We start from the raw sequence: 72,089 nt of genomic DNA, 5'->3' as shown, positions 1-72,089 counted from the left end.
CCATTCCAACCAATGCACCATTTCTTCGCAGGTTTATGCAATCAAAGAAGGATGAGAGTGACAAAGACATCCTTGACACATTTAGAAAGGTGCAAGTCAACATTCCACTTCTAGATGCAATTAAACAAGTCTCCAAGTATGCTAAGTTCCTGAAGGAGCTGTGCACTACAAGGAAGAGGGCTTCAAACAAAGAGGTGATAAGGGTAAGTGAGAATGTCTCAGCTGTGTTGCAACGAAAACTACCTCCTAAGTGCAAAGATCCAGGCAGTTTTACAATTCCTTGTGTTATAGGAAATACTCGCTTTGAATCTGCCATGTTAGATCTAGGTGCATCAATAAATGTCTTGCCTTATTCAATATATGCATCTATGAACTTGGGAGAATTAAAAAAATGATAGAGTGATCATTCAACTGGCCGATTGATCTAATGCGTATCCAAAAGGTGTTTTGGAGGATGTTTTAGTGTAGGTGAATCACCTAGTCTTTTCGGCAGACTTCTACGTGCTTGAAATGAAAGACTCGAACCATTCCTCTCAATTACCAATATTACTTGGCCGACCATTCATGAAGACTGCCCGTACAAAGATAGATGTATTCAAGGGAACATTGACCATGAAATTTGATAGGGAAGTTATTGATTTCAATATTTCTGATGCTATGAGATATCCTCATGATGGTCACTCTTGTTTCTCTATTGATGTGATTGACTCTTGGGCGCAAGAATTCCTTGATGATTTGAATGAGGGTGCATTTGAAAAGACTCTGACGTAAAGAATTGGACTAAAAAACGAAGGGTTAACACTTAGGCATGCACACGGCAACAACAAGGAACATCTTGCCGTGCCTATTCAAGAAGAATTGGTGGAGATGGTTGCTGCCCTAAAGTCAAATCCAAGGCATATTGCTAAGTCGCCTAACCTAATTTCAATTCCCATTTCGACTAACAAGTTGCTTCCTTCTGTAATCCAGCCCCCTTCCCTAGAGCTTAAACCATTGTCAGCCATTTAAAATATGTGTTTTTTGGAGAGCAAGAGACGTTGCCCGTCATCATCTCTTCTTCACTCACTGCTTAAGAGGAGGACAAGTTGGTGAGGGTGCTTCGGGAATACAGAACTGCCATTGGGTGGACATTGGCCGATATCAAGGGAATTAGCCCTACCACTTGTATGCATCGAATACTCTTGGAAGAAAGAGCCAAACCATCTAGAGAAGCACAACGCCGGCTCAATCCACCCATGATGGACGTTGTGAATAAGGAAATCATCAAGCTACTAGATTGTGGAGTGATTTACCCAATTTCTGATAGCCATTGGGTCTCGCCGGTCCAAGTTGTTCCTAGGAAGTCCGGAGTCACTGTGGTAAAAAATGAAGATAATGAGCTTGTGCCCACCCGAATCCAAACCGAATGGAGAGTTTATATTGACTATCGGAAGCTCAACGCTACGACAAGAAAAGATCATTTCCCGCTACCCTTTATTGATCAAATGCTGGAAAGGTTAGCCGGTCATTCATTTTATTGTTTTCTTGATGGCTATTCGGGTTATAATAAGATTGTGATAGCTCCTGATGACTAAGAAAAGACTACCTTCACATGTCCCTTTGGTACCTTTGCTAATCGACGCATGCCATTTGGGCTATGCAACGCACCAGCCACATTCCAAAGGTGTATGGTAAGTATTTTCTCAGAATTTGTGGAAAAGATCATTGAAGTGTTTATGGATGACTTTAGTGTCTTTGGTGACTCATTTGATGCATGCTTGGATAATTTTACTCTGATCTTACAACGATGCATCGAAACTAATCTTGTCTTGAATTGGGAAAAAGTGTCATTTTATGGTAAAACAAGTTATAGTTTTGGGGCATATCATATCAGAAAAAGGGATTGAGGTTGATAAATCTAAAATAGATCTTGTACGTCACTTACCCTCTCCCACTTCGGTGAGGGAGGTTCGTTCTTTTCTTGGCCATGCAGGATTTTATAGGAGATTCATCAAGGATTTCTCAAAAATCGCCTAACCCCTTTGTCGTTTACTCCAAAAGGAAGTAGCCTTCGAGTTCAACAAGGAGTGTGTGACCGCTTTCAAAACCATCAAGGACATGTTGACGTTGGCCCCCATCATCATGCCACCATATTGGAGCCTTCCATTTGAGCTAATGTGTGATGCATCTGATTATGCCATTGGTGCTGTTTTAGGCCAAAGGAGGAACAAACAGCCCCACGTCATCCACTACGCTTCCCGGACACTAAATGATGCTCAATTGAATTATTCTACCACTGAGAAAGAACTTCTTGCAGTTGTATTTGCTTTAGATAAATTTCGTTCATACTTACTTGGCACTAAAGTGATTGTATATTCTGACCATGCAGCGTTGAAGTACCTCCTCACCAAGAAGGAGGCCAAACCAAGGCTGATTCGTTGGATGCTCCTACTTCAAGAGTTCAACATTGAAATAAGAGACAAAAAGGGGAGTGAAAACATGGTGGCTGACCACCTCAGCCGTTTGGTGCATGAGGACGACTCCTTACCCATTTTAGAGACCTTCCCTAACGAGCAATTGTTGTCCCTAGAGGTAAGTGAGCCCTGGTATGCTGATTTGGTCAATTATTTGATCGCAAAACAAGTTCCTAGCACTCTAGATAAATACAAGCGTGATAAACTCAGAAATGATGCACGATTTTATGTGCGGGATGATCCATATTTATGGAAGTATTGTCCTGACCAGATTATTCGTAGATGTGTGCACAATTCCGAGTTTAATTCAATTCTTGCATTTTGCCATAGTTATGCATGTGGGGGTCATTTTAGCACCCAAAGGACAGCCCTTAAGGTTATAGAGAGTGGTTTCTATTGGCCTACATTGTTTAAGGATGCTAGAACATTTTGTATAACTTGTGATAGATGCCAAAGAACAGGTACAATCGGTGCCAAAGACCAAATGCCGCAAACCCCCATCTTTAAAGTGGAGATCTTTGATGTATGGGGTATGGATTTCATGGCACCCTTTTCGCCCTCATATGGTTTTACTTATATTTTGCTAGCCGTTGATTATGTGTCGAAATGGGTGGAAGCCAAAGCCACCCATAATAACGATTCTAGAATGGTGGCAGATTTTATCAAGGCTAACATCTTTTCCAGATTTGGCATGCCGAGGGTGTTCATAAGTGATGGAGGCTCCCACTTTTGCAATCGCACTATTGAGGCGTTGTTTAAAAAGTACAATGTGAAGCATCGGGTTTCCACGCCAAAGCACCCTCAAACAAGTGGCCAAGCCGAAGTCTCGAATAGAGAAATCAAGCAAATCTTGGAGAAGACTGTTGGGCCAAACCGGAAGGATTGGAGCTTGCGTTTAGATGATGCACTGTGGGCATATTGCACTACCTACAAAACACCTCTAGGGATGTCTCCATTTTGACTAATCTACGGCAAGCCGTGTCACCTACCTGTGGAATTGGAGCACAAAGCGCACTGGGCTGTGAAAACATTCAATTTGGACTCAGGTGCTGCTGGAATGAATATGAAGCTCCAACTGAATAAACTTGAGGAGATACGGAACAAAGCCTATGAGAATGCACGAATTTACAAGGAGAAAATAAAGGCGTTTCATGACAAAATGATTCGGGGAAAAACATTCTCAATTGGACAGAAAGTGCTACTATTCAATTCCCGTCTACGATTGTTCCCTGGTAAGTTACGGTCTAAGTGGATTGGGCCATTTGTTGTCACTAATGTTTTTCCCCATGGTGCAGTCCAAGTTAAAAGCTTAAGGAACGGCGACGAATTCCAAGTGAACGGGCATCGCCTGAAACTATACTATGAGAGTGATGTGGGGCAGATTGTGGAAAAATCCCACTCAATGTCGTGGGCCCTATCCAAGCTTAGAAGGAAGTGTCTTCCGACTCCAAGACGTTAAAGTAAGCGCTTCTTGGGAGGCAACCCATGTTTTGCGTTCCTAAAAACCTTCCCTTTTCTGCAATTTTATTTTGCCATGATTGTCATTTTTATTTGTTGCTTGTTTAATTGTTTTTGTTGTGGGTTTATTTTTGAAACATTGACAGATATGCAAGGTATTTTACATTAAAATTCGTTGAAAATGAACAGGAGGCAGAAAAATACAAGAGGGAGCCTTCACAAAGGCTGCTTAGGAGAAGTCTCAGTAGTCGGCGGAGCATTAGCAGTCGGCGGAGCCACAGAAGGAGGAGGTATCGGAGGTTGATCATTTGGAGCTTCACTACGCGGTACAGCCCTAGAAGACGAAGGCAAATGCTGTTGGAACAAACCCACAAACCTCTGATGATCAAGTAAAATCTGACCATTAGATTCCTGCATCTGGTCAATCTTCCTCTTCATGTTTGTAGCATAGTTATGTGCAAGCTTGTGCAACTGTTTATTCTCATGCTTGAGCCCTCTAATCTCCTGTTTGAGACTCATCACTTCAGTCGCCAATGATTCAACTTGACGGGTTTGAGCAAATAGATGTTGGGCCATATTAGACACAGAACCCGCACACTGTACACTGAGAGCCAGAGAATCCTTAACAGCCAATTCATCAAACCGTTTGGAAAGTAGTCTGTTATCTTTGGGAGTGACAAGGTTCCGAGCCATCATCGCAGCGGTCATATCATTCTTCATTACCGAATCCCCAACGGTAAGAGGACCAGTAAGGGATATGAAGGATGGGCGCCATATGTTGTTTGGAGAAGGCATGGATGCCTCTTCACCAAGGTTCAAGTCAAAACGATGGTCGAAAGGGCCAAACATTTTCAAAGGTGTTCAAGAAAAAAGAGGTCGGACAAATCGAGATCTTAGAAGTGCAATGAAGGGAGTTTCTATGGGCAGAAATTCAAGTGTGCTTAGAAAAAAATTGCTTATCCTCTATAAAAATCAGCACTTGATGGGATTTCAGAGATTGAAGAGGCGAGCTCAGAAATCGAAGAGGCGCTAGCTTTCTCAAAAGCTGGGCTTGCTTAGAAACCACGGGCCATCCTCTATTCCAGATTTGTCCGCACTTGTCACATGCAACCTCTGCACTTGATGGAGCTCAGAAATCGAAGAGGCAAGCTCAGAAATCGGAGAGGTATTTGCTTTTCCAGACGTGTCAGCATCTGTCACATGCACACTCAGCTTGCAAAAATCACGGGCAATTTATCGAAGCGCCGGTTTCAAATATCGAAGAGGCATTTGCTTTTCCAGACGTGTCAGCATCTGTCACATGCACACTCAGCCTTGCGGAAATTACGGGCAATCTGTCAAAGATTTCTGGTGACGTAGAAAGCACGTGAAGATTACTATTCAATCATCCAACGGTTGCCGACAAGAGTGAAAGAATAGTACCGGTTATTAATTCATATAAATGTCGACCTTCACCCCCCATTGCAAGGCAGACATACATAACCCTTATTCATCTCCTAGAATGCCTTCCCAACAAAGCCTCTCGAGTCACTTAGTGTTCCTTATTCCCTGGGATGCCTCTGTAAACAACCCATCAAAAGCAAAAGTATTTCATAGCATGAAGGTTGAAAGCAAGAGTATCTCATATCATGCTTTCTCCCTGTCCTTCTCCTTGTCGTTGTTTTCATCTGCGGGACAAGGAGAAAGAGAGCAATCAGCCAGCACCTGGTATCAATTTTCTGATCTAGAACCGATTGCCTAGAACCCCTTCCTGATTGCTTACCTAGCCTTGCTCTCGAGTACTCATCTTCAACATCTTATGTTTCCTCTTCGTCTACCACATCTGCCTGGGGAACACATAAGGGAAGTGACAATGATACCTCGAAGCATGTGGAGACAATGTGCTAATTCATCTTCAGCTAGGGACAAGGAGAAAGAAAGCAAATGGTGGGCACTTGGAAAGATTGAAGAAAGAAACAGACCATCACCTTTACCTCGTGCCTGCCTACCGTGTAGAAGAAACAAGCAGAGAAGAATGCAGACTGTACAATCAAATCAACCCAGCAGAATGAGTCTGATTTGAAACCAAGGAACTCTGATATTCCTCGCTCAGAATTCCAAACCAGTTCAAGATCAAAGCTATGGAAAGTCAACAAGATCATCTATCTCCAAAACCAGATTTGCGTTCTTAAACTCTACTCTGTCTGGTTTTTACTTTGCCATACTTGTCAAGTTTATTCGTTGTTTTTTTGTTTGCTTGTTTTTGTGTGAGTTTATGCTTGAAACATTGAGGACAATGTTTGATTTAAGTGTGGGGGGGAGGGGTAACCAAGTTGTTTTGCATGAAATTCGTAGGAGTTTATCACCCATTACTTCTAGTGTTGTTCCTTGCTGTCTCCGCCATCGTAGAAGTTTATCACCCAGCCGCATTTCCCCACCCCCTATGCGGTCTCCACCATCCACAACCCCAATCAGCTGCCCATTTTTACACTTTGAAAGCATTCGTGTCGCTTCTTACGTTGTCATCTTCACTTTCCCTCTAATCATTTATTGTCATCTTCACTTTTACTTTAATCTTTTGCTTCTAAAGAAGAACCCAGCCACATAAATTGTCAAAACCCTAGCCCATAATCTTTCATTCTCTTTTCATCTCTCTCTGCGATTTCTCTCCTGTATCGGCACAACAATTATTAGGGTTAGAGGTAGGTGATTTTGAAATCAAATTCGTCACCAAAGCTTGCGTACCTTCTATGATTTCCGATTGGCAAACCTGGGAGCAAAGACGAGAGATAAAGGTTCCGGGTTTTTATTTTTTGTCTCTATATACAAGTCGCTATAAAACATCTAAAATGTGAGATTGATTCGTCCATCTCGATTGTTTTTATATAATTAAAAACTTGAAAAATAAAAATTGGAAAAAAAAAAAGAACAAGAAGATGAACAGCTGGGCTAGGAATGGCTCGGATGGGAGGGCAAGAAGAAGATAAACAATTCATATTCTTTATTTATTTATTCGCTCTTTTTAGTTTTTAATTATACAAAAAGAAAATTTGTTTTTAATTATACAAAAAGAAAAATTGTTTTTAATTCTTATAATAATATTTAACAAAAAGAAAATTTCTTTTGTTAAATCCACGTGGCACCATATCATTGGATGGTGAGTTTACACATGTGCCAAGTCAGCACACTAACATAAAAATTAACAGAATTAAACGGCAAGAACAACATTGATGTTTGGTGGTAAATTTCAGGAACTACATTAATCGATTTTCAATTTCAAAGACCATCTTGATGGGATAGGTCAAATTCAGGAACCATGTATGATAAGAGAATTGTTATTAGCACTCCAAAAATCCAATTCTATACTCCAAACTTTCTATATTATGAAAGAAAAATATACTTGTGAAGAGTGTAGAATGTGATTTTTTGAATGCCAATAACACTTCCCTATGATAAAAATCCTTAATAAAATAGTTTGGTGACCTTGGTCCCAAACCTAACCTACCCAATGGGGTTGTTTGAAACCGAGATATAGTGGATAGATTGGGGCTGCCTCGACCGGAGTTGAACCATTGGTTCAGTTGATCCACCTAGCCATCCAATGGTGTTTTTAGGGGTGGGCATGGTGCGGTTCGGTGCGGTTCCACCCCTAAACTGGAATCGGAGCTGGAATATATTAACGGTTCGGTTCGGTGTGGTTCCGCTTAAATTTATTACACCTTACGGTTCGGTCTACACCGATTTCGATTCGGTTCTTGCCGGTTTACGGTTCTGAATACTAAATTATTTGAACACCAAATCATCATGCATTCAAATACATCTTATATAACTGATTATATAAAGTTGCATACAACACATCTTTTTTAATGCAAATGTCTTTGGTAATGGCACCAAATTAACAAAAAGAGACAACTAAAATACATATGCATTGGTCAAACTGTTATCAATCAACAAACAAAAAATTGATGAAGCAAACTACAGATTTTCAGACTTCAAAGAGCAAGAAGGAAGCAACAGCTCCCCTCATGTATGTAATCAATTAATCAAACAACTTATTCCAGAGAGCAAGTATAATCAAACAACTTATTTCAGAGAGGAAGCATGGGCTTCCCCAGTTTTAAAGTTTGAAGAAGCATCAAGAAAAAAGCCTCAAGAAAAATAAAAATCATCTCATGCTCATCTCATTCTTGCCAAAACTTCAATATAAAAGGTGTACATTCTTACAAGCTCCAAATAAATCCAAGAATTAGTCATAAAACACCTTTCCTACACATCTTATGCATTTGCATTGTTCCTTTCTAGGCATACCCACATATGTTATAATTACTCAATCCCAAATTTTAAACATTTAAACACATTTTGACTGCCATTATGCTCCAAATTTCAACTTGCTGCCACAGATTTAAACATAATCTGCTGACAAATTTCAACTTGCTGCCCCACACAAATTTAAACATAATCTTATGCATTTTGACTGCCATATGCAGGTTTAAAGTATGCATTTTGACTGCCAATGATTGAAAGAGTAAATTATAAATTCCACTAACTATCAATAGTAACAAAAGGGAACATATAAAAGTGAAAGATTAAGGAGAAAAGGTGATAAGGAAGGTGCTAGAAATTAAAGTTACATACATACCATCACTAGTTAAAAGTGATAAGTTAGAACTGAATAGTATATGAATCCTCAATGCTAGATGTGCCACCATTCATTTTTTCTAGAACATATAAAAATTAAGAACTCATTAGAAAATAAGAAAGTAAGCATGCAATAAAACAAGAGAAAAACAAAAACAAAGTAATGAAAAATAAATATTCATACCTATTTCAAGTGCTTCATAAAACTCTATATCTTCCAAGATTGTCTCATTGTCTAAAATTGAGATGTTATCTGACATCAACCAATTTTGAGTACAAATTAACATCTCTACCATTAGAGGAGTCAATGAAGAACGATATGGGTTCACAATCATTCCTCCTATGCTAAAGGCAGATTCTGAAGCTACCGTTGAGACTAGAATTGCAAGAACTTCCTTTGTAATTAGTGCCAACACTGGGTATTTAACACCATTCAATTTTCACCAATTTAAAATATCAAAATCTTGACCTACTTCCACTTTTTCATTGCGATCTAACAAGTACCTATCAAACTCATGGTCCGAGAGCACGGCATTACTTGCTTCAACTTTTTTTATCCAACTTTCGTCCATTTCCGCCCGTTTTCCTCCCCTTCCATGTTGATTTGGATCAGCCCCACCAATAGTAGTTGTAGTACTAGTAGTATTAGAACAACTTTTAGCACTAGAACCACTTGGTTGGTTGGAAGAAGGAACATATTCATCATATAGTTTGAAGATTAGGCTTTTTATCTCATCCTTCTTAGCCATGGATTCATCAATACTACACCCACGACGCTTCAAAATATGTGGCACATAGCCTAGTTTATATCTTGAATCAAGCACAAGTCCCACAAATAGAAAAAGATTCACTTTAACAAGATCACCCCAATACTTATCAAATTTTACCTTTATGCTTCGTGCCATTTTATGCAATATCAAGCTTGTGTAGTTTTGAGTTAATAACATATCTTCTTCGATGAATAAATCAACTATCTCTTCATCAATTGCAAGCAAATCAGAAAAAAAAATACTATGACAAGCCGGATGCAAAGTAACACTCATCTTCATTGTCATTTGATAGAACACTTTCAAAAAATTGACAAAGATAGCGGCATTGCTCCAATCTTCCATATTTGGTGGCCCATACCTCTTTTTACCATTGGAAGGTCCACCCACCGGTTCTTCTTCTCCCGGCAAATCTTCACCAAACCATGACAAGTATGTAATCTCATCATCTCCCATTCTCACAAAATCTTTTTCAAATTTCAAAGCATTCGTTAACATCAAATAGGTGGAATTCCACCTAGTTGGCACATCTAAAAAAAACAAGACCCTTGCATTCAATTTTTTCCTTCTTAACACAACTCCTAAAAGCTTCCACCCTTTGCGGAGAAGATGTTACATACACCAACGCATTCCTAATAGCTAAGATGGATTTATCTAACGTCCTCAAACCATCTTGAACTATCAAGTTAACAATATGAGCACAACACCTAACATGCATGTGCTTTCCCTCAAGTATCATTCGTGAATTTTGCCAATGACACATCTTTGTCTTCAAATACTCTACTGCCACCTTGTTTGAAGAAGCGTTATCGACCGTGATGGTTAGAACATTCTCCAAACCTCATTCTAGCAAACAAACCTCAAGAAGTTTTCCAATGGAGTTCCCTTTGTGATTAGCTATGACACAAAAGTTTAGTATTCTTTTGTGCAACTTCCAATTAGTATCTATGAAATGTGCCGTTATCACCATGTAGTTTACCTTTTGAAGACTTGTCCAGGTGTCGGTTGTGAGGCTAACTCTATGTGAGGCTAACACTGTTTTCAATTTTGCTTTCATTTCATCATACATAAGGACAAAGTGTCTCGCAAGTGTCCTACGAGATGGTGGATAAAAATGGGGGCAAACAATACTACAGAAAAACATAAACCCTCTCCCTTCAACATGTGTAAACGGCAACTCATCTAAGACAACCATTTGTACCAACGCCTTTATGCAATCCTCTTTCGTATTCTCCCTAGCCATAAGAGTACCAACACCATCATCAAAAGACAAAGTCTTTTGCCTTTTATCCTGATTTTTTCCTGGATAACTCTTACATCGTCCTCCCTCAATATGTTTTGTAATGGTTGAAGTACCATTTCCAGAAGGGTTAGCAGCAAATGTAGTAGAACAATACTTACACCTAGCTCTCCTTCTAATTATTGTTTCTTTGGTCCCATCCGGCTTCACAATGTTTTCTATGTCATCGTATTCAACAAAATGCTCCCACACTTTTTCCCTACGCCTACTGTTCCTAAGACGAGGCAATGGAGGAATACCACTCGGTTCAGTTGGTGATTGTGCTTGGGGTGGAATTGGTGGTTCGGGTTGTGGTGGAGTTAGTGGTTGGGAATGTGTTTGAGTTGGTGGTGATGGTGTTGGACTCGGTAATGACGAAGGCGATGATGAAGAAACAGATGCAACAGAAGAACAAAAACCATGTGATGTTGATTGGTTCGTCATCCCTAAAATAGACAAAAATAAAAATGCTACTGTTAAGCATCAACAAAAACATACATGTATGTCTAAGCAAAAAATACATGTCTAAGCAGTTTGAATGTTCATGCAATGCAATCAGAATCTATTACCGCTAGACCTTCAAATCTATTACCTTGTCTTTAATAATTAATTGCAAGCTTTTTTTCTGAAAGGTTCTGTGATTTCCACATCAAAATAAACAATTGAAATAAATTCTTAACAAATAATTATTAAAACTTAAAGGTTGACTAGCCAATATAACATATCAATCAGTCACGTACGGTACCTATTTAAATAAGGGATACCTTTGAAGCATACCATAACCTACTTTAAGACAATAAAAACCAATCTTTTGCAGAGATAAGTTTGAATAGAAACTATATAGATTATGCATATGTGTTTCAAAGTGTATAGTTTGCAACTCACAAAGCACTAAAATAGGATGGGACCAAGTGACAAGTACCTTGCAGCCACTTACGTTCAAATCAACTATATGTTTGCAGTTCTTCACCAGGTGCGCTATACCTATATCTGTTACCCTGAAATTCAATGCATGTTCACAAATTCAGTGAATGCAGTTCTTCACAAAACCTCATATTTAGTGGCAGAGACGTCAAGAAGCAATTCAAAAGAATATACGAGCCCATGGCATTGATAAATGCCATTGATAAGTTGCACATACAAAGTCAATTATCTGTCAGCAAGCTCAAGTAGAAGTAGGTCTAACATTATCCTTAAGTTTGTCTTCTACACTTGGTTAGTTGGTTCATGTTCGTCAAATGCATCAAATTCATTTCTGGCTTGTCAAGATATTACTAATTTTCAACATAGAAGACATCAATTAAGGGAACAATAGCTAACAGGTTTGAGACAGATGGGAAGATACAAGGAGAGAAGCATTAACAAGGAGCAATTATCACTCTACAACAAGGTCATATTCCAATTCATTTGACGAAAAAAATTATACATTACAAGCAGAGAGCATCAACAGTTCACAACCATAATACCAGAAATGTAGATTCTTGGCCTAAACAGTCACATAGAAATCTAGCAAAAGAAACTACGATTACTATAGACAAAGGATCCACATCTCAAATAGCAGTAACACGAATGGCATCACAACACTCTCCTGTCTTCCAAATACAAATGCCCTAACATCGTCAACAAACGTTAGCTCATAGGATACGACAGGTTGCACACCATGTTTTGTCAAATTAACAAGGACAAATTGTAAAGGACAAGTTACAGTGCAAGCGCAGCAGTAACACGCATCGTGAGGTCCTTGCCTAATCTGGAGTCTGACCCATGACACATGTCCACAATATTGGACTTATACACGGACCTACGGTCCAATGAATGTCCCAGAAATCTCATGAGTCCAATAAACAAGAGATCCTTTGGCCCAAAAGCTCAGCTGATCAAACCCATAATTATTGATTTTCACAGAAGGATTTCATTGAAGCCCAGAAGTAAAGATGATCCATCTCCATCTCCACTCCCAAAGTTTGACCTGCCCAGTCCCCATTCCATATATCATACAAGTTACAAGGTGATGCAACTTATTTTTACCATTTAGTGATGCAGGTCTCATATTTGCAAGGCACGTGCATTGCACTTGATGTGTCTTGAAATGATCTCCCATGTTTACTATATAAGGCCTATTAGATTACTAGTTCATGTAGTGATAGAGTAGTATAAAGATAGCCATTGAGACAAAAATAATAAAAAAAAAATTAAGATCTAAATATTAAACCTTTGTGGTAAAGTTCATTAGGATTTAGATCCCAAATTAAAATGTTCGCTAACTCTCTGTTAATTGTTAGCATGTGAGGATTACATGTGTGGCTAAACAGATAAAGTTAACAGAGTTTTGACAGAACCTTTAGTTTTGGGCCTAAATCATAGTAGACTTCACTACAAGAGAGAGGATCCTCGCCAAATCCTCTTTGTGAGGATCCCAGGGATCCTCCAATCACATCCATTTATAGTACATCGTGCGGCCAGTTTTTATCAGGTACTGTTTATATTCAATTTTAAATAAAAAAATTACAATGATTTCTGACCACACGATGTACGATAAACAGATGTGATTGGAGAATCTCAGGATCCTTACAAAGAGGATCCGGTGAGGATCCTCCTTGTCACCACAATAGTTTAAATCCTAATTTGTTTTACTAGACGGATTCTTTCAACTAACGAATCACTAGGGGGACTATTGATCCAACTAAGCCTTACTATAATGCATACCTGATTCATTATGGAATATGCAAATTAAAAAAAAAATACAAACAGAAGTAAAAGAGCTTGTAGGTGAAGTAGTTAATGGTGTATTTACTTATGCGAATACAAATTGAAAGATTATAATATTTGAGTTTTTTGTGTTTATTAAAATAAGAGTACTAATATTATTTTAATTCTTAACTTTTTATGTGTTTATTATCAAATATGGCATCTGGAAAGTTGTAGTTTTTTCTTAAAATTTGTAAACTAATACTTAAAAATCTAGAATAAAACAACTAGTTGAACTAGTTAATCCGATTTTCTTTCTCCACTTCTTTTATTCCAAATATTTCCGGATCCTTTACTATTCTGATTCATGTTAAGTAAATACGTCATAATATTATTGGTTTACCTTTGAACCAAATGCATGTATTCATTCCCTCCTTCTCACACCAGTTGTAAAAAGGCGAACACACAACAACAAAAAGAGAGATTTAGATTGGGGTCAAATCAGTTAAATGTTGCAAGTGGTTCCATTTTGTGTAATCACACCGATTAACCAGCCCAAAGGACAAGGTTAATAAGTTAACTTACTATCATTACCAAATTCACTTTTACTTATGTAGTTGTCTCATTCAACCATATCCCTACACGATTTGAATTTAACGGTAGCTTTACTATCCTCCAGCCAATTCAACTACACATTAGTCAATGGATACTAAAGAACATGATACCATGCGAGAGAATGTTTGCTGAAATGAAAATTTGAGTTTTCAGCATGAATAAGACATTAGCCAATGAGTTTTACATGTATTATTCTTTATTTATAAATGAGAGATCTTAAGTTCGAATCTTATGAATAAAAAGTTCGAACCCATAATATTATTGCTGACCTGTTTTGGTTGCCCATCCTCCGTCGTTTGATAAATTAAATTGTTGTATTATAAAAAAAAAATATTATTGGCCAGTCCAATTATAATACAAAGTGTGTTTAAGGTAATTGTTCATATACTATCTAAAAGAAAAAAGATACATTTTTCATATGTGTATTAAACTTCTTCTACTGAATAGACTATTGAATATGTATGTGACATTTGAGGTGACATTGTACATAATTAGAGCATATTTGGTACTTTATTTGAATTCAAGTTTTTAGACTAAAAAATCCTTTTAAGTTACACCTTGAATACTTTTTTGGTTGAAATGTTTGAAAATACTGAACTCAAAACTAACTTAAAAATTAGCCAACTTCTAGAAAACACATGTAAGCTTTTAGAGTTTTTAAAATTCCAAACCACTACTTTCTCCCTCCTCCCCTCTCACTTTCGATCTTTCCCTACTAGCTCTCTATCTCTATCCAATCTTTCTGTCTCCACCCTTTAGAATCTCTGTCTCCTATTTCTCTCTCCTCTCTCTCATCCCCCTCTCCTTCGACCCACCCTTTCATTGGATCTTTTTGTCTGTCCAATTGAATTTGGTAATAGTTTTCGAATTCATTGGGAGTTGTGTCGTAGGGTGTTTTTTCTTTTCTTTTTAATTATTAAAATTTAAAGATAATTTTAAATCTCATATCAAATAAGTTTTTACTAAAGAAAATTGTTTTAAAAATATTTTCTTAAAAATGCTTTTAAAAATTTTGAATTTTTTTTAATACGATACCAAATGGACCATTAATTTCTTCACTAAATAGTATAAAAAATTCAGTAGTAAATTGGTTCGCTTACAACATTGTTAAATTCGAATGTTATGTGAAGACTTCACTGAATAGGTTTTAGAATCTTGCTCCATAAAAAATGGATGAAGAGATTCTTAGAACGGTTAGGATTCGGAAAACCATATCGACTATTATGGAACACAATGCATACCAGCAAGCAAGCTGCACTCACACATAAACCAAAACTTAGTTGGATTTTTAGAAAGAAATAAACAATTTCTAATTTTGTATATAAATACTTCAGTCGTCACCTAAATAGTATTACATAGTCACTATAAATTACATACACAAACTTATTGCACCCAGCATCGATCTTCGCAGTTAATACTATGACGGTTCTGATCCACCTCTCCTAAATTCTTTTTTTTTTTTTGGGTACGATCAAATCTCCAGAAAGATGTTGTATAGAAACAAAGGTGTCGTGACAAATTAGGCGGTATTGTTACCAAAAAATGCTTTGTTTTCCAATGGAAGAGTCATTTCGATGAAGTCACAAATTAGGACCAAGGGTCCCAACCACCATGTGAGATTGCTGCAGAGAGTCCATGATATGATATCTATGAATGTGTTTGTGGTCAACAATTAAAATAGCAGCTGAGCTAGGTACCCACAAATCGCTAATGGCTGCAGAAATCATGATAGAAAATTTTGTGCATTATTCTTTTGCAACGGTTCCTTTCAAATATTTCAAGTCAAAAAAGTCGTTGAGTTGTGTCACCAAAGTCTAATCCGATATGATGTATCATCTTTGCATTGGCCATACCACTTACCTCATCATCTTCCCTTTTTAATTATATCTAATACATCTAATTCCAGAATACGTTATCCAGTTCAATCGCATGGTCCACTTACCTCATCATCTTCCCTTTTAAATTTACAACGTTCATAAAAAGAACACAAGTCACCCTCTAGAACAACTTTTAAACTTTACTTAAAAGTAGTAAACAATAAATAATTGTTTTGAATTTGTGAGGGAAAAAACCAGAAACCCTACTAAGATGAACATAGACACGGATATAGGTTGTCTTGTTCACATTTCTGGAAACAGTATACTGTAGAGAGATCTGAAGATGCAGTGATTAGTGAAACTGTTTATGCATGCATGCTTTAATGTATGCACAACTGTGCAACCTAATTTAATCAGGTTAGAGCTGCGTGGTTTCTATTTGTGAGAGAAATTAGCAACACAAATGGCAAATGGAGATTACTTTGCACATGCATGCAGTTAAACTGTAATAACCATAGTAGTTGGTTAGTTGGTTATACAGTTGTAACTGTTGGTTAGACAGTTGTAAGGTTGTTAAGTAGTATTGGGTTGTTAGAAAGATAAAGAATATGAGAAGGGTAGTATTGTACTTTTGTAATGGTTAGTTTTCTCTACATAAACGAAATGTGTAAGGCATTTGGAGGGATCTTTTCATCTTCCAAAACATATATTGAAAAGTTCATCATTCTCTGTAGCTTCTTTCTTCTTCCAGTTTTTACAAGCTATTTCTTTCTTCCTCTTTGTTAATATGGTATCATCGCCGGTGTGCGTTAGTCACCGATTGTGATCCTGGTGTGCTCCGCTGCTGTTCGTCGCTTCATTGGGGGTTCGGTTTGGTGGATGTTCGTTGCTTCATTGGTGTGCGATTGGAGCAAGATTGGTTTTCTTTTCGATTTCGGTTCAGGTGGTTTCTGGTTCTTTCGTTTTTTTCAGTTTAAGCAGAGTAATGATTTGATAGAGTTGGGTTCTTTTGTTGATTTGTATATGTTGATTTGCTGCGATAATTAGAACGCATTGTTTTTGCTGGAAGTGTCATTCTTTCATGCATTCAAGAAGGTGTCATTCCTTCTAAGTCAAGAAGTTGTGAGTTCAAGAAAGTGTTAGTCTTTCTTCTCAGAGTGTCAGTCTCTGTGCATAATCTCAATTGGTAATTAGTTGTTGTTGCTTGAAGATAATCATGGGTAGTCCAAATTTTAAAGTCGATGGAATCTTGGGTATGCTTACTATCAAACTAAGAGATGATAATTTTGCCAAATGGGCATTTCAATTTCAGTCTGTTTTGAGGGGGTATAAGTTGTTTGGTCATTTCGATGGCACAACGGTGTGTCCATCAAAGTATGTGGTTAATCCAGAGGCTGGGGTTACAAAGGAGATTACTGAGGCGTTTATGGATTGGGAGTCTACAGATATGGCGTTGCTTAGTTTACTTCTTGCCACTTTAACTGATGATGCGATGGAGTATGTTCTTGGTTGTAGGACTGCTCATGAGGCGTGGGTCAATTTGGTTGATAGATATGCATCTGTTTCTAAGTCTCGGGTCAACCATCTCAAAACTGAGTTACATACCATTCAAAAAGGATCTGATACAATTGATAAGTATCTCTTGAAGTTGAAAGGTATTAGGGATCAACTCACTGCTGCAGGTGAATCTGTATCTGACAATGATGTCATAATTGCTGGGCTTGCTGGGTTGCCAAAGGAATATGGGACTATTCGTACAGTCATTTTGGCCAGAGAGTCATCTATTTCTTTAAAAGAATTTCGAGCACAATTATTGGGGGCAGAAAGGGAGATTGAAGGAGAGATTAATGCTTTGTCTCAGAATTTGTCTGCGTTATATGTTCAAGGTTCGGGTTTAAGCACTGGTTCAAGTTCTGCTTCATCTTCAAATTCTCAGGCTCATAATCATATTCCTGCCAGTACTGCGGGAACAATTACTGCGGTGCCATATGGTTCTATTTCTCAGGGTCCTCAAACTGCAGGACATCAGTCTTTGCCTTTACCACCATTTCAATACCCTGTTTATCTTGTTCCTTCACACTATCCAGCAGGTTATCTTTCACCATCACAATCTCTTATGTATCCTGGTGAGTCGTATGGATATGGTTTTATTGGTCATCCTAGTGATCCACATAATCATGCTGCACAGCTTAATGTAGGAGCTCAATTTGGGCCTCGAGCATCACATGGGGGTCAATACAGAGGCAATAATTACAGGAATAATAACACTTTCAGGGGACGAGGATATGGTTCCAGCAACTCACGGCCAAATGGTAATAATTCTTGGTCTGGGAGTACTTCTACAAGGACAAATGCTGTGATAGAGTGTCAGATTTGTAACAAAAGGGGGCATACTGCAGCCAACTGTTATCAGAGGAACATCAATTCTTCTCCTTCAAACTATGTTGTTGAATGCCAAATTTGTGGCAAGAGAGGACATTCAGCACTTGATTGTTATCAACGAAGCAATTATTCATATCAAGGGCAGCTTCCACCCTCATCATTGTCTGCAATGCAGGCTCAACAAACAACACCATTTGTTCCTCAAGATGCCTGGATTGTTGATTCAGGTGCATCTCATCATATAACAGCGGATGTTAATTCCTTGACTCATGTCACACCTTTTGAGGGTTCTGACAAAATCACCATTGGCAATGGTACTGATCTATCGATCCAAAATATTGGGTCAACTACTTGACAAACTAACAATCACTCTCTTATTCTCAACAAAGTATTACATGTTCCACATATTGCGCGTAGTCTTTTATCTGTGAAACAACTCTGTGCTGACAATAAGAGCTGGTTTATATGTGATGAATCTGAATTCTTTGTGCAGGACAAGAAGACAAGGGAAATAGTGTATCAAGGAAAGAGTAAGCCTGAAGAATTGTTCCAGATTCCGGTTGTGCAAAGGCAGAGAGGAGTACAGTCGATTACAAGTAGTCCAGTTGCTTATGTGGGTAAAGCTATCAAATGTGATACATGGCATCAGAGATTAGGGCATCCTACTCCTGAAATCATGAGTTGTATGTTACAAAAGTCGAATATTGTGGCTGATAGAGATAGTAAGTCTAGTGTTTGTGTGTCTTGTATTCAAGGGAAAATGTCTAGAACTCCATTTCCACTTAGATCAGTTACTTGTACTTCTCCTTTTGAAAAAATACACTCCGATGTTTGGGGTCCTTCTCCTGTGAAGTCCTTAGAAGGTTATAGGTACTATGTAACTCTAATTGATGAATATACCAGATACGTGTGGATTTTTCCGATGAGTAATAAATCAGATGTATTTCAAATCTTTGTGCGATTTTATCATTTTGTCTTTACTCAATTTGGGGTGCACATCAAAGGGTTGCAAACAGATGGTGGGGGAGAGTATGTTAGTAAAGCTTTTACTGATTTTCTAGCTAGCAAGGGTATAAGTTCATTCATTTCTTGTCCATACACTCCACAACAGAATGGAGTGGCAGAAAGGAAACATCGCCATATAGTTGAAACAGCAATCACACTTCTCAATGCTGCTGGTTTATCTTCTGAGTTTTGGTATTTTGCATGTGCACACTCTGTCTTCTTGATTAACAGAATGCCATGTAAGATTCTTGCTTTGTCCTCGCCTTATCAAATGCTATATAGGAAAATCCCTGATGTACACTCACTCAAGATTTTTGGTTCAGCTGTGTTTCCTTGGTTAAGACCATATGCAGCAAATAAATTGCAAGCCAGATCTGCTATGTGTATATTTTTGGGCTATTCTATGGGGTATAAAGGAGTTATCTGTTTTAATATGCAAACTCGGAAGTGTGTTATATCTCGACATGTTGTGTTTGATGAATCATGCTTTCCTGGGAAATTACCTAAGGCAGTTCAGTCAAGTGGGGTACAAAGTCATGACTCACAGAGATGTACACCAGTGATTATACCGGTTCCTTTATATCACAGAGAGCATGTCAATAGTCCAATGCATGAGTCTCAGGTGCTTGCACAAGCTTCTAGGTCAGCTGAGGTCAATATACATCGACATCAGTCTCCATCTATCTCTCACAATGATACTGCAGTTGTCTCGAATTCTCAGTCCATTGAATCAACATCAACACCAGGCTTTACTCTTTCCTCTCACAATGATACACTTCCCTTGCTTCCTGTCATTGATCCTGCACAGTTACAGGTAGTTCTACCTTTTGATGCTTCCTCTTCATCTAATGCATCAGATAATGTTCCGATACGTTCTCATGGGATGCAGACTAGGTTACAATCAGGTGCAATCACAAGACAAAGTTATTCTAACTATCTGGCCTTCCTACCTGAGCTGTCTTCCTTACAACTACTGGATGGTAGTTCTGATAATCAATGTTTCAATCCATGTCATGCTGGTTTCTCATTTCTGGCTCATGTCTCTGATCATGAAGAACCAAAAACTTTCAAAGGTGCTGCCAGTAAGAAAGAATGGCAGATTGCTATGCAGGAGGAATTTGATGCTCTCAAAGCTCAGGGAACTTGGATTTTAGTTCCACCTCCATCACATCGAATGATAGTTGGTAGTAAGTGGGTTTATAAGATCAAGAAGAATCCAGATGGGTCTATTTCCAGATTCAAAGCCTGATTGGTTGCCCAGGGCTTTACACAAGAACATGGTCTTGACTACTCTGAAACTTTTAGTCCTGTTGTTAGACATACTACAGTCCGGATTATACTTGCACTTGCTGCTCAGTTTGGTTGGTCTTTGCGCCAATTGGACGTCAAAAATGCCTTTTTACATGGTGAGTTAGAAGAAGAGGTTTATATGCAGCAACCCCAAGGTTTTGTTGATCAGGAGAATCCAACTCATGTTTGCAAATTAGTGAAATCCCTCTATGGTTTAAAACAGGCTCCTAGGGCTTGGAATTCTAAGTTTACAAGCTATCTTCCAGCCCTTGGGTTTACACCTTCTCTTTCTGATTCAAGTCTATTTGTCAAGACTGATAATGAAGATATTATTTTGTTGCTGTTGTATGTGGATGATATCATCCTTACTGGTTCCAATTCCATAAAGGTACAAGGCATAATCAACAACTTGGCAGCAGTGTTTGATCTTAAAGATATGGGGCGTTTGAGCTATTTCTTGGGTTTGCATATTCATTACAATGATGATGGGTCTCTGTTTATTAGCCAATCCAAGTATGCCGCAGATTTGTTGAAAAAGGCAGGCATGGAGTCTTGTAAGCCCACATATACTCCTTTCAAGCCACACACACAGATTCTTGCTAGTGAAGGTACATTATTACCTGATCCAAGTCAATATCGAAGTATTGTTGGTGCCCTTCAGTATTTGACTTTCACAAGGCCTGATCTTGCTTATTCAGTGAATATGGTGTGTCAATTTATGACAGCACCAACTGATGCCCATTTTCATCTGGTCAAAAGGATCCTCCGCTATATTCAGGGAACCATTAGCTATGGTTTGTGCTATACTAAAAGTGACAATTTCCACATCAATGCCTATTCAGACTCTGATTGGGCTGCTGACATTACTACTCGACAATCCCTGTCAGGTTTTGTGGTCTATATTGGCTCTAATCCTGTTTCATGGCAATCCAAGAAGCAATCCACTGTATCCCGAAGTTCTACTGAAGCTGAGTACAAAGCTTTGGCACATTGCACAGCTGATGTGTCATGGATTCGATCTGTGTTCAAAGATATTCATCAGTTTCTTCCTCGGCCTCCTGCTCTTCACTGTGATAATCTGTCAGCTCTTGCCTTAAGTTCTAATCCGGTATTTCATTCTAAAATCAAACACCTTGATACAGATTACCATTTTGTTAGAGAAAAGGTACAAAAAGGTGACATCAGTGTTCATTATATTCCAACCGACGATCAGGTTGCTGATGTATTCACCAAGGGATTACATAGACCTGTTTTCTTGAAGCATTGCCGGTTCCTTGGTTTGGGATTGTCACCGATTGTTCAGCAAACTAAGCTTGGTTGCTCCATGCTTAGTTTGAGGGGGGAGTAATAACCATAGTAGTTGGTTAGTTGGTTATACAGTTGTAACTGTTGGTTAGACAGTTGTAAGGTTGTTAAGTAGTATTGGGTTGTTAGAAAGATAAAGAATATGAGAAGGGTAGTATTGTACTTTTGTAATGGTTAGTTTTCTCTACATAAACGAAATGTGTAAGGCATTTGGAGGGATCTTTTCATCTTCCAAAACATATATTGAAAAGTTCATCATTCTCTGTAGCTTCTTTCTTCTTCCAGTTTTTACAAGCTATTTCTTTCTTCCTCTTTGTTAATAAACTGTACATATATAGTACGTAAGCTTATATCGAAACTGCAAAGCTAGCGAGCTACCTAGTTGTGTTTTTAAACTCTCTAAAACCAGGGTTTTGCTGCACATGCACATATCTTCTTCTCCATTCGTTTCTTGCAAAGTTCAGAAAATTCTTTACCATTATTCATAAAGAAGGTCTCACAGTTTAATTAAGTTTAGCCAAAAACACAAAAGAAGAAAACATTATAAGTGATGTCAGAGCATCTTGGAAGCATGCGTGGTCCATGTAATGGCTCAAAAAATTATAATTTAATTTGTTGGAGCTAGCTAGCATGCAGCTTTTATGAAGATTTGGTATATTGGTTTCACCAAGAGTTTATTAGATTTATTTGATTAATGGGGATGACAAATCACAAAGTTTACAATCCTAGGAGCGACAACTCATACCCGGCCGACTTTTTTAATCTCATTTGCTACGGTAACAATTTATTTGTTTTATTTTGGACAACTGCAACAATCTTCATCTAGTTATTAGCAAGCAAGTGTCATTGATTATACTAAAAGGGAGATTATATTCACACACCTCAAATTACTTCTCTCACACTCTTTTAATTTTTTAATATTTATTTATCAAGTATTAGTGGTGTGTAGAAAATGTTAAAAAAATTTAAAAAGTGTGGGAGAAGTAATTTGGGGTATGAAAATATAATCTCTCTACTAAAAAGATGAGATAATAGTTAGTACACGCTCAAAGTGTTTCTGCGAAATGAAGCATAATTAACTTCAACTGACAACCATTGGGGACCAATCACCTAGTTCTGTCAATGATTGAATTTTGTTTCGAATCCAATTTGAATCTGATGTAATTAACTTGATATGGATCAAGATTTCTAATTTGATGATCTGAATATGATAATCCGATTATGTATAAATGAATTCCTATATGAATTAAGGTTGATCTGATGTGATAATAACTAACCTGGCTTTCTATAACATGTTATTTTGTTTTTTATATTAATTTATATATTTTTCTTGTGTGTAGTTTAAGTTCATTATGCATTCAAAATACAATTGCACATTATATTTTCTTATTTTACAACATGAAAAATTCTTAAAAATAGCTTTTTAAGGGATAAAGTGACTACTGATATTTTAATCCTTTTAGGTCTTAAATTAGACAAGATAATAATATGATATGATCCGAATTTGATATTTATCCAATATGGATCGACAAGTTACATTTGATGATCCGAATGTACATTTTAAACCACCAAGTAATCCACCACTTGCGACTTATGTTGGTGAAATTAAGAGTTAGCTATTAGACAATAAATCGGTATCATATATAAGTAGGGGTGTGATATCCACACACCTCATTTTACTTCTCACACATCCTTCTAATTTTCGGCCGTCGGATCGGATGAATTGAAGAAGATCAACGGATAGAAATTAACAAGGGTGTGTGAGAAGTAATTTGGGGTGTGTGGATAGCACACCCCATATAAGTATATTTATTAGACTAATTACATTGAGTTTCTTTTACAACTTTGAGTAAGCTATTTGGAAGATCGATAACCCAACTTGAGAAGAAAGAAAAAAATCAAAATTACAAGAATATATATAATAAACATACAAATACGCAACTAATTACAGATATATGGTCGATGACTCAACAGTTTTTTTTTTTAGCTTGGGTATATATACTTGTAATGAACAGTTGATATCCGTACCCGGATATCCCTATGAAAAAGGATAAATTGTTTTGTTCATGCAGATTGCTATCTATACTGGAGACTTGGTCTAGTTTTGTCGAGACAAAAGCTGCTTGCAACTTCTACCCTAATAAGTTAGAAAAGTTAGGACAAACAAGCAAGGTCCTACCCCCACCCGTCGATGTTTGGCAAACCGCCCATGCTCTTCCTTCCTTGCAAACAAACTTTATACCTTTTACCCATTTCTCATTTTACATGAATGTTTAGGGAGATAGTACGAGCCAGAGCGGAAAGCAATATGATTTTATTTTATTTTTTGAATTTAAAAATGTAATGATGATCAATTTATATCATAATGTTTTGGACCTCCGGTTTAAGGATTTGAGTATGAAGAAAGTTGAGGTTTCACTATAAAACTATTTGACAATATGAAGAAAGTTGACGTGGAGCACGTGTACCCATTCAGCTTTACACATGGGACAACCTGATTTTGATACCATGTCGAAATTATTAGAGAGACGGGCCAAAGATCCACTTCCAACAACTCCGATATTGTCTCCAACCTGTTAATTACCTACAGGTCCTGCAGGTGTGAGATTTTACCACAAAAGCCTCGGTATTAGTTGGAGTGAGGTTATGATATTTAAATTCTTCATTTTTCACAAACACAATCGATGTGGGATATTTCAACATTAAGTGCATTCTGTTGCACATTGGGTAGTCTTTTAATTTTTCAGAGGAGGAAATAATGTCGATAAGAGAGGGTGGTGTTTCAAAATTTGAATCACAAAAAAGGGTTAGGTGAAATGGAATAGAGAATATACCACTTTAGTAAACTAGGGCCACGTGGGAGGGATTTGAAGCAACAACATCATATTCCTTTGATCCCCACCGTCATTATATCATGCCCAAACTATAACAAGTATCACCATCATAATTCATAAGCATGTATACAATATATTGTTTATCTTTTTTGAGAGATTAAATGAAAATTAATTAAAAAAATTAGAAATAAAAAGGGAAAAGAGAGTTAGGTAAGTGTGTGAAAATAATCTCTCACGTATTTTATTGTGGACAAACGAAACAAATTTTTCACTAAATACCAGTTTTGTTACATTATCTTAATTATCACAATAAAGGTTACAACTCTATCCTTAGAAACCCCAAATTACCAGCCTAAACTACGCTTGATTTAGCTATATATTTTCCCAACCCTAACTTGTACCTTCTTTTAGTTAAGCGACGAGCAATGGGTTTTACTTATTGAGCCCAAGGATATCTTCTCTCTTTGGGCGCGTGTTAGCCAAAATTTGGTCCATTATTACGTGGATTTTTACTTTTGTGAACATGGAGAAATACTATCTAAATAGTTGACATATTATGCTGCTAATATCATGATTAAAGATCGTTGATTAGGAAGAATCATCTACTCAATATGCAACGCTTTTTGAGTCTCTGACAATATAATATGCAAGTACGAGAAGAAATGTTTCACATCGAAAAGTTAAAGAAATTTTGCAAGACTTATAAGGAATGGGTTTATTCTCCCCATTATTGCTAATTAGGTTTGGATTGAGACCTCGTCTTCATGCATAATATACTAGATTTTTTGTTGGATATATGATTTTATTTGTATTTGACCTAATCAAACAGTTACTATTTAACAACACAACATAGTAGATTGCCATATAAAAAAGATGAGAAGTGTAATATGTTTCCTAGCCTATATTTCTTGTGAAAAACATTAGTGAGAAAAGTTATAATTAGACGTGGAATAAGGAGGCATATAGCATCAATTTTTTAAGCTCCTTTCGACTTCTTTCATTCGAAACTGGGCAAGCGGCTAACTTAGTAGTCACTCACCTCTACTTTAACTAGAGGCGATCGAAGCTTGCCAAGTCTGCATAAAAGAAACCAAGTACAACACAATTAAAACTAAGGGAAAAGTACAAATGAAGAATTAATTATTAAAAGTGATTAAGGGATGGTGTTTTTAATGAAGTGTGATTAAGGACTTGGACACGTGAAGAATGTCAGCGACAATGTGGGTGTCTAATCTATATATGCATAATGCATTTGCCTATTTGCCGAGTGTGAAGGGAAAAGGCGGGAAAAGGCCTCCGCCGTAACAACAACGGACTTGGACTTGGACCGTGACTTGCGTTGTATGATATTTATTGACGCCAAGTATCAGGGTTTTGACTTCAAGGGACCAAGTGTTTTGTGTTAATATGTGCATATTTATGTCCTTTGTTTGCTCACAAACATTGTACCTGGAAATTGTGGTGTAAAGCAGCATATGTAGTATCATGGTTCATGGAAAGAACATGGTTCCCATCGATCTACTCGTAGCAATAGTATAAATTAATTTAGACATAAATAAGAACAAATTGCGATTAACAAAATCAAATATATATTGCTAAACAGTATTATATGTTATGTTATTTAATTATATATGTATGCATGATTGTTGATTTTGAGTTATAATCTCTCTTTTTCCATGTATATATTGTTAACAATTACCAATCCGCCTAGAAGTCGTAATCAGTTTTAAGGATTCAGGCCAAATATATGATAAAATTTGTGCTTATGTACAAAATATAATATTTCGGTTTAAGAGTTTAAGCTATTCAAATGAGTCAATGACATAGCATGTCAAACTCTTTAACATAGAGATCATTACTAATCCATATAATTTAATATAAAGTCTCGTTCTCTTCGTCACATGGTGACCAAAATTCATGGTCATCATGACCCACCCTTGTACGTATTTAATATCAAAGTTGAATTAGAACATATTAGAACACAAAAAATACATTAATTTATTTTCAACAGTTAATATCAAATCCAATCATGAGTAACATGCATTCCTTAGTCACCTTGTAAACAAAGAATATTTCTCATACATACATCCATACATACATCTATTACTCGTTTTTAGTTGATTACTTTAATTCGTAGCAGGTATTAGAACAAGCTATCCACCTGCAAACGCGGTTAAAGAGTACTTATCCCACATCAGAAATGTACTTAAACCCACCATCCATTGCCATGATGATGTTGGAGTCACTTTATTAGATAAGATCTGATATTCTTTTTTACCCAATTCGTGTAATACAGCAGCAACAAACGGACTATGATCGATTTTGGTAAAGAAAAAGGAAAGCTAACTCAATGTTTCATCACGCATGTAAAACTGGGAAAAACACAGTAAAGTAGATTTGCCTTTGAACTTTAAATAAAGACACCGTGTCTGTGTGTAAGTTTGTAACATGCAGGCATAGTTTCGCATATACCCTCAGTTGTAAATCGTTGTTTTCTTATATATCCCGCAGTATCCGTTCACGTGTTGAAGTTTTTTGCTTCCATCATCAAACCCTAGACCGCCCATTCCACATTTCTCAACGAAAGTATCATCATTACAAACCCTCCTTCAATTTACCAGAACAAAACTTGTTTCGTCGGGCAATAATTACATCCAGTACGACCTGCATGCAGCCTTTTTTTTCACCATACAAAGCCACCAAAGTCACTGTGCCAATCATCACATTCAGTGTGATTGCATCTGAATCATGCATGCATGGTTGATGGTCCTAAATTCTCTACCATAGAATAAGTATTATGATACAAGGGATGGAGTCTTCTGATCCTCCATATTATCTGTTGCATCAAATTATGCACTTGCTTTTTCGCCATCACAATGTTACGAAGCTAACATATAATGAGAGAAATAGATATATAATATAAAGTAAAAATGTTGTACAAGATGTTCATGTGCATTTAAAATAGAATGGGAATGAGCTTATTATTCCACTTGGAAATATGATCTTTACGTTGCAAGTGGGATAATGAGTTCATCCTCCCAAAAGGAGAATGTGCAAGTATTATAACCTAACAAGCTGGTTGGGTCAAAAACCAATTTCAATTTGGTTAACCTCTACGGTTTAAATCCTCCCCCTTTTCAAGAATGAATCTTATTAGTTGGTTGTTACTATACATATAAGACACGTGATATGCGAGTGCTATTTTCTTTTAAAAAGGAAAAATTGTTAAAAGTAGGAGTGAAAGAACAAAAATTTTGAAATTGTATAACAGAAGGGTAAAATGCTAACATTTGTCTCTCATACACGCTAAGCACACAAAAGTGATTGTCAGTCATTGTTACCGTTGAACTCCAATGGTAAAGCCACCCCTTTCCAAGTATGAATTTTGCTAGTTGATTGCTATTGCACATACTGAAACACATGCTGTGAGTGATGTTTCCCTTTAAAAAGGGAAAAGTTAAATTAGAAACAAAACAACAATAATTTTGAATTATACATTAAACGGAAAGGTAAAATGCTGTCATCTGTCTCTCATGCACACTAATTACGCAAAAGTGATTGTCAGCCGTTGTTATCATTGACTGTTCACGCTAAGCATGCAATCATTACCGTTGGTTCAGTAATGGATCCCACATATATACCTGATGGAAACAAACTTCTTAATCTTAACATTAGAATATATAATGACATCTCATAAATGAGTGATCATTAAGCAACATGTGAATGTCCAAATCACACACATTAATGAGAGATATACCATTAAAACTGCCTCTGTAAACAATCAACTCTTGAGCCTTGGCCAACAAGTAGGCAACCATATATTGTAGGAAACCACCAAAATAAGAAAATCAATACTTTTCTGATAAAGAAACACAAGGACAAACAGAGAAAGGTTAAAAGTTAGAGAGTTTCCAAAAAAAAAAACAGAGAAAGGTTAGAGAAGATCAGGGTAAAATGGGAAAATAATAAAAGTAATTAAAAGGTAGGTGGTGGCGATGGGCTTGGGCTTGGACCAGCCGACGCTTTCCGTTACGAATCGCTTTCGGACCCATCATTGCAAAAATATAAATATTATTACAATGGCATTGACCAAAACCTAAGCGGTTGACGTAGATAGAACTTTAGTTTAATTTAAAGAAGCCTCCATAGTTTAATAAATAAGGTTTTGGGATTTCATTTGCATGCGCCAGTGTGCTCTGCCATTGTAACGGCGTTATGAGCTGTCGTTTTGCTATATATAACCCTCTCAGTTTTCAAGTTTCAACATCGATCATTTCCCTCTCATATTTCTCTCTCTCTCTCTCTCTCTCTCTCTCTCTCTCTCTGTGCTGAGTGAAACATTTTAATGGTTGCGTAAATTTGAAGAGTGGTATAAACATCTGAGTGTTTTGTTGGAATTTTTTTGGTTTTTTGATTTCATCACTGGTCGGAAATCTCGAAATGGGAAAGAAAGACCAGCAGCAGAGAGATGAAGAGAGCAAAGAAAATGGAAGAGTGGAAGCTGTTCTTCAGCTTCTGAGAAAACATGCTCCACTCACAGTCAAACAGGTTTGGCTTCTCACACCAACTTTCAGATCTCCATTTTTAACTTCACAGGTTTTCTTAAATATTCAATATTTTTATTGGGTTTTCTTAAATTTATAATCTTTTCAATGGGTTGTCTGTTATCATTTGCCATGGAATTTACGTCTCTTTTTTTGTGTGCTGCCATTTTTGTTTTTGCAGGAGAAGTTCTGCAACACTGCTTGTGTTGAGAGGTTTTTGAAAGCAAAAGGAGATAGTGTTAAGAAGGCAGCCAAGCAACTTAGGGCTTGCCTTTCATGGCGACAGAGTGTTGGAACTGGTAAACTAATACAAATCCAAGTTTTCAATTTTGTTCCTCTCTCTATCTCTCTATCCTTCTGCTAGTTATTCTTTTTTTAAGTGCATATTGGTTTCTCTTTTTGTTTTGTGGTTAACCAAAGAATCTTGCTTTTTCCACAACTTTGAATTAAGCGTTAAAGTGTAAACCCAACTCCCACTAATGATTAAACTCACTTCTTTCCCTTTTTTTTTTAATGTACTTTTTTCAAACCACAAAAAAGGAGAAAAAAAATAAAATTCAAATCTGTTTTGATTATTTATTTTAATTTTTCATGTTGTTGATCACACAGAGAACTTGATAGCAGATGAGTTCTCAGCTGAACTCGCTGAAGGCGTTGCCTACACGTCTGGACATGATGAAGAATCGAGACCTGTTGTGGTACTTGCCATTTCACTCCTCTCTTTTTTTCCTTTTTAATTTTTTGGTTTTGGTGTTTTATTTAACCTAACATTTTTTTTCTTAATTTTTTCACAGATTTTCCGGATTAAACAAGATTACCAGAAGTTCCATTCACAAAAACTGTGAGCAAACAAAACCCAGAAATCCTTTAAATCAATATTTCCATCTTCTATTTTCCTCCAAATTATTAATTTTCAAGCATTTTTTTATTTCTAAAATTAAATTTCCATTTTTGTAAATTTTTAAGGTTCACTCGCTTGTTGGTATTCACGCTGGAGGTGGCGATTGAGTCCATGCTCAAAAACGTCGAGCAGTTCGTCCTCCTTTTCGACGCAAGTAAGCCCCCTACTCCATAATCCCAATCTTAACCCTCACAAGCCCAACAAACGCACCCTCACCCATAAGGTTAATTTAGTCAATCAACACCGGTGTACTTAGAAACTGCACGATATAGTTGAAACAGCTTAGTTAATGAGAGACCAGGCAAGCAGCTATGTCGGAGAAGCTGCACTGTGTTTCTTTCTGGGGACTGAGATATCACCAGAAATTGTCCGGAGTGCCCCTCATGTGTCACGGTCAATCCCTCATTAGTGGTCCAGGAATGTAGGGGCATTATGGGGAATTGGAGTCCTCCCTTGAATTGGTCAATTCTCAATTCCAACACAGCTCTCTTCCTTAAATATTTTTGATCCTGTGGCAGAAGTTCCCAGGATTCTACTTTTCTGCCTTGCCAGACACTAATCAAGTTTTATTCATCTAATCACTAATTAAAATACATAATTTTGAAATTAATTAAATATTTAATGGGATATATATATAATTTGCAGGCTTTTTCAGGTCAGCTTCTGCTTTTATGAACTTGTTGGTGGCAGCACTGAAAATTGTGGCAGAGTACTACCCAGGACGGCTCTTCAAGGCGTTTGTAATTGACCCCCCTACGATGTTCTCGTATCTTTGGAAGGTAAAAATTTAATTAAAATTTTAAAATTATCCATCTCGTTGGGTTGGAACTTGGTGGTGAAAAAGTCCAAGGTTACTGTTGAGCTTGCTGGTGCTGGGTGTGTGTTATTGGTGTTACTGTATTTGTTTTGACCACTTATGCATTATGTGTGGTGCTTTTGGGTACAAAACCAAAAACCCACCTATATTTCTTACTTTTCAAGCTTAAGTCACATCCTTGTGCTGGGTTTCCCAGAGTTCGAAATAGCAGGTCAATATTTGGTGGGGATCATGAGCTCTTGATTGGTTGCTTGGGTTCAAATTATGCCACAATTATTGCTTGTTTCGATATAAGATAGCTATCAACAATTAAAAGGCACTCATCTTATTCAATACCTACATTCTTTCCATATCGATATATATTTATTTGTCGAAAATATTTTTTCTCAGGGCGGGCAGATCTTTTCATTGGCTTAAACTGAGGGAACGTTGAAATCTGTGGAACCATTAAGTGTTCATAGATACTAAAAATGATTTATTTAAACATTGTTACTATGACAAAAGGATCAAACTTTGGGTAAAAAAATATCACCATAACACACATACACTTTAATATGTAGCTTCAAGAACTAGATATCTCACATTTGACTTCTAAGTTTTTCCTTGCGTTAACATGCGTAACATTGTTTCCTCTTTGGAGTTTATTTTAAAAATAAAAAATAAAAAAATTCCCCAAAGTGTGTATTTAAATTTTTACTGGTTAATTTATGTGACAACAAGGAAGAAGTAAAAAAACTCAATGTGTTCAGTGCGACAGGATTGTGTTTAATTGGTTTGTACTTTGTAGGGTGTTCGACCGTTCGTTGAGCTTTCAACGGCTACGATGATGGTATCGTCCCTAGACTTTGAGGAGTCGTTGGATTTCAGTGCCTTCTCAAACTACCCGCGAGCCTCGTCCCTTCGATTCGACCCCTCCTCAATCAAATCAACGGCCAATATCGGCTCCTGCTCATCCTCCCGCTTCTCCTTCACTGTCGCTCAGCATCAGTTCGACTCTCTCAAGCCTTGGTACCTCAGCCTCACAGACACGTCAGCATCCAAAGTAGGCCCCACCACACCCTCCCCGCTGGGACCCGCGCTCATCTCTCCTCTAAACGCCCGGTCCTTCTCCTTCGCATCCCCCGCCGCCAGAACGCCACGTGGAACAATCCACGGCTACGGCAACTCCGCTTCCACGAGAAAGAGCCTGTTCCCGTCGACGCCACTCCCCCAACGGTGCTCAGGCATCGAGGCCAGCAGAACCCCTCATCACCGCCAGCTGCCGCGGACCCCACGTCCCTCGTTCCTCCAATCGCCGGCCACGTTCTTCCGCAGGGAGAGCCACGTTAGCAGGACGGAGAAGTCCCGGGAGTCCTTCGCGCCCTTCTTGAAGTTCTACAGGAGGCCGTACGACGAGATGATCTACAGGTCAAAGATGCGGCCCCCACTGGGCGGACTCATCTCCATCGTCTCTCCCCAACTCAGACGCCGCCACGTGTCGGTATCGCAACGGTTCTGAACCCAGAAAAAGAAAAAGAGAAGTACATAGATTTTGTTAAATTGACAAATGAGTCCTTTGACGAGAGCAGTAATAATTGATTAATTATTTTGCATAGTCCAACTCTCCTCGTGCATTAAATTACTGAGACGACGACGTACTAGGCAAGGTGTGAGAGGCTGTGCACCATTGTCTAATTTTGAAATGTGTAGGGTTTTAATTTTAATTTTAATTTTTCACAAAGTCTAAGTTTTTAGGGTTTCGAAGAGCAACAAAGCTTGGGAAAAAGATAGCGTGGTCGACACGGTGAAAATTGCATGGGAACTCATATGCTGTAAAACAAGGAAGGAAAAAAAAGAAGCAGCCATGAAGTGATTAGGGAAAAAAAAGCACCTTTGTTAATTTCAATTCAACTTTCATATATATATATATATATATTAATATACATTTATATATTTTATTTAGAGAAATCATATCATAGATGCATGTGACATTCTTGTTTTATATTAGAGAAAAAATCATAACATAGATAATAATAAACGTGCATTAGCGGAGAAAACCATACCATAGATGCATGTCACATGCGTCTATGCTATGATTTTTGTATTAGTAAAAAAAAAAACCTTTGTTAATTTTAGTTTAAACTTTGATATATATATGTGTGTGTGTGTATTTTCGTGCTGTGGAATCTTTTGAAGGTTGAATTTTGTTGATAATAAAAAGGACCATGGTCTGAAAGCTTGTATTAATTTTGGAGTCTTGTTCTTGTATGATTTGGGTCTAAATATTTATATGCGTTTTGTTTTTGGGGTCTCAACTCTTTGAAAGCTTGTATTAATTTTGGAGTCTTGTTCTTGTACGATTTGGGTCTTAATATTTATATGTTTTTTGTTTTTGGGGTCTCAACTCTTTATATTTAACGTGAGCAGAAATGGTAGGAATATGCGTCGGGTTTTGTGGTTTAAGAAGTCAAAGTGTGGGTACATACCAACATTTGTTTTTTATTATTGTTCAAGCAAAGTCGTACCCTTTTTTCATCATATATGTTTGTATGCAAGTGGTGATGTGAGTGCAAAGTGAGTGAAGTTTTGAAGAAATTCTTGGATGTATTGGAAATTTCACGTGATTTGTGCATTATACCATTCAAAAAATGTCATATGTGTTGTAGGCCTATTTAATTGAGCGATCTAAGGTTTAGAGAGAGAGGGAGGCCGGCCACTTTAGAGAGAAGAGAGATTGATTTAATTGTGAGGTGTGTTTGATTCACCCCATTGTGCCTTTATTTATAGTAGTTGGAAGGGTAAATACATTTCCCTTTATGATTACAACATTTAATAGGTAATCTAATCCTAATAGGAATATATAATACTTTCTCATATTCTCTAGGATTTACACAATCACATTCCTATTCTAGATAGAACTGCAACACTCCCCCTTGAGTGTGTAAATACTCAACAAACCATCGCATCAGATCTTTAGCAGAGAAGGTAGAATAGTTGATGAAGTCATTGGCATAACGGGTCATCGCGAGTTTCAAATTTAATTTGAAGTATGCATTTGTAAAAACTCACAAAACCTCGCTATGGTAAAACCCAAGGAATGGGGAAAACCCATAGACTAAGGAGAAAAGTAAGAAAATATGCATAATGTCTAAAACAATCGTCAAACTGGACGAATGTAGTGAACTCAACGGAGTATGATCATCCTAGAATGAGTGCCTCGTTAAAACCTAGTTAGGTAGCAAAAACCCAGTGGGAAAAATGCTCCTAATCGTAGGGAAAAAGAGTACATTAAGATCATGTGAATATGCTTTTAGATACTCCCCCTGAGTTAGACATAACTTCTTAAATAAGAGAACTACAAGCGATTTAATTCTGATAATTTACGCATACCGATTCCTTGGACGAGCTTTTGAAATGTAGACTTGGGCAATGACTTGGTGAAGAGATCGGCCAGGTTGTCCTGGAAACGGATTTGCTTGACTTCAATGTTCTGATACTGCTGCTGCTGGTGTGAGTAAAAGAACTTTGGCGCTATTTGCTTGGTGTTGTCTCCCTTGATGTATCCCTTCTTTAACTACTCGATACATGCTGCATTGTCTTCAAAGATCGTCGTAGTAAGGTCAACGATTGATGTAAGACCACTAGTGCTTCAAATGTGTCCCATCACTTCTCTCAGCCAAAAGCATTCACGCGATGCTTCATGTAGGGCAAGAGTCTCAGCATGGTTAGACGAAGTCGCAACTAGCGTTTGCTTGGTAGACCTCTAAGAAATAGCGGTGTTTCCAACAGTAAAGACATAACCAGTTTGAAAACGTGCTCTATGTGGGTCAGACAGATATCCAGCATCTGCGTAACCAACAGGGCAAGAATCAATCCTAGATCCATAGGGGGCGGCAACACTAGGAGATTTGTGGGTATAGAACAAGCCCAAATCCGTAGTACCCTTGAGGTAGCGGAAAATGTCTTTGACACCATTCCAGTGCCTGCGTGTAGGCGCATTACTGTATCTAGCCAATAGATTCACAGCGAAGGAGATGTCGGGTCTAGTGCACTGAGCCAAGTACAATAAAGCACCAATTGCACTTAGGTAAGGAACTTCGGGTTCCAAAATCTCTTCCTCATCCTCATTTGGACGGAAGGGATCTCGTTTAGCATCTAGAGTCCGAATGATCATGGGTATGCTCGAAGGCTTAGCTTTATCCTCATTAAAGCGACGTAACACCTTTTGGGTGTAGTTCGATTGATGTACTAAGATTCCATCTGAACAATGCTCGATCTCCAGGCTGAGGCAATATCGAGTTTTCCCAAGATCCTTCATCTCAAATTATGATTTCAAGTGTGCAGCAATTTCCTCAAGCTCTTCGGGAGTACCAATGAGGTTCATGTCATCGACATAAACTACAACAATTGCAAATCTGGAATGTGACTTCTTTATGAACACGCATAGGCATAGTTCGTTGTTCACATAGCCTGACTTGTCAAATATTCACTCAGACGGTTATACCACATCCATCTGGATTGTTTCAATCCGTAAAGTGACCTCCTCAACCTAATTGAGAGAGTGTTCCGCGGTCTAGAACTATTTGAGCCAGTCAATGGAAGTCCTTCTGGAACTTTCATGTATATTTCTGTATCTAGATCCCCATAGAGATACGTGGTTACCACGTCTATAAGCTGCATATTCAGTTTTTCGGAAACTACCAAACTCATAAGGTAGCGGAACGTTATAATGTCCATTACGGGGGAATATGTCTCATCGTAATCAATTCTAGGGTGTTGGGAGAAGCCTTGCGCTACGAGGCGTGCTTTGTATCGTACTATTTCATTCTTCTCATTACGCTTCTTCACGAAAACCCACTTGTAGCCAATAGGCTTCACGCGTGGTGGTGTAGGGACGACAGGTCCAAACACTTTATGTTTCGCAAGCGAATCAAGTTCGACCTGGATTGCTTGTTTCCAGTTTGACCAATCAGTTCTACGTCGGCATTCATTTACGGAACGTGGTTCAATGTCATCGCTAAGCATGATGTCAGTAGCTACTGAGTACGAGAATGCGTCGTCGACGATCATCTCATTCCTATTCCAAACCTCATCCAATACTGTGTAATGGACCGAAATCTCGTGATTCTCGGGAGGCTGGCATGTTTCATCTGAAGTATCACCGTAATCTAGAATAACCTCATGCGTTCGAACGGATGAGTCAGCGATGGTCGGATTCAAACTAGGGTCACTAGTTGGTGCCATTTTCCTCTTCCGGGGTTGTGAATCCTTTGAACCAGGGGGTCTGCCATGTTTCAGGGTCGGAGAAGATGATTGGCTAGCCGCCATTGTACCATGCCGTGTGGAGGGTGCGGCCTCCCCACCTTCGGGGACGGCTCGGCCTTCCCAGACGGGCTGTTGATGTACACGGGGTACATCTATCCTTCCAGGTGTGTTTGCAGCGGGTATATGTGATCATGTCACCTTTGCTAGATCATTAAAAGCATCCGGCATGCTTTAAGCAATGCTCTGAAGATCTATAATTCGTCGCACCTCAGTTTCAGACTGGGTAGTGCGGGAATCTAAATGAGACATAGTGGGAGCATACCACGACAATTCGCGGTGTTCTACAAGAACGTTAGCATGCTTATCTTCCCTTAACGACGGAAAGACTGTCTCATCAAAGTGACAATCCGTAAAACGTGTGGTAAAGAGATCTCATGTCAAGGATTCTAAGTATCGAACAATTGATGGCGAATCATAACTGACATAGATTCCCATTTTTCTCTAAGAACCCATTTTGGTACGTAGCGGCGGCGCTATTGGCACATAAATGGCGCACCCAAACACCCGTAAATGCGAGATGTCAGGCTCGTATCCAGTGACCAACTATAACGGTGAATGTGGTTGGGTAGCGATGGGCCTCAGGTGGACCAACATAGCTGCGTGCAATATTGCATAGCCCCAGGCAGATACCGGCAGTTTGGTTCTCATAACCGAAGGCCGAGCTATCAATTGAATGCGCTTTATGAAAGCTTTTGCCAGACCGTTTTGGGTGTGAACATGAGGCACAAGATGTTCCACATTAATCCCTACTGACATGCAATAATCGTCAAAATTCTGTGACGTAAACTCTCCAGCATTATCCAGTCGAATCGACTTAATCAGATAATTAGGGTGGTGAGCCTTTAGCTTAATAATTTAAGCTAGGAGTTTAGCAAACGCGGTATTGCGTGTGGACAACAAGCAAACATGTGACCATCTTGTCAATGCATCAACCAACACCATAAAATATCTCAATGGTCTGCAGGTTGGTTGGATAGGTCCACAAATGTCCCCTTGAATCCTTTGAAGAAATTTAGGAGGGTCTTGATTAATCTTTGTATGAGAGGGTTGAGTATTCAACTTCCCTAAAGAACACGCTATGCATGGCGGGACTCCAACGTGTGGATGTAATTTATGCCTGTGTGAAGATTTGAGGATACGTCGCATCATGTCATGTCCAGGATGTCCCAAACGGTCATGCCAAAGCAACAAACTATCTTGGAACTCAGGCATAGAGCCGGCCACACTGTGGGCCTCTATGCTGCAAATGGTTATGATGTACAACCCACTCGGCAGACGTTCTAACTTCTCGTGAATATGCTTGTAGCCATATTCGTATGAAGTGATACAAAGAAATTCAGAACCATGATCTTCAGTGGTTTCAAGATGATATTTATTATCTCGAATATCTCTAAAACTCAGCAACGTTCTTCCGGAACGTGGAGAATAGAGTGCCTCTTTAATGGTCAAGATTGTACCATTAGACAACATGATACGTGCCTTTCCGTATCCTTCAATCAGGTTGGATGAGCCTGAGAGAGTTGTCAAAGGAGCTTTCTTGGGTATGAAGTTAGTTAAATAGTGTTGTTCACGCAAAATGGTGTGCGTAGTTGCACTATCTGCTAGACAACTAACTTCCCCACTAGACATACCTAGAAATAAATTGATTGAATTGGTCACATGCATAAATATAAGTCCATTCATTCAATTAAGCAATTCGAGAAAATAATATCCATTCCAATTATCCATAATTCAAAACAAACCAAAACCAAACAAATGATTCCAAATACATAGAAAAATTGTTCAAAATTAAACCATAAACCTAGCAAAATAGGGGGTAGGGGCCGGCCACTCCTAGTGGGTTTGGCCACTAGGGGCTAATGCCCTAAAACATGTCTAATTTAGTCTTCCATAGGTGCTGATGCCTCCTGGAAGTCTGATATCTCAATTGATATGGTTGCATCGTCCAAATGATCCACATGTGCAAAGTTAGACTCACGACGGGAAAAAAGTGATTAGTCATATGGTAAGCCATAGACATATATCGTAGAACATACAAGTTCTATAGACATGTATTAGTTTAATTTATGCATGAAAACTTCAGGTTTCATGTGGTATGTTTTGAATGAAAACTTCAAGTTTCAAAGGCACTAATTTTGAAATTATAGGTTCAAATTAGTTTTATGAACGATTAGTTCATAATGAGAGGTTCTTGCAAGAAACACAGAATGCAATATACTAACTAAGTGTAGTAGATTTGAGTTGGCTTCGAGAACTCAAGTGTGAGAGCTTCGGTACTACGAAAGTATATGATGGTTCAAAGTATAAAAATAAATTATTGAATCGTTAATGTCCAAAAGTGATTTTCAGGTCAATAATTTTGGATTCATTATCAGATTAGTGGACTCTAGGTCCCTTTTAATTAATTCAATAAATCGGGTCATACATGGTCGATTGTAGAAGTAAATAATATTAACATACTGGTTAAATTATTTAAAATGCTAAAATAATAGCTTGTGGGTGGAAAAATGCCCTAAAATAATTTGGGCATGGGTGCCGTGGGTAAGGGAAGGCACGGGGTGCCTTGAGTAAAAACGACAGGGCCTAGGGTATGGCTGCAGGCCACGGAAGGGACAAAACCCCCATCCGTAGTTGGTTTAGGTGTTTTGGTCCAAGGGGTCACGAGGGCAAGCCTAAGGCTTGCGGGTTGCTTACGCAGGGAGCCCAGCGAAGCTGGGGCCTTGATTTTGTGGCGCAAGAGCCCAGCCCGAGGGCTGGCTTTGTGTGCATAAGGTGCCCAACCGAGGGCTGACAGGTTTTTGATGCAGGCCGAGAGAGGCCATGGGCTGCAGGCTCAGCAAAGAAACCAAAATTAGGTCGAAACCTGTTTTCCTTTTTGGCACAGGGATGGTGCGATGCACCAAATCCCATTCCCTTTTTTTTTTTTTCAATTCCCTTTAGGTTTTAGGAAAAACCTAATATGCTTCTAATTTAATTTTATACATTGACTCACAAATTCCACATAACAATTTAATTGTGCGATGCATGAAACAAATATATATAGTGACAAGTATATGAACATGTACAATATATATATCGGAAGGAAAATATAAACATAGGGGGTTCATGCATCATGGGGAATATTTTCATGCTTCATGGGTCGTTTCAAATATCTTCCTTTATTTTAAGCGTACCTGAGCAGCAGAAAACAAATAAGCCTTTGAATGTGGTGGATGATAGCCTCCTCCTACGATGCTTCAGTTCCTCAGCTTCTGGCAAGGGCGTGCTGATAACGTATTGTAGGCCTATTTAATTGAGCGATCTAAGGTTTAGAGAGAGAGAGAGAGAGGCCGGCCACTTTAGAGAGAAGAGAGATTGATTTAATTGTGAGGTATGTTTGATTCACCCCATTGTGCCTTTATTTATAGTAGTTGGAAGGGTAAATACCTTTCTCTTTATGATTACAACATTTAATAGGTAATCTAATCCTAATAGGAATATATAATACTTTCCCATATTCTCTAGGATTTACACAATCACATTCCTATTCTAAATAGAATAGCAACAATATGTCAATTTTAGCTTGAATTTAGGGTGTTTTTAAATAAATATGAAATGAACTATAAAAAATGCTAAATTGTAGCAAAGGTTCCTGATCTATGCCACGAGTTTAGTTTCATCACTAAACTCCATTAATTGTTTCTCTTGTCCTCGAATTATGTCATTTGTTGCATCAGTAGTCAGTTTGCTAACTTCGTCAACTTTTCCGTTAAGTTGAGAGACGTCCAAAACATAAGAATATGAATCTAAAGAGAAATACTTGGCTCCTAAGGATTGAGGAGGAACTCTTTCTTAAAATACCTCTTGACCTATCCACAGAACTTCGCGCTTATGATCGAAATTCCTTAAGGATTGACTAGAATGGCCTCATTTAGGGTAAATAACATTTTTTTTACAAAGAAGCAAATCGTGTAGAGATCTGAAAGTTTAGGATAGTAAAGTGTTAAGTTTAAAATAGGGACTAAGTTGTTACTGACTCCATACTAGAGAGAGGTGCAAATTCTTAACACATGATATGCCTCTTGTTAAAAGGATATATTTTTTCTACTAATTTTTCGGTTACAATAAAAGGAATTATTGTAGTAAATAAAAAAAATGAAAAAGTAGGGAGTGGGGAGTGGGGAGTGGGGAGAGAAAATGGGATAAAATTAAGAGTAAACTTGATCTAAGTTCAACTTTGTATGTGGGTTTAGTCAATTTTATTGGGTTAGGTCTATTCACTGATTATTCACATCGTTTTTTTTTTTTCAATTTTTATTAAGTTGTGATTAATTTTTTTTTTCTCATAGATACCTCTATCCTAGGTTAGATGTATTTTATCAACCTATGGTATAAGTATCATATATGATGACATATAAATTTTCTTTTAACTATTTTCCATAAAAGTGGTTAGATTTTCATATTTAAATATTCAAATCGAACTAAAAAATAATATTCAAAATAAAAAATTTGAGTAACGATGCATAAATGTAGAAATGTAATTAAAGGAAACAATAGGAACACTAGATTGAATCCAACAACTCAAATTTTTGAATCTGGATGAAAATACCCCTAAAATTAAAGTAACGTTACTATATTAGCCATGACTTTTGAAACAAATATTAAAATCATTTAGTATTTAAACACTATAATCAGTATTTTTTTTTTTTAAACTTCAGCAGCACTAGAAAATTTTATTAATATGATAAAAAAAAGTTACACCTGATTTGATTTGTATGTTTGGTTTGGGGGTGCGGTTTTGTCGCGTACCAATTGTCTGGAGGGTGTACCGGGTTCAGTTCCGCAGGAGCTGACGTTCAGAGTCGGAGTCCATCTGTTTGGAACTTGTGGCTTTTTCCAATTCTCTCTAATCCGTGCTCTGTACTTTTGCTGAGATCGGTTTCCCACGATTGAGATTTGCTGGTTTATTCACACTTGATTTCATATGGATTTACTTCTATAGCTACAAGTACAACATGTGAATAATATAAACTAAAGGGGTTAGGTTTTGAATGAGGATCTTCATCCTCTCTGTGCGGAACCAGATGATCTTTTAATTGCACCCGTTTTTCGTAAATCGTACGGTCAATTTTCGTCAAGTACTATTTATGTTTAATTTTAAATAAAAATTTTAAAATGATTTCTGACTGCATGTACGATAAATGAACATGATTAAAGGATTCTAGTAATCCTCACAAAGAGTATCTGCAGGATCCTCATTCAGTTTTTTGGTGAATTATTTTCTTACATTTTTTAGGAGTTTGACATCTGGCAATCATTGTTTTATATTTGAATTTATTATGCGAAGACAAATTGGTACTGCTACTTGAAGGTTTGGAGTTTATTCTATGCAGTTTTTTTGGAGTTTGAGTTTGTCCCTTTCATTTGTTTTTGTGAGAATTTTGGATGAATGTGGCCATACTCGTCATGTGCAGTTTGTCACACTCACCTTCTTTAGGGCAATTTGAGTTTAGATGTTAAGTGCTGGCATTATTTGATCCAAGCGATAACCTACTATTAATTAGCTTGAATTACGAGGAGATGGAATCGAAGCTAGGTGCAGACGGGAGGGCGCAATGCTATCTAATTTGGTTAAATCCATCGAAGTTGTTTTTAACGAAGGTGTGACTTGATCTAAAATGTTTGTGACCTAAATAAAACCATCGGTAGGACCAGGTAGTTTAAGTGAAAAGGAAAAATCATATTGGCTTATGATTGATGTACTCTCCCCATCCACACAAGTTCAATTTCTTTTTCTGCAATTTATATTAGTTATTAATTCATAATATTCCTTGCTTACAAAAAAAGGAACTTTAACGAAAAGCATCCGGTACTGTTCACTTTAACGAAAAACCATATTTTTACACTAAAAAGTCAATTCTGGTACTATTCACTTTACCCTTTATTTTGTCCTTATCATTAAAACTCAAAGTTTTCAAATCCTTTTCATTAGTTTTCCTTACAAAAAACAATTGATCGCGTGAAAGTGAAGGAAGTGACAGAACGTGAGTAGACGCTCATTTCCATCCATATTCAATCCCCTTGCCATTTCGCAAAATGCTGCTTGTTCTTAGTTTTTTTTCTTGCTACTTAGTATGACGGTCTAAATATTTTCGTTTTCATTTGTAATTGAGAGGTCTCAGGTTCGATTCTTGACAAAGGTGAATTTAAACCACATTATTGTACGCCCATTGTGAGACTTAGGTATGGTTTAGGGTTGAGGTGATTTTAAAAAAAAGCTGGTATAAAAAAAAGCTAGGGGCATTTTTGTGTTTGGTAAACTTCCAACTTCAGCTTTTTTTTTCACAGTTTTTCGTGAAAAAAAGCCAAAGAACAAAAACAGCAAAAGGCAACTTTGAAAAACTGGCTTTTCAGCTTCTGCGCAAACCTCTAAAACATAGGTGAACAGTGACCCTTTAATGAAAGTTTTTGGCAATCCTACCCTCCCTTCATCTCTTCATCCCCTTTCTACTCTTCCCAGCTTCATCTCTACCAAAGATCTTTGAAGATTTATGTTGCCCTCACTGTGAATCTACCTTGTCCCTCCCCGTGAAGATCCAAATCGTCACCACCAGAGACCCACAAGGGTCGGCAGAAGGAGAGCCCTAGACTGCTATCATCACAAATTAACGAAAGTTGTTATACTTAAATGTGCTTGAAACTAAATCAGAATTAGCAGAGGAAGATTGTGTGTTCTGAGAAACCACGAATTCGCAGAGGAAGATTGCGGAGGGGAGGTCTTTCCTACAACCTTGCAGTGAGTGAGGGAGGAGAGGAATCGGGTTTCTGGGTTGCGGGGAGCAGAGTGAGGGAGGAGTGGAATCGGGTTTCTGGGTTTTCTTCTTCCTGATCTTCTTTGGGGTCCCATGGATAAGCTTGGTTTTGGGGAACAAAGAAAAGAAATATGATAGAGAAGCAGCAGAGGAAACGAAGAGGGAAAGGAAGACACGTGGATAAGGGAAAGTGCAGAGAGAGAGAGAGAGAGAGGGCTGAGTGTGGGGTTGTCTCGATGGAGAAGAGAGTGCAGCGAGAGAGATAGGTGAGAGTTTTCGAGATAGTTTGGCAGTGTAGGCCCCACGGCCACACAAAATCCTCACATAAAAATAGTAATATTAAATAAAATATCATAATAATAATATAGTATTATACATTTTTTTGTCATTTCACACAGTCACAGCCGTTTTACATAAAAGTTTACCAAACACTATCAAACTACTTTTTTTTCCAAAAGCACTTTTACAAAAAAGTTTACCAAACACTCTGTTACTTTATTTCACAGCTGCTTATTCTCACAGCACAGCAGAAACAACTTTTTTTTCAAAGCACAACAATTCCAAACCAAGCCTTAGCCTACTCCCCCATTCCCTAAGTGTAGATAATATCGTTTGGTAAAAAAAAAAAAAACTGTTTTCTCTTTTTCAATTGATTTTGTAAAAACATTAATTGTTTTAAATAATGTGGCAAACATATAAGCAGGCAAGTGGACCCAATAATGCCATGTCAGAGTGCTTAACTGATTTATAAACGAAGATTGGATCCCAAAGAGTAAAGCGCAATTCGAGTCTTAGAAGACAAAGTGAAATTATAATAGAGTTTCAAGGGACTTAGCAAAGTATTAGCCGAAACAAAACTGTAGATTTATTGGGCGTGCTTTGTTGGTTGTGTATGAGTCATTGTACAACTTCGACCCAGTACACCTGAATGTTGGGCCAATAAATGTGAAACGTTGGCATGACAAGAAGCCCAATTTCTAAGTTGATGGGCCAAGCAAATTGCTGGATGAAACCCTAGGGGCTAGCCTTCATTCACTGTAAGGTATTTATAATGGAAAACTAATGAAAATGGTTTGAAAACTTTGAGTTTTAACGATAAGGACAAAATAAAGGGTAAAATGAATAGTACCATGATTGTCTTTTTAGTGTAAAACTATGGTTTTTCGTTAAAGTGAACAGTACCAGAAGTTTTTCGTTAAAGTTTCCTATTTATAAAGGAAAAGGATCATCTCCGATTCTCTCCATCTAATCCTCCTCATCAAACAATCTCGGCCTTTGAAATTTGATCCAACAACTAAAGGTATTTTAACTTTTAGAGTGGGCCCCTGTTTTTAGCCGTTTGATCAAATTTCAAGGGCCCAGATTGTTTGATGAGAATGATTAGGTGGAAGGGATCCAGAGAAGATCCCTTTCCATTTATAGAGTACAAGTTGAATACAGAAACGAGAATGAAACAAGAGAAAAAGCATAGAAGAAGCAATGACGAAAATTAAAGGTCAACCAGGAGGTCAAGTTAGTTATGTTGGAGTTTTCAGCTCCTTTAAGTCCCACATCGGGGAACTCAAGGGAACTTGAGGTCCTTATATTAATTTAGTCTCCTTTATGAGTGATTAGGTGTTGGACCATTTGGAATGGGGATTGAGGCTTGGGCCACTAATTGTGTGGATTAGGCTTGATAATCATACCATAATATTAATTTAAATTAATATTAATTAATCAAGACAAGGGCCTAAGAATTAAAATTAATCTGATCAATTAGTTTTAATTTCGAATTAAGTTTTTAATTAAATTAATTAAAAATGTTTTGATTAATAGACACAACTCTTTGGAAAGAGTTGTATAGCTTCAGATACATCCAAAAGGTATTTGAAGAGGTATGAAAGAGCCTATATATCTGGAGTCCTCAGTTCCATTGAAAATAATCTTTTCTTCCTCCTTTTCTTTTGTACAAAATTCTCAGAGAGTAAACACACAAAGCAATTTGCTAGAATTACATAATCCAATGCGGGTTGTAGAATTAGGTAGTTGTATCCTGATCGAGCAAACGTTGTAGAACCACAAGCACAAGAGTGTGACGGAAATACTGTTCGAAGGACATAACTTTTGCGCTAGCCTCTACTTTTGATTCATTCAAGTTAGTATCATTTTAATTTATGTATTTATTGTGTAATTTCATTCTGTATTGCAAGTATTTTTTAATAATAAAGTATAAGTATTTTACTTTTATTTTTTGTTTCTAAATTGTTCTCCAACAAGTTCTTGTGGGGGAAGCGGGATTGTCGCATTTACAAGTTGAGAGTGTGCTCGGGCAAGTGGGCTAACCAGAACTACTAGTAATGGAATTTGCCTGCAATACTGGATTAGTGATTTACCTTACAAGTACTTTGTCACTACTTTCATTGCACCGAACCAATATGCTGTGCGGACCACTGTCTTATCTAAGGGATGGAAAACCTTGTGGACTTGTGTTCTCAACCTAGACATAGACGATGCAGATAGTTGTCAACCTTGGAAAGAAGGACGTCAAAGATTTACGATGGGGCTGTTGATAGTGTACTTTCACTATGTGACTCTTTCGACATTAAAAAATTTCAACTTAATTGTACGCGTTTTATCTTTCGAAGCGGATGATTTCTCTCGTATTGAGTTGGATATGCAATGCCATGAGAAGCAATGTTGTTGAAATTGATTTCTGGTTTTATGTGATGCATATACTTACAATGGGATGTTAGAGTTTAAAATGTCTAAATGCGTTTTCACGAGAAAAGCATTGGTGATTTTGAAGGTGAAGTTTTCGTTTCAAATCCAAAAAACACCAAAAAAATTGTGTAAAAAAAAAAAAAAACTTTTGGTCATCTAAATGCACTTTTGTTCCAATCATACTCGTCTTTTTTCAGATGGGTATGAAGAATTTCCAATTACATAAGCGAATGAACGTGGAGTCGATTGTCGCTTTTTTTTAAGACTGTTGTTGCGCCCCTATCTCTAAAAGGCAAGGGTCGTGTTCTTAATTTGGTGTCCTAATATCCTCCAATAAATGTGAGTTACAGGGAATTTAAGACACGAAATTAATATAAATGTTATTTTTGTATCATCATTCTAATAGAGATGAGACTCACATTGTTGGTGGACCTTATCTCTATTAGAGAGATGATACAAATAACATTACTCCCAAATTAATTGATTTGTCAATGAAAAGGCCCAAAATGGGAAATATACACAACTCATTTTTAGTCTTAGGGCTGTCACTATCTAAGAAATAAATGCCATGGGTTACTGACTAATATTACAATCTAATGATATTCCTCCTCACAAGAGATCTTTTGACACACTCCGACCGAGATTAAGACATGCTGGCCGTCACGTGAGAGTGACGTAGCCATGTGCACAGTGCGAAAGCGATAAAGATAAGAAATATACGAATAATCAAAAACCAAATTACTAGAGTGCACTACTAAACAGGTAGTGATAGGATTTAGTTACAACAGTAAACACTCTTAATCAGAGCATAAGTCTAGGTACAGTCCAGTAGGACAAGTACTAGTTATACAGTACCAGGAATGTCTTACTATTATTTAGATTAGTCAGAACATCAGACGTCCTTGAGCCACCTTGAGCCACCAACATCAAGCTTACTTAAAACTTGGAGGGGTGCAAAATAGAAAACGTGAGTGGGCAAAAACAAATGTTTTACAAAACCATGTCATTTAACAACATATATAACCCATCGCTGTAAAACATGTATAATTTTTCCCAGAACCAAGATATAAGCATATACATAAATATATATGAAATCATATCAATTCAATTCATGCATCACATAATCATAATCATATGTATGCCATGCCAAGATATAACATAGTAAGCAATTCAGGTAAGAATAAATTCATAAAAATATGATATGTTAGCCGGAACCCTTGTGGTAGTCTGTATGGCTGAATTCATAGCTCAAAAGTCAATCTAGCCGGAGTCGCTACTATGACCTATACGGCAATATACTGCACATAAGTCGAAACCACTAAAAATGGGTATGTACGACAAGATTGGGTGTAATATAATTATGCTCAATTTTACTCTCTCATAATAGCCGGACAATAAATCGCTAGCCACCTACGAGTCGGAACCATTAATAAGGCCTGTACGACAAGACCGTGCACTTAAGTTGGATCCAATATGAACATATAGTGTGGGAGGTGACGTAAATAAACAAGCCTGTACTTCATATCTCTGGCTAAATCACAATCACCCTAGGTGCAGTTTTATGAGCTCAACATTATTCAATCACATATCACATCATCGATGATTCACATAACCAAACATAACTTACCTGAACTTACATGTGCCTCCACAGCACCATATTTATATATATAAGCAACCATGAATTGCATATTCAGAATATAAAAGCATTTGACATATTATTTCAAAGCATACTTTCCTTAAAAAATGCATTTCTGGGAAATTTAACAAGTATATAAGTATATACTAAAAACAAAAGCCCACTCACTGGTATGTTGACAGGTCGTAACCCCCGAGTCGCCTGTGGATACGCTCGTCCTCGGGATAAGTCTCACCCATATGCGAATTAACTATAAAAATGTTATTTTAAAGCATATAAGCAAAACTAGCTAATAACTTCTCATACAAAGCTCAAAATGGGTATATGAATATACCACAGTGACCTACACAACCTTAGGATCATCCCCAAATTTTCAAAATAATTTTCTGATCCCGCACACGCCGGACAAGGCACGGCAATACGCGCAGCCACGCGCAGGGGATCCTGACGGATTCTACAAACGGCATCAAGAATATTCCGTTAAATCCTAACGGTAACCGTCAATTCTAACTGACGGCATGAGAATATTCCGTCATACTTGACGGAATATTCCTTCATCTCCTACCTCCAGCTTCGGCAACTGCTGCCGGCACCGGAAACTGGGCAATTTTTTAAACTCTTTAATCTCGCTCATTTCTTCACCATTTTTCATGCAATTTCCACCAAAATGAAGTTTAGGAGGTAAAGAATTGCGTTATACCTCTTTCGCGCCTCAAATCACGTGAAATCACTTCGGAGAAGTCCTCAAACTCTGGTGACTTTTGCAAAACTTCGTTTTAGAGCTTTCCGTGACCCAAATCCTACCAACGATGCACTCTGAGCATCGTGAGGACCTCATCGAGCTCACTGTGGTCCTAAAATTCACAAAAACTCAAGGGTTTAAAAGTTGATGAATAGTACCCAAGTCGAAGGTCCATTTTCCGGGGTTCTCTGATGCCCAAAATCGTTCCAACTTATGCCAAAACATACAAGAGGTCTAGGAGATTACCTTTTGAGCCTTAGAACAGCTTGAAACCTCTACGAACTGGTTCAGTGTACTGTACACCCACGACTCCCTTTCAAACTAGGGTCTCTCAAAGGTTCCCTTGCTGGAAATGGGTACCACTCGACTCGTAAGGATCCTAGGAACACACTGGAGGCCTCAGAACCTTTGATCCGTGTTGTTTTGGGTTTTCTTGTGTGTGTCCGTACGAGTTTGAAGAGAGAGAGAGTTTGAGAGATAGAGAGAGTACGAGAGAGAGAAGGTAGGTGGGTATGTGTGGTCCAAAAGCCACCAATCACAACTAAGAGAACACTTAGTTCTAATTAAGTCCAATAATAGAGGAATATAGCCAATTGGTCCACAATCTTAAGTCCAAACCACCACATCCCATACTAAATCTCAACGTCCAAGGGTATTTAGGTAATTTCACATCGTCTATATAACATAATTAACGTACATGTCCGGGGCGGGCTGTGACATCTTAGGTTCACGCCATATGTGGTGGAAGATGCACAAATCCGTTTACCTATAAAAAAACACAAGCGTAAGAAATTTAAAGTTGAAAACGCCAGAAGGCCTTTTCTTGTGCAAATCATTCCTGAGTTTAAGGGTGTTTTCAGATTGTATTACTTAGAAAGATGCTCCAACTACATTGCGTTGTTGTTTCCCAAGTCTCGAGTTGATTCATGTTACAGATCTTGTAGTTGGTGATACCTCATTGAAAAAGCGTTTCCGTAACTGCCCTGTTCTTCAAGATTTGGATATACACATCCATTTTTTCGGAAGAGATGCAATGAATTTCAAAGCATTTGCTCCTGAATTAAAGACTTTAAGAACAACTGTGAAGGATAGAGAGTTGTCAAACCACCTTTTTGTCAAGCTTTTTATGGCATTTGTGTTGAATTCCCCGGATATGTGTCGAAATATAATTTGCAGAATATAAGAACATGTATTGCGTCGCGTCCTAGGCTACAACTTATATGTCATAAGACAAATATTTTGGGTGCCATCTAAATCACTTAGAAAACGTCGATCCGATAATTTATCAAACTATATGAGCAGGAGCTGCTCAAATTTATTTTATTACACTAAAAATCCACACTCAACAAAGTATGCATACGAAAACAGAGTATCATCCTTACATTTCACCAGTTGATGCTAAAACACGACCATGCATTCCTGTTAAGTAGTGACTATATCTTCTTCTGCACTGTAACCAAGTCTAGAGACGAGCCATAAGCTCTGTGTAGGGCTTCAGCGCACCAACCGTGACCATCATCAACTGTTGGCATCCTTACTCCCATGACTGGATTTATTGGCTGATGAGACCCCGGCATTAAAACCCCGGCCAAAACTCTCAGCACGCTTGATGCATCGATGTCCAGAATTACTCTTATTTCCGGAACTCCTTTCGGGGACGGTGGAATTCCAGTGATCTTGAAATACCCCAGCAAATGGTTCTCTTCCACCTTCTTCCCCTCGCCTTCGTAGACGATTATTAGTGCTTCAGTTTGATTATCATGGGCAGTTGTGAAGATCAGATCTTTCTGTGCTGGCATTGCTGTGTTTCTAGGTATGATAGGCACAAAGTTGTTTCCATCAGCTCGGATCCCAAGGGCAAGAGGGGTGGCTTGAATGGTAAGCAAGTCCAAACTCCCAAAGGGATCGCTAAGACCTGATGCCACCGCTCCTTCTAGTGCTGCTCCAATGACAGCAGCTTCCAACGGTTTCATCCCTTTGTACAGCTCCTCCTTTTTACAAATGCTCATGACAAGACTTTTTATCTTTGGAATATATGAGCATCCGCCAACAACTATTACATCGCTCACATCCTCGGTATCAACCTTTGCATCATGCAAGCACTGGCTTATGAGGCTCGCACACTTATCAAACACTGCTAGGTTAACTTCCTCAAATTCCTCCCGATCCACAACCTTACATATTTTTGTCCCATTTCCCAAGTCAACATCAATCTGCACGCTAGTTTGGGAGGAGAGAGTGTGGATTGCCTCCTGTGTTGCAACTCGAAGTATGCCAACTGACTTTATGTCATCAAGTCCGTGGCTAGTTAAAAGAGTCTCGGAATCTGGCAACAGATGACGCATCATACTCAGAAGCAAGTCTTCCCCTCCAATGGCAGATCCTGCTAAGGCTTTTATTTGGGAAACTCCTCCAGCTGTAGCAGTAATAGCTACATCACAGTATCCAGCACCCATGTTGAAGATTAGAGCAATCTTCTCAGATCCGGTGTTTACGTTCTGATTTGAAATCTGTTGCGCGTATAACAGCGCGACAGCAGTTGGTTCAGGCATAAGTCTGAGTACATGAAGGCTAGCCATGGCACAAGCTCTTTCAATACGAGTCAGCTGGAATCGGCTGAATGAAGCTGGAATGGTGAGAACAACATTCTTTATGGGCCGCTTTAGCTGGATTTCTGCCATTGCCTTGAGTTCCACCAAAAATATTGCCAGAACTTCTTCAGGAGTGGTGGATCTCCATACATTGTTCACCAAGGCTGCGATCAGTGGGCGCACCCCAATGCCCAATGTTTGAACCAAAAAGGGGAGGCTTTTGCTTGACTGAACAACTGGATCGGTGTCAACCCTGCCAATTAATCGTTTCATGTTGAAGATTGAAGCTCCAGATAACATGTCGTGCTCACTGGAGAGTTGATCGCTTACTCCCGCTGAAGGGTTTTCATCCTTGAATGTGACATACGACCGCATCATTTTCTGGTTTCTAATGTTCCTCAAGAGCTCAACCTGGGAGCCATTCCAGACAGCAACACTGCAATGTGAAGTGCCGATGTCAATCCCAATAGCGGTTTCAGGAAAAGGAGACGACGATTTTTCCTCCCCAGCGGTTTCACTATCAGATGCGACTGTGTATGCTGGCTCAGCCATTCCTGCATTTCAAAAATTGCAAATGGATGAAGAGCAGGTAGTTTACCCCAAGCAACACCTACGAATCTCGTGGTCTCATGCACAATCGCGATATCTAGTATCTACCAAACTCTATCTTCCTATATTAGCATTCTCGATACTCTTTTATTACGATTTAATACGGCGAAAAAAATGATTCTGGTTTTCAATTTGAGGATGCGTTGAGATAATTCCTGGCTGGAACATGTTCTGAAAAAGTTAAAAACTAAGTAATAACAGAGGGACCAACAAATCAAAGCTAGGAACATCAAATCCTCAAAAACCTGCTGATACCCTTCGGCTTTCGTAGCATGCAGACATAATTCGCAAAAATATACTTCATGCAGGCCTTCTCACAAAGGCCTCTTAGGCAACCTAGCCATCTCACATTTGTTGGTAGAAACATCAAAGGGAAAAAAAACCCACAACCCCACATATTTTACTTGAATATTACATAAATATAAGGGTCGTACCCAGTAGCAACAATTATGTCATAAAATTATTGAAAATTTGATAGGAAAAAAATAAACCCAACAAAATATGTAAAAAACTAGGCAAGAAAAGAAAAATTTCAGAAGAATAAAGATCCAAAACAGAGAGAAGAAGCTCTTCCAATTTCCAGAGAGCAAAAACTAGTTGTTGGGTACTAATAAAGTTGTTTAATTCAATAGAAAACAGCAAAAACAAGTGCATGCATTGGTAATTACAGGTACACAGGGACACAGCTAGGTAGCATGGTTATTAATTAAGGAAAATAAAAGGAAGCTAAACTGTGTAGAGAGAAGATGAGGGACTTACAGTAGAGAGAGATAGAAGAGCACCAACGATCAGTGAGAGATTCAGTTACAGAGAGAGAGAGAGAGAGAGAGAGAGAGCGTCTTAATACAACGGTGCTGGTGGGTGCCGGTGCTGCCCAACTTCTAGAGCTTCCTAGAGTGCAAAGGTGGTCATCACCTTTCTTTTGTACTGGAAAGGTATAGAATATGACAACGGTTAGCGAGAAGGGTCCAGAACTTCTGCCAATTTACATGGGTTGGATCATCTACCAATTCTTGGATCGGGTTTTGAGCCCAAGCCCAACCGAGACAAACTGTTTTAAAAAACGAAATGCGCGCGAAATGTGGAGGGAACTCTATAATAAGAGCAAGTCCACCCTTATGGATTCCTGGGGGGACAGGCTCCAGCAAAGGGCGCGAGGGCTGGTTGGTTCTTCTCCAGCCTTGGAGAGTCCGAGTGAGGGTGGGAGCCCGAGGGCCGGGGGGGGGGGGGGTGGGGAATTGACAGGCCTGTGGCCTGAGGCCCGTGACGTCAGGCCTGGGTCCGGGCCTTTTTTTAATTTTTTTTGTGTCAGGCACGTGCCCCTCACTCGCGAGTGGGGGCGCGTCGCTCGATCGGATTTCAGAGCACGGGCCTGCGCGCCTCAGAAATTTCAGCGACCGTTGGGAAGCCACGTGGCTTCCCACGATCCGTTCGATCCCAAAGGCTCTTTAATACGAGCCGTTCGATTTTCAACGGTAATAAAAAAAAAGCTGATTTTATATCAACCGTTCAATCTGAGATCAACGGTTGATATTAATCTGCTTTATAAATTAAAAAAAATAGTTTTAAAATTAAGAAAAGTTACCGTTGTGACACGTGGCACAATATGGAGTGTTGGAATTCAAATTTTTTAAAATCCAACGGCAGCGATTAATTATTTGAATAAAAATTAAAAAAAAATTGTAAAAAATCCGAAAAAATTGTAAAAAATTTGAAAAAAATTTGTAAAAAATTGTTTTTACTTTTCTATAAATACCACTTCTTCTCCATCTACCTTACACTACAATTTCATATTTTCTCAACTACTTTCAATCAAATTCCTATCTTTCTCTCAAAGTTTCAATCCAATTTTTTTCCACAAAATGACTACTAATGCAGGTACAAATTGGTCGCTTCTTGAAGATGTTAGCGTTGTGCACTAGCTGAGTTGAAGTTACTCATAATTCCCTTATGGGTAATGAGATGCAGTTGCGAGAAATGTGGAGTTTAATTCATACCAAATTTCTTGAGCAAATGAGTGGGAAAAGAACCAAAGAATCGATGTCCAGTCGTTGGAAAATACTTAGCCATTCCTTTAGTACGTGGAGAGATACCTTGACACAAGCTAGTAGTAATGTTCGAAGTGGGGCAAATTATGCGGATGAGGTAAGAATATATTATAATTATTTGTTGTGAAGGTTTATTTTGTTACCAAATTTGATTATAATTATTTGTTTGTTTTATTTATTTGTTACCTAATTTCATTATTATTATTTGTTTGCATTATTTATTTGTGACCTAATTTCATTATTATTATTTGTTTGTATTATTTATTTGTTACCTAATAATTTCATTATTATTATTTGTTTGTATTATTTATTTATGACCTAATTTCATTATTATTATTTGTTTGTATTATTTATTTGTTACTTAATAATTTCATTATTATTATTTGTTTGTATTATTTATTTGTGACCTAATTTCATTATTTATTATCTGTTTGTATTATTTATTTGTTACCTAATAATTTCATTATTATTATTTGTTTGTATTATTCATTTGTAGCAACTTCAAGCACAAGCATGGTATGCTGCCAAAATCAAATCAAGAAACAAATCATTCAACCGATGGGAATGTTGGAATATTGTTAAAGATTGTCCTAAATTCAAAGTTATGCATGTTGGTCTAGAAGTATGCATGAGCAACACCCCTCTACACAACACCCATCTACACAACACCCCTCCACACTCTACACCCGATCATGGCTCCCATGTTGATGAAGAAGAAGAAGAAGATGTGCCTGAAACGCCCATTCCTGAACAAGCGTCGGGGTCGACTCGTTATCCAATTAGGCCTCAAGGTAAGAAGGCTTCAAAGAGGAAGGGGAGTGCTTCCAAGAATGATTATGGAAAGTACATGCACGAACTTGCTCGTTAAGGTGAATTGACGTTGGCGCGGGAATTGGCGAAATATGAGGCTGAAAAGGCTAGAGATGAGGCAAAAGCTGCAGCTATTCAACAAGCATTTCAAGCTGAACAGAGGGAAAAATAGCTACTTAGGCAAGAAAGGGAGTTACTTAGAGAAGAAAGAATTGCACAACGAGATCGTGACATTATGAACACACGTTTAGAAGGGATGTCTCCAAATTCTAAATATTTTTGGCAGTCGGAGAAAGCGGATGTGGTGCAAAGGAGGTGGTAGGATTAAAAGCACACCACCAAGTAGCCCACAATAATCCTATTGATTTTCCTTATTAACACTAAAATTTGTCGATTGTAGCATATGAAAATAAGGGTCTTTCCCGCAGAAGATTGTTTTATCCAAATACTTAAAATGTCACAAAAACAGGGTGGCTGTCTCCACTGACCAGCCACCGAACAATAATTATGAGACTAACTTACACTTATCCAAATGCAACGAAATTTTATACACATAAACTAGACACACCAAGCTATGCTCACACAAATTTTTGGGATTTTTGGAGTTGATTAGCTATTTAACTTAAATCGGACAAAACAGGACCTCAACAAGTTTTAAATAATACCAATAGATTTTAATTTACAAGTTAAGAAAACGAGTTAGGGGAAATGCTATCCACCACCAAATAATCATGCAAGCATGTTATGTTTCATTCAAATCCCTTTTATTTCCGGATGAAGATGCTCAAGTTGGCTCACTGTTAGAACTCAACCTATTACACTTTCTTACGTAGTATGTTAAGAGAATGACGTTTTCAACTTAACTTAGTCCCTAACATGCAATCTAGAATGGCGTGTTCATAGATTTAACAAGTAGAAATCATTAAGAATAAAAAGAGTTTGAGTCATCACAAGGCATCGTAAGTACTGGCGTTGTCTTACTTATCCTAGAAATCGGTTCACATGTTAACCACAATTAACAAGTGCTACTCTAGAACATATGTAGGTCCTCATTCAACAAGGGCAGGTAAACATATATTCATAGCATTAAAATCCTAGATATGCTCACTATGTATGCATCCATAGAAACACATAAAGAATTTATCAATGATATAAGTAGTGAAACAATTTTCATCATTTCATAAAAGTCATTCAAACAAAATATCACAACAAACTTACAATCATATTTGGGGCTTCAAAACAGCCCCTAACTACTTAAAATTTAGTTACACATAATTCCAAAAATTAAACCAAAAGTAAAACATGGGTTTGAGAAGATAAAACCAAGAGAAATAGAGTGAAGCTTCTTCTTCTTTCCTTCCTTGCTCTCTGCCGTGCCTCTTGCTCTCTGCCAGTCTCTCCTCTCGCCCCTGCTTCTCACGTCTGCTCTCTTATTATTTCTGTCAGTGTGCACTCCATTGCTTTCTCTTTTATTCTTTCTTTTGTTTTCTTTCTGCCATGTCTCCCATCAATCCACTTTTCCCTTTGTTTATTCATGCCGTGCTCTCCCATTAATCCACTTTCCCTTTGTTTATTCATGCCGTGCTCTCCCATTTCTCTCTTTTCAATTAGCCCGTGTCTCTCCCACTTCTCTCTTATTATTCTTTTCTTTTGTTTTTCACTCAGTCTGTGTCCTTTAGTCTCTCCACTCCCTTTGTTTTCTGCTCAGTGTCTTCCTTTCCATCCCATTTATTTTCTGTTCAGTTTTTTTTATTTCTTTTCTCCATTTTGCTTGAAATTGATCCTAAAACAAAATTAACTGCACATTAACACAAGGTAAGGTAAAATGCCACAATTTTAACACAAAAACATCACAAAGACTTTAGAAATGGATGGTATAAATGCATGAAATATATGATTGATCAGGAGGCGTGCAAGAGAAGCGAGATCAAGACAAGATGGTCCTAGCACAACAAGACAAGATGATCCTAGCACCACAGATTGGTTAAGTGATGATGAATATGGTACTTTTTGTAATCGGAGCCCATAGTTTTCCAATCACTTTGGGTTGTAATTTATTATTTATGTTGTTTCGAATTTATTGAAGTTAGTACTTTATTTAAAGTAAGAGTACATTTATTTAATTTCGTAATATATTTATCCTAATAATAGAATCTTTATTCATCAAATTGTTCACGTATAATGAAATTATAAAACACACCAAATAAAACTAAAAAACTCACCAAAGGGAATTACATAAACACACAAAAGAAATTACATAAACATAGCAAATAATAAAAAACTCACTACAAAAAACACACCAAATAAAATTACATAAACATACCAAATAATTCACACCAAATAAAATTACATAAACATAGCAAATAATAAAAAATCACTACAAAAAACACACCAAATAAAATTAAATAAACACACCAAATACAAACAAACATACTAAATAAATATACCAAATAAAATTAAACAAACACACTAAATACAAACAAACATACTAAATAAACTTAAGTATCTTCAGCTTGTTTCAATGCCCACTGGTGCTTTATCAAGTCAATTTGCCGATCATTGTGTATAGATGACCTTTAAAGTACAGTATATCGTTGAATGACCCTGTCATTGTAACGTCCATCCCTTTCTAATGGCTCGTGTTGCACGGGTTCTTCGGTGGCATCATGCGCACAATATATCTGTGTTCTTGAATTGTTCATCGTGTCTGGCTCTGGCTCATATTCATCAACCGCATCATAATCGAACTCATCTTCCACAATCATGTTGTGAAGAATGACGCACGTCATCATGATGGATCGAAGTGACTCTACATCGAACTTTCTGGCAGCACCCATGACGATCGCCCAACGAGCTTAAAGGATACCAAAACAACAATCCACATCATTCCTGTACCCCTATGGACAGCTTGCAAAGTGTTTTTACTTTTCACTTCGCGGACGTGGCACTGTTTTGACAAATGTTTCCCACCGTGGGTAAATGCCGTCAGCTAGGTAGTATGGCCCTTCGTACCTACGTCCGTTGACGACGTACGTGACTTTTGGTACCTTTCCTTGCAGGACGTCGTTGAACATTGGGGATTGGGCAAGGACGTTGAGATCATTTTGAGCCCCCGGAACCCCGAAAAAGGCGTGCCATATCCATGTATCAAAAGATGCCACTGCCTCCAAAATGATAGATTTTGCTCCTTTTCTGTCCCCATATGCGCCTTGCCATGCACTTGGACAGTTTTTCCACGTCCAGTGCATACAATCGATGCTTCCTATCATCCCAGGAAAACCTCGCATCTCGCCCTTCTTCATAAGCCTTTGCAAGTCTTAGGTTTTCGGAGGTACTTTGCGGTGTAAAAAGATTCGACTGCTCTGCAAAACCTCATCAGGGCCTCAAGAATGGTTGATTTCCCCATTCTTGTTATCTCATCCACTTGGTTTGCAGATGCTCCATACGCAAGCATCCGCAACGCAGCAGTGATTTTTTGCTGAGGCAGGAGACCCATAACACCACAAGCATCTTTCTTTTGCACAAAATAAGAATCATGGTTGCAAACATCAGTCATGATTCTGTTGAACAAATGTCGTTCCATTCTAAAACAGCGTCTGAAGTACGTATCAGGAAATGCACTATTATGGACAAAGTAATCGTCCAACAGCTCTTCACCCCGTCGTTGTCTGCTTCTATCAAGGTTTCTTGAACGGCTGGGCCTGCATATCTGACCAACAGTTTGGATGACTCGACGGGAATGTGAGGCTCTGGCCATTCTTGTTTTGTCATCTCTCATTCTACGCTCATCATCCTCTTCCATCTCATTTTCGGCTATCTGAAGGTTGAACATTCCTTCAGATTGGTTAAACAATTATTCCTCTTACTGATCGATTTCCCACATCATCCTTGATGAAGAAGAAGACATTGTAATGATGGATGGTGAAGAAGAAGCAGAAACTATGAATAATGAGATAGAGATGTTGATAAAATTGGTGTGAGATTTGTGAGGATGGATGGTGGATTATATGGATGATTCAGAAATGATTGGATTGTAGATAAGGCCACGTGGCATGCCGTCATTCGTTAAAAATCTAATCGAAATCTATCCTCAAAGATTCTGAAAAGATAATGACACGTGGCACGATCGTATTGGATAAAAATCTTATCGAAATCGTTCTCCAATAATTATCTTTTCGGATAATGACACGTGGCGCAATTTTGAACGAGTTAAAATCTGATCGAAATCTATCATCAAAGATTCTCAAAAGATAATGACACGTGGCACGATGACATTGGATAAAAATCTTATCGAAATCCATCGCTAAATAATTGTTTTTTTTAATAAAATGACACGTGGCCCAACGAGAACGATTTAAAAAATCTTATCCGAAATTACAAATAATTTTATTTTGTATTATTTAAACAAACAAAAAAAACTAATATTTTATTGCCTATTGCCAGGGGGGAGGGCTCCAAGGATGGAGATGCAAATGGCAATTACTGTTCATTAATGGCAGTTACTATTCATTAAAGGCAGTTACTGTTCAATAGGGTGGATTCAATAGTGGATTGCCAGGGGGAGGGCTCCATGGGTGGAGTTGCTCTAATGGTTCAAGTGTTAACTGGTTAAGTTTTACAACTATCAAGCGACCATGCACACTCCAAAATCTATCATTTGATGGTCATCTCCTCCAGTCTAATTGAAATCATTTTGTATATAATCAAATAAATAGACTAACACAATGTCTTGATAAACAACTAAATATAAATACACACGATGCCTCGATAACTAAAATGATTGAATTTTTGCAAGTACGTTATTATTTAACGAGAATTTAAGAAATAAATGGTTCATGTAGTTTAGTTAGATTGTTTTGTTAGTCAGAACAAATAATCAACATTGTATAAGCTTACCAACTGGATAGCGCCAAAGTTCGATATAGAATTTCAACATTGGCAAAATAGATAATACCAGACTAGTAACTATTAATTTTGTTGTTAGAGAAAGAATATTTGTTGCTCCTTATATTACTAATTGGATTTTTATTAGAAAATGTATTATTCTTTTCATCAATCACAATAAGATTACATTTGAGTATATATACATGTAAGCCAAGTCTAACAAACTGTCCTAACTAAGTCCAACAATGACTAACTGTCCTAACAAAACTGTAACAATTACTTAGTCTCTAAGTTTTATCTATTGAGAAGATATTTACACTTTCATCCTTAATAGCCCCCCTCAAACAAAACTAAGGTACCCGAAGAGAGAGTTTATGGCTGAGAAGGGTAAATCTGGACTTGGACAGAGACTTGGTACAAATATATACAACTTGATCTTGTGTACATACAAATCGGATAGCAAGTTGTTTGGCTAACACTTTCTCCCTTATGTAATGATAATCTATTTCAACATGCTTCGTGCGGGCATGAATCGCCAGAGAAATGGTAGACATATTATCACACCACAATTGAGGAGAACAAGGAGGAGAATAGCCAATATCAACTAAAAGCTTGGAAATCCAGGACAACTCTGCGACAGTATTAGCAAGGGACCTGTATTCTGCTTCAGTGGATGATCTTGCCATTGTTGGTTGCTTTTTAACACTCCAACTAATAATGGAACTGCCAAGGAAAATACAGAAACCATCAGTGGATCGCCTGTCTAAAGAGCAGCTTGCCCAGTCAGCATCAGAGAATGCTTGAAGTGCCAAAGGAACATGGCTTTTAGAGAACCATAAACCTATATCAATAGAACATTTTAAGTACCGAAGGATTCTTTTAACAACTTGAAAATGAGAGAATCGGGGACTATGCATGTATTGACAAACAAGATTAACAACAAAACTCAAATAAGGTCGAGTCTGGGTGAGATATTGTAAGGCACCTACCAAGGACCTGTATTCAGTAACATTGTTAACAAGTGGAGACTCATGATCAAGCTTTTCTGTACTGAGAGGTGTTGAACATGGTTTTGCTCCATCCATGTGAGACTTTTGTAGAAGATCAAGAATGCATTTGGTCTGATTAATAAAGATCCCAGATGATGATTGCTTAACCTCAATGCTTAGGAAATAATGCAAAGGGCCAAGATCTTTAACATGGAACAAACTACTCAATTGTGTAATCACCTTTTGACATTATGCAGAAGAGGGTCCAGTGACTAAAATGTCATCCACATAGACCAGTATGAATACCAAATGCAGATCCTTTTTGATAAACATAGAATGATCATTTTGGGAACCAATAAACCCCAAAGAAATTAGAGCACCATTTAATTTTTCATACCAAGCTCGATGAGCTTGTTTCAAACCATATAGAGACCTGTGAAGATGACAAACATGATTTGGCTTGGTTGAATCCTCAAAACCAGGAGGTTGTTGCATAAACACAGATTTTGTAAGTGTACCATGTAGAAAAACATTGCTAACATCAAGTTGGTTAAGAAACCAATCAAATTGACAAGAAAGAGTGAGAAGTATTCGAATGGTAACTGGTTTTGCCATTGGACTAAAAGTCTCAAAATAGTCCAAGCCCTCTTGTTGATTGAAACCTTTAGCAACTAATCGGGCCTTGTATATGTCAATAGACCTATCTGACTTTCTTTTGATTCTGAATACCTACTTGCAACCGACAATATTATGAGATGATGTGAAGGGAACTAAAGACCATGTACCTGTGCTGAGAAGAACATTATATTCCTCATGCATTGCTTGGCACCAGTGAGGATGTTTTAATGCTTGCAGATAGGTGTGAGGAGTATAATTTGAAGAAATATGAGTTGAAAGTGGATGCTTTGTGGCCGTGAAAGCCTTGGGTTTGAATATCCCAGACTTTGATCTTGTCTACATTGGGTGATGATTAGAGGAAGGTAAGAGAGGTGGTAAGGTTAGATTAGAGGGTGATGAAGCCTGTAATTCTATGGAGAGGGAACTAGGTTGCGGAAAACTGGATAAGGCAGAGGTTATAGGTGGATGTGATGATATAGCAGGAATGAGTAAAGAAGAATAAGTTGAAGTGTGAGTGGTAAATGTGAGAGATGATGGGATTTGCTGTGGAGGAGAATTGAGAGATGTGGAAGGGACAGGGACTGAAAGATTATGAAAAGAGAAATTTGTTTCATAAAAAAGAACATGCCGGGATGTGTAAACTTTCTTGTTCACAAGGTCAAAACATTTATAACCTTTATGATGCAAGCTATATCCCATGAAAACACATAACTTGATTTTCGGATGTAGCTTGGAAGGAGAATATGGTTGTAACCAATGGAAGCAAACACATCCAAAAACTTGAAGAGTACTATAATTTGGCAACCTTTGAAATAATAACTCCCAAGGTGAAGATTTATAGGCAGTAGGTAATCGATTGATCATATAAATTGCAGTTGCAAATGTATCAACCCAATAGAAATGAGGAACACTAGATGCTGCCAACAAAGTCCTTGGAGTTTCAACTAAGTGCCTATGTTTCCGTTCTGCACACCCATTTTGCTCAGGTGTATGAGGACAACTAATTTGATGTTGAATGCCATTGGCAATAAAAAATTGAAAGAAATAACTACTTATGAACTTACCACCAGAATCATATTTGAGTGCAATTATTTTAGTACACAAAGAGTTTTCAACAAGATTCTTGAATTGAACAAATATAGAGAAGACCTCAGATTTGTATCTCAAAGGGAAAAACCAAGTATACTTGGTGTAATCATCCACAAAAAGTACATAATATCTAGAGCCATTGAGAGAACACACAGGTGCGGGCCCCTAAACATCTGTGTGAATAAACTCTAGAGGTTTACTTGTAGTGCAAGTAGCAGATACAAAAGGAAGTCTAGAACACTTGCCTAATGCACAATTTGAGCAAAAAGACTTATTTTTACTATGAGAAACTGAGATACATGATGTTGCAGCCAATTTATAGATGGCCTAACCTTTGATGCCACACTTTATTGGAAGCTTTAATAGGTGCAGTCAAAGCTTTAGGATTCATAGCATGAGATGAAGAGGGATGAAAATGATAGAAACCTTTTCTGACAAGGCTTTTAAAAAGCATCATCCCCGAAGAAAGATCATTCACAGTGAAGTGAAAAGGATAAAGATGCATTGAGCACCAGTTATCAATCAAAAATTGATTTGCAGAAAGTAGATTTTGCTTAAGAGCAGGGACATGAAGCACATTATTTAATTGAAAATTATAATGTGCAGTAGGCAAAATAGAAGATCTAGAATGAGAGATGGATAAACCTTTTCCATTGCCAATGTAAACTTGTTCAGGTCCTCTATAGGTTTATGGATTCTAAAGATTGCCATATGAGTTGGTCATGTGAGAAGTAGTACATGAGTCTACAATCTAAGTAGGAGCAGAATTGAAGGTGTTTGCCACCATTGCAGAGTGAGAGGATGTAGCACTGTAATTAGCATTCATGCGATGAGGACAGTCCCAAGCTTCATGATCAAATTGTTTGCAGATTTGACAAGAAAATTTCTTGCCAGAAAGTTGAAAAGTGTTTCGACCTCCACGATTATTATTGTAGTTTTGCCTCTGATTGTTGTTGCGATATGAATTCTATCGCTGATTGTGATTGTTGTTTGAACGAAAATTGCCTCGATTTTGAGAATAATTCATGGAATTGCGATCCATGCCACGACTGTTGTTTGTGGAATTTGAGAAATTTTGAGTAGTGAAGGCTTGAGAATTAGGGTTTGGGTGTGGCGGTGTAGGAGAATACCAACGGACGATGAATAAGCCTAAAAAGGTGTCGCAGATGACGATTTCTTGCGATGATTGAGTTGAATATGTTTGCTTATCAACAGGCCATGAAGTTCATCAATCGATGTAGATCCAAGTCAAAATTGTATCGCATTAACAAATGAATCAAATTCAGGAGGCAAGCCATGGAGAGTGACGGAGATGAGATTAGAATCATCAACCAGTGCACCAGCAATTTCTTCAATTTTCTGGAGATATTGAGCAGCAGTGGATTCACCTTTGGAAAGATTGCGAAGGCAAGATCGAAGCTCATGAATATGCGACTAAGAGGCAGTGGCAAGACGTGATTCCAATTTAGCCCAAAGTTCATGAGCAGATGTAACGCCAACGGTGTAGGGAATAAGAGACTCCGAGAGCATTGAATTTAACCAGATGAGAATGTTCTGATCATTCTCGAACCAAGTTACAAATTCTGGATTCAAGGTGGTAGTATGATTTCCTGAGGCATCAAGCAGAAATTTAGGCGGTGCCGCCATGGATCCAACGATCAAACCAGTGAGATTATACCGATGGAAGATCGGAGCGAAAAAGGCACTCCAAGTCAGATAATTCATAGTAGTGAGCTTAATAGGAACCAGAGATCCAATATTCTGAATCGTGATTGAGGTAATTGCAGAAGAGGGAGATGAATTAGGGCTTGGAATCGCCAGAGGAGAGAGATGAACATGAGAATCCACATCAAATGACGAAGATGCACCAGTCACCATGGTTAAGGTTTGAAGTCAGCAAGCAGAAAGGAGGCAAATTGGAGAAGAAGATCAGAGCGGGAAGCTAAAATGTTGGGATCGAGAAAGAAAGGCGGTCGAGAAAGAAAAACGGTCGTTAGACCAAAAAAGACAGTGATACCATATTAGAAAATGTATTATTCATTTCATCAATCACAATAAGATTACATTTGAGTATATATACATGCAAGCCAAGTCTAAGAAACTGTCTTAACTAAGTCCAACAATGACTAACTGTCCTAACAAAACTGTAACAATTACTTAGTCTCTAAGTTTTATCTATTGAGGAGATATTGACACTTTCATCCTTAATAATTTTACGGTAAAACGTCAACTTTTTTATTTGTTCCAACTTAGTTTTATACATAATCGAAGAACGAGTATTTGATCTCTAAGCTTCATGATCCCATTGAAAACCATAAACTATTGACACAATGAAACTCCATGTTCTTTTAGTGTTGGCACGTTAACTGATACTTGAAACTTGTCATGTTTGGCTGCTTGACAACAATAGCATCATGCATGCAACATACTCACGAACAATCCAAAAAAATAAAAATAAATTTAGGATCAGTCACCACTTCAGGTCTCAGAATCACAACCATGGCCTCCCCCAAACTCCTTTTCTGTGTTATCCTCCCTATTTGATTCTTCATTCTCTCTGCACACCCAGAAAATCTCCACCTAGTAGACCCTCTAACCCCTTCAGAGCTACAACTAGTCCAAACCCTAATCATAAACCCTAATCATAGACCAGTACATCTCCAATTCCTTTTAACTTCAACATCACGTTTCACTACATGTTAGAGATTTCAATAATAAATATAGAAAGCTATAAAAGGTTGCTGTGGTGCGCAGAAACTATACGGGCGGCAACCTTTACAAAAGGTTGGGCTTCATTCAACCTTTTACAGTTGTATATTTTGTTGAATGGTTGCAACTTTTGGTTAAAAGACATGATGCTTACTTAAATTGTATGAGTAGAATTAAAAGACGTAATTAATTAATATTTATTTTCTGAAAATTCTAAATAGAAGACATGTCTTTTAGATCAACACTATTAAGAAGGGTTGTATATCTTCAACTAAAATGAAAGGGTTCGATGAACGGGTGCTTTAATGCCTATAAATACCTATTGTGGCATAATGTTTCATACAAAATTTTTCAGAAATTTGTTTCTACATTCCTTGCTCTCTTTTCTCTCCATCATATTCATACAATTTCTTTCTAGTTATTTCTAAGGGAAATAACGATTTTACTAATCGAATATTCCATGCTTTGTTGTATCCTGAAAGTGATTTGCCAAAAACCCTTTAGCAAACTCATTCGAGTAGGGGCAAATAACACTTTAAGGAAACTATTCAAGTCGTACCTCAAAGTTATCATTCAGATTATTCTCTATATTTCTACATTTTCTCTAACAATCTCAAAGCGTTATTTTCGTCATGGAGAACAAATCTGATAATATGGCTTTGAATATTATAAATCAAGATGTCTACAAGCTAGACAAATTTGATGGATCAAATTTCATCTGATGGAAGGACAAGATGCGTTTCATGCTTACTGTTCTATATATGTGTTGGACCAGAAATTAGAGCCTATTTATGAACCAAGTGACAAAGACTCGAACAAAATAGTTGTCGATCGAAAGAAACGTGAAGAAGATGAATTGGTATGTCGAGGACACATCTTGGGCACATTATCTGATCACTTATATGACCTGTATGCACACATTCAATCTCCAAAGGAAATTTGGGAAGCACTTGAACACAAGTACATAATGGAGAAAAAAGGTATCGATAAATTTTTAATGTTCAAATATTATGAATTCACTATGTTTGATAACAAACCCATCCTAGACCAAGTTCATGAATTATTGGTCTTGGTCTCAAAGCTTCGTGAACTTAAAATAGTTATTCTGGATCCTATGATAGTTGGGGCTATTATGGCAAAATTACCCCAAACATGGAATAACTATAGAAAGAAACTTCTACACATGGTGGAAGATATTAGTTTGGAGGATTTGCAAAACGGTATTCAAATTGAAGAGGAAACTCGAAATCATGATAAGAATTTTGTAAATCAAGATTCCTCTAAAGTTCACATTGTCGAAGGAAACAAATACAAAAAGAACTTCAAAGTCAAAATTGACAAAGGGAAGTTTAAGAATACCAATTCCAACAATAATCAAAAGAATGCTAATGATGTCTGCTACCATTGTGGAAAGAAAGGCCATTACATTCGTGATTGTAGACTCATAAAAGCGAGGAATATGCCAATAATACCAATAGCGCAAATATGGTGGAAAATTTTAGAATTGATAACATTGTTGCAATGGTATCAATGATGCATATTGGCATGATTACTGAACTATATATGGCAGCGACAATAAATCATCTGATTGGTGGCTCAACTTAGGGGTACTATACATGTGTGCAATGATAAGGCATAATTCAAGACATATGAAGCATCAACGGACAATCAAGAGGTTTTAATGGGGAATCATAATTCCGCCAAAGTTCTAGGAAAAGGAACCATTGAACTTCAGTTTACTTCTGGGAAGAAATTGATGTTGCTTAATGTCTTACATGTTCCAAAAATTAGAAAGAATGTTGTGTCTGCAAATTTATTATGTAAGAACGGTATAAAGACTGTTCTAGAGTCCGACAAGTTAATATTGTCGAAAAATGGGATGTTTGTTGGGAAGGGGTATTCTTGTGATGGGATGTTTAAACTAAGTATTAATAATAAAGTGAATTATTCTACTTATATTGTTGAATCTTCCTCTTATTTATGGCATTTATGTTTAGTTCATGTAAATTTTAGATCTTTAAAATACATGTGCACACTTGTTTAATTGCTTGCAATAATGATTACCATGATAAATTTGTATGTCTTTTGGCAATTGGAAAAGGTTCTTAAAAAATACCCATATTGTTGAATGTTGAGGATAATCTTAAAAGTCTAAGCGGAACAATGACTTCAAGAGATGCAGCCTTTTGGAAAGAGGTTATAGATGATGAATTTGAATCATTAATATCTAATCAGACATGGATTTTAGTAGACTTGCCCCAAGGATCAAAAGCAATAGGTTGTAAGTGGGTATTTAGAAGAAAATACAATACAGACGGGTCTATTAAGACATTTAAAGTCAGGTTGGTTGCCAAGGGTTTTAAGCAGAAAAAAGGAATATATTATTTCGATACATATGCACCAGTTGCTAGGCTCACAACAATTAGAATATTGTTTGCATTGGCATCTTTATATAATTTGCATGTGCATCAAATGGATGTGAAAACAACATCTTTAAATGGTGATTTGGATGAAGAAGTCTACATGGACCAACCAGAAGGGTTTGTTCTCATTGGGAATGAAAAGAAGGTTTGTAAATTAGTAAAGTCGTTATATGGATTGAAGCAAGCACCAAAACAATGGCATGAAAAGTTTGATTTTGTCATGTTATCATATGTATTTAGACATAATAGTGCTGATAAATGCACATACTCTAAATTCACAAATGATTATGGTGTTGTTATATATTTATATGTCGACGACTTGCTAATTTTTTGTACAAACATAAAAGGTGTATTTGAAACTAAAGAGTATCTAAATTCAAAATTCAAAATGAAGGACTTGAATAAAGTAGATATTATCTTGGGAATTAAAGTAAAGAAGTATAATAGGGGTTATGCTTTGTGTCAGTCACATTATATAGAAAAATTGCTTCTTAAGTTTAAGCATCTACAAATAAAAGAAGCAAATACCCCTTATGACCCTAGTGAGACTTTGCTTAATAATTTTGGTAGGTCTGACATAGTTTGAGTATGCTAGTGTAATCGGAAGTTTAATGTATGCCATGCATTGTACCAGGCCAGATATTACATTTGCAGTAATCAAACTTTCTAGATACACTAGTCATCCAGGTATTGCTCATTGGAAAGCAATAAATAGACTTTTTGGTTATCTTAAAAGAACTATTAACCTGAGTTTAAGTTACTTTGAGTTCCCAGTAGTACTTAAAGGATATCCAGATGCAAGTTGGATAACAAGTGCTAAAGATAATAAGTCTACATCAGGGTGGATTTTTACAATTGTCGGATGAGCAATTTCTTGGGCTTTGAAGAAGTAAACATGTATAGCACATTCAACTATGGAATCTGAATTTATAGCATTAGCGGTAGTAGGTAAAGAAGCAGAATGGATTAGAAATTTGTTATTGGAAATAGAGTTGTGGCCACAACCAATGCCATACATTTCTTTATACTGTGATAGTGAGGCTACTTTGTCTAGAGCATACAATAAGGTATACAATGGAAAGTCTAGACATATTAGCGTAAGACATGAATATGTCAAGCAATTAATAACTGATGGAGTTATTAATATTATTTATGTTAAATCTAGTAATAACTTGGCAGATCCATTAACGAAAACTCTTTTAAGAGCCTTGGTAGTTAGTACATCTAGTGGAATGGGTAGCCACCAATAATGGTAACCCAACTTTGTCTAGAACATAACTAGTTTAAAAGTTTAATGGGTAATAACAAGTTATTGATAAGTGGTTGTGAAAGCACTGAAAATTAATATATAGCTCATTCCAAGATGATCAGTGCAAGATTGCTACGTTTAGGAGGTTGAGTTTGATCTCTTAATGAGGTTATATGTAGTTAGGTCTATAGTAGCAGGGACATGAGAATGAACCTCACCTATATAAACATAAGAAGTGGTGTTGCTTCTACCAAGAGTTGAGTTTTCTTTTGTAAATGTTCATGAAATCAGGATGAAGCACAAGGCCATAATAGTGCTGAATTAATTCAGAAGTTTCTTTAAGGAAATAAGACATAGTCTTGTGTGTAGTGATTCCGGTTTTAACATAAGAATAGTTGGTTTAAACTTAGGTCACCATCGCATTCGTTATAATTTTGAATTACTTACACTAATTAAATGTTTAATTCAAAAGACACATTTATTATATGCATGATTATATCAGTATGTTTGTGGTTAATTATAAAGAGAGAAATGTTATTATATTATTTATCATATTATTGAAATTGGGAAGGATTGTTAGAGATTTCAATAATAAATATATAAATTATATATATATATATATATGTGTGTGTGTGTGTGTGTGTGTGTATGTATGTATGTATATATATATATATATATATATATATATATATATATATGACTTGGTACTCCATTGTGCAACATGTGTGTGTGTGTATATATGTATTTATATATGACTTGGTACTGCATTGTGCAGCATGTGTGTGTGTAATCTACAAGAGCAAGTCCACCCCTAAAGACTTTGTGCCAGCACCCAACGCATTTATCCACTCAAGTGAACAGTAATAGACCCCAGTAAACAGTAATAGACCAAAGCATCTCCACTCCTAAAAATGCGCTGGCACCCAATCAATCTAATATTATATTATTTTATTCATATCAATTAATATTTTATCATTTAATTTCTTTCTCTCTGCTTCCATTTCTTTCTCAGTGCGTAGACGGGTACGAAAGAGGTTTGAAGAATCAAGATTCACAGAGACACCTATAAACTGCAAAGATCAGCTCGCCTAAATTGATTTGAATTCAATTGGTTTCGTCCCGTAAATACAGATTTATATGGATTATTAATTAATTAATTCTCCAATTAATACCAGATTTCATTGGTGTGGTGTGGTGTGGTGTGGTTGGAATTAGGATGGGGACAAGGTCCCAGCAGCAACCAGGACGAGAGCGAACAGGGCAGGACGACGACGACATGGCCGGGGGTCAGTCCGTCTCGATGAGCGGCAGCGTGGGCTCGCCCTCCAGCCGCAGTGAGCAAACCATGGACACGCCCGCCGGCGACAACAGTTTTCTTCGATTGAACCATCCCGACGTTCACGGCGATGATGCTGGCTCCCAAGGCGCCGTTGGGTCAGTCACTTCCCTCCCTCCATTTTCTTTCTGCTTCTGGTCTTATTACGGCAGTTGGGTGGTTGGGAATTGGCGGCAGCATGAGTCAGATGTACCGGGCAACACCTCAGTCAATTTTGGACTGGGCTAGAGACCGGCTTGAGCTGGGTGCCAGTCAATTGGGTCGGGTGGAGGGGTTTCACAGGGTACTGGGCATTTTTTTTAGCTGGGTGCTGGGCAAAATGCCCTCTGCTGGAACTGCTCTAAAAGGTTGTTGCGGTGCGCAAAAACTATATGGGCGGCAACCTTTACAAAAGGTTGGGCTTCATTCAACATTTTACAGTTGTATATTTTGTTGAATGGTTGCAACTTTTGGTGAAAAGACATGATTCTTACTTAAATTGTATGAGTAGAATTAAAAGATGTAATTAATCAATATTTATTTTCTAAAAATTTTAAATAGAAGACATGTCTTTTGGATCAACACTATTAAGAAGGGTTATATATCTTCAACTAAAATGAAAGGGTTCGATGAATGGGTGCTTTAATGCCTATAAATACCTATTGTGGCATAATGTTTCATACACAATTTTTTAGAAATTTGTTTCTACATTCCTTCCTCTCCTTTCTCTCCATCACATTCATACAATTTCTTTCTAGTTATTTCTAAGGGAATATAATTCGGTTTTGCTAATCGAATATTCCATACTTTGTTGTATCCTGGAAGTGATTTGCCAAGAACCCTTTAGCAAACTCATTTGAGTGGAGATAAATAACACTTTAAGGAAACGATTCAAGTTGTACCTCAAAGTCATCATTCGGATTATTCTCTATATTTCTACATTTTCTCTAACACTACATAAGCCTTGAAGATCCCCACAAGCCAACCCTCCTACCATTCCTCTCAACCCAAAACTCCAAAACCCTAACCCCACCCCTTCGCCGAGCCTTTGTCATTGGTCGAATCAACCAAACCACCCACGAAATCACTGTCGATTTGTCAACCGACTCCGTCATCTCCGACTGCATTCACACCGGCCACGGCTACCCCATTATCATGGCCGAAGACCAAGAGGCCGAAGAACAAGAGGCCGCTCGAGCATTGGCACTCCAATACGCACCTTTTTTGGCTGCGATAAGGAAGCGGGGATTGAACGTCGAGGAGGCTCTGTATGACGTTTTTCCTGTGGGGTGGTATGGTGAGGACAGGGTTAAGAACAAGAGGATGGTCTATCTCCATTGTTTTTATTTGGATGGGACTGTTAATTTTGAGACGAGGCTCACGATGACCGTTGATCTTGACGAGATGAAGATCGTGGAGTTTAGGGATAGACTTATGGTTCCGATGCCAAAGGCTGCCGGGACGGACTATAGAGAGTCGGTTCAAAAGCCTCCATTTGGGGCAAGGTTGAATGCGGTCACGGTGGAGCAACCTGATGGCCCAAGTTTTGAAATTCATGGACACTCCGTCATGTAATTGAAATGCATTACATTTTATTTAGGAAAAATTAGGTTCTCATCCTTCCTTTTACTACTCTATTGATTAAAATCCTATTCATTTTTAATTTTTGATCAAGGTCCTTGGTATTATTAAATCATTAATTATTTCAATAATTAAATATTTTTTATTTCTAAATATATTCATTTAATGTTAAAAATGTTACAATTAGTATATTTATATTTATGACTAAATTTTTTATCATATATTTTTAGTTTTAGTTTGTATCCATTTTTAATATGTAATTTTTTTTAATTTGTACCAACTTTCTTTTCAATTTTAATTTGTACCTATATATTAATTTCTTTTTGTGCCCATATATATTAATATATAGGTACAAATTAAAATTGAAAAGAAAATTGGTACAAATTAAAAAAAATTACATATTAAAAATGGATACAAACTAAAACTAAAAATATATGATAAAAAATTTAGTCATAAATATAAATATACTAATTGTAACATTTTTAACATTAAATGAATATATTTAGAAATAAAAAATATTTAATTATTGAAATAATTAATGATTTAATAATACCAAGGACCTTGATCAAAAATTAAAAATGAATAGGATTTTAATCAATAAAGTAGTAAAAGGAAGGATGAAAACCTAATTTTTCCATAAATAATATATCTCTTTGCGTCTACTTTCAGTCACGTGACGATGGTTTTAGACTCATAGGTGTACAATCAGTCATAAACTCATTGACTAACATGGAAGAATCTCTTGCTTCTACTCTCTCTCATTTCACATTCCACTATCAACTAAACTGATTTTATTTTTAATTTCACACAAAGGCAGGTGGGCAAACTGGGATTTTCATATGGGTTTCGATATGAGAGCTGGTCCAAGCATGTCCTTAGCATCCATTTACGACATAGAGCAGCAGAAATTTCGTCGCGTGCTATACAGAGCCTTGATCTCAGAGCTGTCTGTGCCGTACATGGACCTAACCGAAGAATGGTACTCCAGGACATTTCTTGATGCAGGTGAATTTGGTTTTGGCCAATCTGCAGTGTCACTTGAGCCACTTAGGGACTGCCCAGCAAATGCAAAATTCATGGACGCTTATGTTGCTGGACTAGATGGAAAACCAAATAAAAAGTCCAATGTTATTTGCATTTTTGAGCGACATGATGGAGACATAATGTGGCGCCACACCAAGACTACCATATCAAAGAAAGGGGTAAGTGTTATTCCCTAGCTCAAATTT

The 72,089-nt window shown here is 37.5% G+C and overlaps 3 protein-coding genes across 3 annotated transcripts; 1 reads left to right on the top strand and 2 right to left on the bottom strand.

The window, feature by feature from the left end:
- Nucleotides 1–28,616: 28,616 nt before the first annotated feature.
- On the top strand, nt 28,617–32,492 carry LOC103438256 (uncharacterized). Its single transcript, XM_070815835.1, has 7 exons — nt 28,617–29,058; nt 29,236–29,353; nt 29,664–29,752; nt 29,849–29,895; nt 30,021–30,109; nt 30,601–30,734; nt 31,560–32,492. The coding sequence occupies exons 1-7, from the start codon at nt 28,951–28,953 to the stop codon at nt 32,268–32,270; spliced, it is 1,296 nt and encodes a 431-aa protein (XP_070671936.1). The 5' UTR covers nt 28,617–28,950; the 3' UTR covers nt 32,271–32,492.
- Nucleotides 32,493–34,514: 2,022 nt separating this feature from the next.
- On the bottom strand, nt 34,515–34,925 carry LOC139193020 (secreted RxLR effector protein 161-like). Its single transcript, XM_070815979.1, has one exon. The coding sequence runs from the start codon at nt 34,923–34,925 to the stop codon at nt 34,515–34,517; it is 411 nt and encodes a 136-aa protein (XP_070672080.1).
- Nucleotides 34,926–49,226: 14,301 nt separating this feature from the next.
- Nucleotides 49,227–52,060, bottom strand: LOC103438255 (heat shock 70 kDa protein 8). Its single transcript, XM_008376788.4, has 2 exons — nt 51,905–52,060; nt 49,227–51,090 (listed from the first exon to the last, which is right to left on the bottom strand). The coding sequence occupies exon 2, from the start codon at nt 51,086–51,088 to the stop codon at nt 49,379–49,381; it is 1,710 nt and encodes a 569-aa protein (XP_008375010.1). The 5' UTR covers nt 51,089–51,090; nt 51,905–52,060; the 3' UTR covers nt 49,227–49,378.
- Nucleotides 52,061–72,089: the final 20,029 nt, after the last annotated feature.

The sequence above is a fragment of the Malus domestica genome, chromosome 16 (genome assembly GCF_042453785.1).
Source record: "Malus domestica chromosome 16, GDT2T_hap1".
In the NCBI taxonomy this organism is placed as follows: Eukaryota; Viridiplantae; Streptophyta; class Magnoliopsida; order Rosales; family Rosaceae; genus Malus; species Malus domestica.
This window is presented reverse-complemented; position numbering and strand designations above follow the sequence as displayed.

Bases quoted from the DNA above. Each gene is read 5' to 3' on its own strand.
- LOC103438256 (XM_070815835.1), top strand. From the start codon at position 28,951: ATGGGAAAGAAAGACCAGCAGCAGAGAGATGAAGAGAGCAAAGAAAAT. The intron at 29,059-29,235 runs GTTTGGCTTCTC...TTGTTTTTGCAG, and splicing joins CTCCACTCACAGTCAAACAG to GAGAAGTTCTGCAACACTGC. The intron at 29,896-30,020 runs GTGAGCAAACAA...TAAATTTTTAAG, and splicing joins AAGTTCCATTCACAAAAACT to GTTCACTCGCTTGTTGGTAT.
- LOC103438255 (XM_008376788.4), bottom strand. From the start codon at position 51,088: ATGGCTGAGCCAGCATACACAGTCGCATCTGATAGTGAAACCGCTGGG.
- LOC139193020 (XM_070815979.1), bottom strand. From the start codon at position 34,925: ATGATCATTCGGACTCTAGATGCTAAACGAGATCCCTTCCGTCCAAAT.